General features: G+C 34.0%; 1 protein-coding gene and 1 pseudogene across 2 annotated transcripts; one reads left to right on the top strand and one right to left on the bottom strand.

Annotated features, from left to right (window-relative positions):
- Nucleotides 1-17221: 17221 nt before the first annotated feature.
- Nucleotides 17222-41846, bottom strand: FAM174A (family with sequence similarity 174 member A). Of its 2 annotated transcripts, XM_011378456.2 has the most exons (3): nt 41204-41841; nt 28440-28574; nt 17222-17766 (listed from the first exon to the last, which is right to left on the bottom strand). In XM_011378456.2, the coding sequence occupies exons 1-3, from the start codon at nt 41641-41643 to the stop codon at nt 17763-17765; spliced, it is 579 nt and encodes a 192-aa protein (XP_011376758.1). In that variant the 5' UTR covers nt 41644-41841; the 3' UTR covers nt 17222-17762. The 2 variants fall into 2 exon arrangements, with proteins under 2 accessions (XP_011376758.1, XP_011376768.1); XM_011378466.2 differs by lacking the exon at nt 17222-17766 and having other exon boundaries at nt 28436-28574; nt 41204-41846.
- A 4718-nt stretch (nt 41847-46564) lies between these two features.
- Nucleotides 46565-46682, top strand: LOC111731969 (annotated as a pseudogene).
- The last annotated feature ends 10451 nt before the right edge of the window (nt 46683-57133 follow it).

Below are 57133 nucleotides of genomic sequence, written 5' to 3'. Positions count from 1 at the left end.
TCAACATACATTTCTTATAAATCTTTAAGGGGAATAATGAGGTAAATCAGAGCAATGGAGAGAAGTACCAAGAAAGAATGAGTTTGAATCTTTGAAGATGCCTTTTTGTGTCTATGTTTAGAAAAAAACTTAATATGGAAATTTCTGTTATAAACTATGTCTTAAAAATATGTATTTGAAACAAAATCTAGAAGGCTTATGCAACTAAAAGATCACTGGACCCAATTGCTTTTAAAGTGCCATATACATTCTAAGCTCCCTGAGGACGGGAGAAATAACTATCATTTTTATTTCCCAATTCATCATCCTAGTGCTATTCATGTAATAGGTGATCATTAACTCATTGATGAATTGAATAGAATTGAATGAAGTTTCCAAAAGTAAAGTGGTAAAAGCAATTATATAAACATGAAAAATGACAAGGTCAAATTCAGAAAACTTATCTTTTATTTGATATAAATATTTTGTTCTCTACTTAATATTTCTGTATGACTACCCTTTAAAAATTCTTGGATTTTAGAAGATTTATCCTTGCTTTAATTTTTCCTGTGCCATTGATTTACTTTTTCCCTTTTTAAGTCTAAAGATAGTGGGAGTAGAAATGGATATTTTTGTTCAAAGTGAAGCATTTTAGAAACCCAAAGTTCATAAATAATTAATGCATCTTGGCATAGAATTTAACTGATACTCACAAGAGATCCAGAGGCCTCACAAGAAGCCTACCCAATGAGGCTGACTTTCCTACACTTTAAAGGCAATAATAGCTTTTTAAGCTTTTTAGATGAAGAGAAATAAGAAAAGATAAGCAAACTTCCAAGTAGGGGGCAGCTATGTATATGAACTCTGATGCTCAGCCAACAGATATTTTTGCATAAAACAAGGCCTGCTAACCATGGAAACATAAACCCAAAGCATGTTAGTCAGACAACTTTGATGGTCAAACACAGCTATAATGTAGAGTCTGACTCTTAATAATAACCTTGGCAGGTTTTCATGTTGCTGCAGCTAATATACATAGGTATTTGCTCTGCAGGGGAGTATAATAAGAACCAAAAGCGTGCTGCTAGGGTAAAAAGACAAAAGAAAGAAATGAACAGAAAACAAAATGTTGATTTCCACTAAGGAGCACACTTTATTAAAGGTTCCTACCTGATACCTGTCACATCAAATATCGTCCCTCGCAATTTCTAATTCTCTTTAATTAATCAAAAACTTTGGATAATGGCATTCATTTCTTAAAAGCAATGTATTGGTGACAAATAGCAGAATAGGTCAAATAAGTCTAAGGGATTTCTTTATATACTGTATTTTATGTCTGCATAAGATGGGCATTATTCATACACCCTATATATTATATACCTTATATCTTTTTTAATAGTCTCTCATCATTACTGAGAAACCTCCAAAATTTCAACAAACTGCATTTTAATAGTGATCTCAATTCTTTGAGAGTTGAAAGCTGTCTTCAAGCCTAACTTTTCTAGTCTATAAAGTCTTGGGTCTTATTTTTTAAAACCACATTCTATCAGAATAAGATAAATATTAAAAGATTAATCAGAATTAATACCATAAAGTCTACCATCCTCACAATCGCAATTTCAAATATCTCACAAACCTGAACCATTTTCTATGTGGAAAGCTTTTTTAAATAATATTATTATTTCTGTAATGCTTTTATTTATTCAAGATCACCAACCCACTGATCTCTTCACCTTCTCACAATCCATCAAGACTATCACGTTTTGCTTCTCTCATTGTGTAGCTTAGATTCTATTGTTAATCATTTTAATTTTCACTTGCAAATACACCCAAATGCCTTGTCTTCCATTCTCTTTTGCATCATTTGGCAAAATGTAAATGTAGTTCTATCTAACTATAACATAATAGCTTAATGCCTGTACGATAGTCACTCCCCTTTCCCTTTCAAACATAAGCCTATACTACTACTATGACGACGACAACAATGACTACTATTACTATTATTTTCCTACAGCCACACTATTCTTCATGACCAGTAATGTTGGGGAGGCCGATTCAACCCAGACGTAGATTCTGATTAAAATAAGCCAACCATGTTTTCCCATTCCACTTGCTGGAAAGTGGTTTAGGCATGAAAATATGGCAGAATTTTGGCCAATGAAAGAATGTTTTCTAAGTGGCTTCTGGAAACAGTTTCTTCACACTTACAAAGAGATAGCAGGATTATGATCTATCTCCTTTGGCTAGATGTCTCATTTGACTCCTAAAACTGTGGCAGCTATTTTGCAGTCATGAGGGAAGCTGGTCAAAGAAAAGGCCAACACTTTAAGAATAGCCGAGGAACAGTTGCATGAACTTGGGTTACTGTGAACCATTGACTTACTTAACCAACCCTGGGATAATACAATGTTACGATTTTAAATTTTACTTGGGAAAATAAATCTCCCTTACTAGTTAAGTGATTTGGGATTTTGTCTTACTTGTGGTCAAAAATATTCTGAAATATCTGACATACTAACTTGCAAGTAATCATATACCTGGTTCTCCTTGCAAATTATGATCAATAACTTTAATAATAAACACTTTAAACTACTAAGCACTGAGCAATCCCATATAATTCCAATTTTTCTTTTCTGAATTGATGCTATTTTATATTACATTTTTAAATTTATCATTTTCTTAGCTCCACTCTCATAACCTTATGAAAACCAAATGTTAAATCTCTCATTTTTCCAATGTCTGTATCTAACTTCTTTCCTCTTGTTACATCTGAAGAAAATTTTGTGCTCTTATAAAATACCAAACCCTCCTCTTGAATTCTAGATCCCAATCACTCTGCTTTCTAAAGAATTAATTCCTTTTCTGGGCCAATTCTTCACTCATGTTTACAGAAAAAAAAAAAAAATAGTTTTCTATATTGCTCCTACTTCATCTCAAATTCAGTCTTCAACTTACTTTTTCTGGCTTAAGTATCCATCATTTGATACTAATCTAGTAAGACCACCAATAAATCTCATGTTTCTAAATTCAGTATATACTTCTATGCATGTTACTAAAACTTTCAACAGTATCTGATACAGTTGAACACTCCATCCTTTCTAAAACATTTTCCTCTCTCAGTCAGGGGTAGCACTACTCATGGTTCTTCTCCTGTTTTAGTAATATTTCTTTCTTTCTTAATTTTCTTTTCTTTTTGCTTCTTCTTCTTCTTCTTCTTTTTTTTTTTTTTTTTTTGTAATTCTTTTGTGTATCCTTTTCCACTAAACCTTTAAAAGTTGAAGTTTCTCAGAGCTCAGTCTGGGCCTTCGAAATCTACATACTCTCTCTAGGTGACCAGGGACCTCACTCATTCTATGACTTTTTTTAAAATCAAAAAATTCTTAAATAGATACATACATACATTTTTTTTCCTACAATCTATAATATAATAAGCCAAGGATACTCACAATTAAGAATTTTTCACAAACTTTGTACATTGAGGTGGTTCCTCAGTGATCTGATGACTTCTCTAAATTTATACAATCTCCCTAAGTGATTTCATTTTTATCCCATGATAAATACTGTTTTTATGCGGATAATGTCACCATTGGGGCCGATCTAAGTTCAGTGTTACCTCAATGGCAGGGGGGAGGGAGAGGGCTAACAGTGGTGCAGAAGTGTAGTTAGCATTTTCCCCTCGTTCCTCCTCAAATGACAGTGAAGAATCACAGGTAATTGAGATTTAATAGCACATGGTCCTAGCAATGAGAGCTGCAACAGAGTGCCATAATGACAACCACAAGAAGGCAAAAAAAAAAAAGGGCCCAGAAGTGGGAATGGTTACCCTATATTAGGTTTGTGATGGGTGGTTCCAAAGGCATTCCTAGGTGATTGGCAAGTGAGGTCATTTTGATTATCACCTGGCTGTTATATAACTCTTTGCCTAGTGTGCATGTGCTCATTCAGAATACAGACTGTTATAATTAGATTCATGAACTTCCAGGCAGAAACACAGTATTATAACCTGTGCAGGCGTCTGTAGCAGGGTTAGGCCAGCTAAGACTATGACCCTCCTGTCCTTTGTCTCTGGGGATGCAGGAGGAATTCTCTAACTACCAATAGGGTGTTCTTTCGGTGGTCTCTGGGCTGGGCCCCTATTCTTTTGTTTTCTTTGTTGCTCATGTCTGACTAGCTACCTAACAATAATACCCAGAGGTTTTTGTTTATTTGTTTGACTCTCCAGACAAGAGCCATGAATTTAGATACCACTGCATTTTGGTATATCTCACACGATTCTTGTGTTCTGACCCATACCCAACCGTCTATTTGATACCCCTACTTGCCCATCTCATTGCATTTTTAAACATGAACAAAATGAAAATTTTGATTTCTTGGCTCTCTCTAGAAAATAAATATCTCAAACCTAATCTTTTGTTAATCTTCCCTAACTCAAAATACTACAACTGACTCAATTACTGAAACAAGAAAACTGAGAGTCATTTTGACTCTCTCTTTTCTTTAGCTCCCTCGTCCAATCAACAGGTCCAGTTGGTTGGTTGTGTGTCTAATTCGAATCAGGTATCATCTATTTAAATCGCTTCATCTGCTACCACCTTGCTCCCATATACACTTTTTTTATTTTAAAGCCTGCTAACTAGCTGCTCTAATTTTTCTCTTAACTCACTCCAGTATATTCTCTATATAACAGCCAGAGGAATCTTTTAAAACTCAAATTAGACTACTTTCCTATTTTAAACCTTTCCATAGCTTCCCATTTGCATTTCAGTTATAATAAAATCCAAATTTCTTGCCAGGCCTTTATAGCTCTGCATAATGTAGCCCATGTTGGCTTTCTAACTTTGCACTAGTCTCTCCCACTAGCTCACTAAACCCCAGGCACCCTGGTGTTCTCTCAGTTTCTATAAATGCTCAAATTAGTTTCAATTTAGGGAACTCTGAGATTCTAATTTCCTGGAATGCTTTCCTACTGGTCTTTCACACATCTGTCTCTTTTTATTTTTCCAGGTCTCATTTTAAATCTACTCTTTGGAAAGCATTTCTTGAATTCTACGTTAAGTAGTTTGCCTTGTCCCTGCACATACTTTTCTAACATGCAACTAAGTATTTCCTTCAGAGTACTTGTCACAATCAGTAATCATTTTCCCTAATTGTGTGTACTGGTTTATTATGTCTCTCTTATTGGAATACACTCTATACAGGTAGAGGCCATGTCAAGTCTTTTCACCTTTATGTGCAGAAACAGTTACACATAGTAGATACTTAACAAAATTTTGTAGAATCACCGACTAAATATTAAGACTCGGTAACATTATCCATAATCCAAAGAATGTGAGGTGATAAACATTTTCCAGAAGGCCTTTATAGCTCTCCCTGCAAAATCCTGAGATATTTTCTGATTTCAAATTTTAAATTTTAATGAAAACTTTTAAAATATTTTAATACTCAGAATTATTTATATTTATTAGAGCCATGTCTCAGTCCAAAGAAAAAAATTCAAAACCCTAAAGTACCTTTCCAAAATATAGTATAAATTTCAAATTGGGTAAAAGCTAACGTAGGAGATTGTAGAGATAATATGATAGTAATAACTATTACTTGGTGAAAACTGGCTTCAAGAAGATAGTATGCAAATAACTATTTATACTATCCCATATAGTTATCGCACTAAGCTATGTTATGGTATTATCCGTTTCTCAAAATAGGGATACGGAGGTTTTAAAAACATTAATACCCAAAGCCACACAAGTAGTGTAGTGTGGATGTCACTGAAGTCTGAGTGCTGAGCCTACTATGTTGTATTTGCCACTATGCTATGTTGTTTCTCAACAGGAAGGAAAATCGAAAAAAATAAGGTGTGGCAAATTCTAGATATCCACCTATTCAACACCTATTCTTGCATCCTTTTTAGCTTGTCTTTCTGTAAAATAGAGGCTATAAAGCAAAAACAAAAACAAAAACAAAAACAAAAAAAACTGCAATGCCCAGACTGATTTGCAATACCAATCAGAAAATCTGGCAATAGAATAGAACACAATGAGTCAGCCTTGGCAGAGATATCTGATCTTCTGGCATGTATAACCACAGAGGTCTGTTTTTCTGGGGCAGTTGTAGTAGTTTCTGTTATCCTATTCCTAGTGTCATGTTAGGTGACGAATATAGAAGCAGTCATGTTTCCCTTTGAGCAGTTTTTTCTCTGGCTTTTCTGGAGATTTTATAAACTGCTGCTACTTAAATTAGTGAAAATGCATTGTTCTTGTGATAATTACCATGATTGATTTAGTAATTGTTATTAGAAATAGGTTACTCTAAATAACAGAAACTAAAATGTTGAATTGATTTAATGGAGAAAGTACAGAAATGAAAATTTAGGTCTTAAATGCCTGACAGTGGAAAACTGGTCACACTTTTATACAATGAAAAACATTTGGTCAAATCATCACCTGATGAACTTTATGAAGCAAGCTATACACCGACAGAGGCTGTACTGATGGAAAGAATGGGGATTAATCAGAATGTTGGCTACTGCTGGCTCTACTGTCACCTTTAGGAAAATCTGTAAGAGCTAGATGAATCCAGGTGAGAGGTAGAAAACTTGCAAACACAGATAGGAGGAAATGCCACTTTGCTGAGAAGTACTTTCTCTCCATAGTCTGACGTTTATATTACCAGTTTATATTACTAAAGCTTCTAATTTGAAGCCTTAGAAAGTTAAAAAAATAAAATAAAAATACATTTCACACCATAGCAAGGACAGCACCAAGATCACCTTTAGTAAGAGATAAACTGGTAGGCCGCCAGGCAAATGCAGCCTGTCTGAAGGGAAAAATGAGATTATGGTTTTGGCCTTCTCCCAAATATATTATTTAAAATTACCCCAAAGCAACAGCCATTAAGTTCAGGGAAGGAGTGTAGAAAGAATGTAAAGGCCAGTATAAAATAAAGAGAATATTCAAGGTTAAAAACCTTGACTAGATAAAATCTTTAGCTATATTTACACCTACAAGATATTGACTGGACACAAGTAAACAATGAACATTCTGACGGAACTGTATGGTGATCAAATACCTAGTCTGGATAGGAGAATTTTGTGACTGTCTTTGCTCCATTGAAAAAGTTATAAAACAATTCTCAGGTTCCCCAACACGCAATTACAGACAATTGTCTGTACGAGAGCCCGAAGTATCAGATTTGTGCAGCATCTCAGAAGGCAGAGCCAGGGACCACCAAAATGGAATGAGACAGTAAAAAACTGGCTGACCCAGAGCTTACACTGCTACTAGTTCACGGAGTCCTAGCTGTTTCTGAATAGCAGGATATGAAAACTGCGTTGGCTATTACTTCTCTTTATTTTTCTTAATCCTCTATTTTCCCAAATGGAAGTTTTCATAACAGTTAATCTGTCTTTCCGAACATTGTGCATGTTTTGGACACAGGTAATTTGTCTTTTGGTTAACACATTTCCAGAGAACCAGAAACTACAAGTGTTCCTACTGATGAAATTACCAATCATCAAGATTACACACTTTGAGTTAGATGAAGTAACAAAAGGAGAATTTGAGATGTTTTCATTGGAAAAGTAGTGGTTATATTCTACTGTTTGGAAAAATGGTATATAAAGAACGTTAAATAGCCAAGGTATGGACCATAGCAAATGTTGTTAGTTTCCTACCAAACACCCCTTCTTCCTCATTAAGAAAACTTCTATTTTTTGTGGGTTGGCAATGAACTCAGAAGAAAAAACATATTTCCTAGTCTCTATACCGTTCCCTTAATAAACTCTGAAATAACACTGGCTAATGAAAAAAGTTGAAGTGTGCTCAGGATTTCTGGAAAATTTTACTTTCCTGATGTAAGAGATAATCTCCAAAGACGGCCACCATACATTATTCCTTCCTTTTCTTTATATGCACGTTTCTTCACATATCAAAAGGTAGGGACTAATTCTTTTCATGAATAAGAGATGGCCTTAGTGACTGATTTGACTGATAGGATATAGCAGAAGTGATCCAGGAACTTTTGAAACGAGATCATGTGAAACCTTTTAGTGGCAAAAAGTTTAGTGATAACATGCTGCAGTAATGTAGAATATAGGAAATAGTATTAATGAACTGTTATATCTGGCTAAGATTTCCAGGAAGAATTTTGAAAGTGTCAATTGTTTTCTTTAGATGCATAAAATAAGATAGAGAAAGAATGTGCTTTAAAAAAAGACAATATTCAGTGTTTTATAGAATTTAGAAAATAAAGAGTTAAGATTTATTAGGCTCAAAAATAGATCTATTTATCACCTTCAGTCTTTCCAGGCAGCAAAAATTTCTCAAAATAAGAAATGGCCTCAGGGCAAAACTCAAATCCAGAGTATTTCCAGTAATACATACCAGGAGGGTAAAGTTCAGTTTAATGGTGCATGTGGAACACCCTTTACTGACACCTATGAAACATTTATGGCAAGGCCTCAACCAGACAAAAAGACTTCTATGAATATTGCGAGTGTCTTATAGACTTTCATAAGTAGAAAACAGAGCTCCTAAGAATCTTAAGGACTTGTTCCCACACCATCCAGACTCTTAGACTAAAGTAGACAACAGCCTTTTTTGAAAAAAAAGCTGTGGGGTAGCTTTTGTATAATGCAGTGAACCTCAATAAGATTGAACTAAAAGAGATAGAGGCAGCTCAAAACAAAAAAAGAGCCCGTGGGGGCTCCAACCTCCTGAAGGTCAAAAGTAGGCTAAGAAAGCTACTCAGCAGCAACAACAGGCCATTTGTAAACAAAAAGAAGGGAAGTATTAAAGCTCAGAGTCAGAAACCTAGAAGGCAGAGCCAAGTGGCACAGAGACTCACTCTTAGGGAGCAGAACTCCGCTCCAATCAAGAAACTGGTGATATGTGAAATGTGCTAATCTAGACTTCAGACTCCTTGTGGATGAATGTGCTTCCCGTTAGAGTGGAGTTTGTTAAAATTGGAGTTTTTTTTTTTTTTTTTTCAAATTTCATATTCTTGTATCACTATTGTGATATTGAGGGTATTGAGCAGATACTTTGTTGAATTTATCGAACAGATAAATTTAGTTAAAAATTCTTCCATTAGAGAGAAATCACGCTTGAGAAACTGCATGTGAAAAATTGAATCCTCTTCTTCCCTTGGACCTGATTTAAATTATGAATCCTAGACTTTAAACCAAAGCCATAATGAATACAATTTGGGGGATATTGAAAAGGGATTAGACTATTTTATATGTGAAAAGGACATGCATATTGGTAGCCAGAGCAGACTGTGGTACGTAGTGTCTCCACAGATGGCCACCATTGACTCTTTGCCTCCGTATTTGCATGCTGCTTTCTCACATGACAAGGTAGGCTCTAATTTCCTTTCCCTGAATCTGAGAACACTTAATTTAGTTTCTTGACCAATAGATGTGACAGAAGCAATATTCTCAAACATCTGAGACCAGGTCATAAAAAGCCTTGCCACTTAATTTTTAATACTCCTGGGATGCTCCTTCTCAGCACCCAGCTGCCATGCTACAAGAAGCCAAAGCCAGGTATAGGTATTTTAGCTGAGCTCCTAGCCAACAGCCAGCATCAACTCAGCCAGATGAGTCACCTTTCAGTCCACTTAAGTCTTAAGATGCTTCCACAATCTAACTGTAATCGCATGAGTGATCCCAAGTAAGGACAGCCAATTGAGCTTAGTTAATACACAACCATATGTGATAATGAATTGTTTTAACCTACTAAGGTTTGAGGAAGTTTGATATGGGATGACAAGAACTCTTGTTATCAGGACTATTTTTCTTCTGGTCCTTTCCTCCTTCCCTTTTGAAACAAAGCCATGATGCCTTCAGCTGGAACAATCATCTTAAGACCATGAAAGAAATATCAAGACATTTTAAGGGACTTTGTCCCTGAATTCCTTAAAGTATAAAAGCAGCACTAGCAAACACAAACTTCCTGACTTCAAGATATCCGAAAAAATAATCTCCTATTTGGGTTTTTAGTCATAGCTATGTAACCAAATGATACTCCAGAGATGAAGCGAATACACAAATAATACCATAAAGTGTAGTACTTTGTTAAACAGAGGGTACTGGTTCAGTTTTGAGTTTTGTGGTGGTGGTAGTATGAGGGGAATGAGTCAAATGATTGGAAAATTGCCTGAGTATAAAAGTAACAATCATACTAAATGCTCAATGGGAACCCAAACATTTCCGATACTGCATTGAAGTTATTTCTCAAAGATCCTTGAAAAAAAAAAAAAAAGATACTGTGTGATGTGGTATACAACTTATCATTGTTAACAAGGTAAATATAGCCTTCTATTTCACAGCTATATATTTTATAACATCTCTTTTCAGCAAAGGCAAAATGCCAGATAATCCAAAGCAATTCCACAAAATGAAAAACAATTGTCTAGTTTTATACCTGTTGGAAGTCTGAATTAATTAAAGAACAAAAATCAAAATATAGAGGAATTGTTGGCCAATTATCAATCTTTATAAAAATATTTTCCTAGTAAGCTTTAGATAAATCAATCTGATAAATATTGTATATATTTAAAGACAGACTCAAATGCTGATATGGAGATAAGAATTATCATATCATCCTTTTATGGAACGTGTAGATCCTAATTAGGATATTTGCCTGGATGGAAGACTAATTCAATCTGGAGACTGACTGAGATAGTAGCCAGTAACAAAGAATTTTCTCATTGAACATTTCTGTTTATTTCACAACAAAAATGGTAAACCGAGATGCTAATGGTTTAGTCCATAGAGTATATGGCCAATAATTTTAACTTGGAAAAAAATATAACTGGGCCAAATGCCTTCTTTGATTGTAAACGCATGCGTGCTCACACACACCCACACACACATGGCCATGGTGTTAATTTGGCTAAAGGTGACAGAGATGCTAAGGAAGATACATGAATGACTGTTGATGCCCATCACCAAGATGAAAAACACAGAATAAGACCTAGTTTGTGTACGGAGGATCATTAATTTGAGGGGTCTATGGGCCATCCACATCGGGGTGGGAAGAATATGTTTGAATATACAGATCTTAAATCTCATAGAAAATTTAAGGACATACATATTTGTGAGCAATCTGCTGACCGAAATGGCCTTAACATTCCATTCTCCTTAGCTTGACTAAATTGACAAGCTTCTTCCTACTTCAAGATCCCTTACCTACCTATTTTTTTAAAGCATTTACTTTAGAAAACTTTTAATTGTAAATTCTCTCTGCCCCTTTGAGATGTAAATCTTAAAAACAAACAAACAAACAAACAAAAAAAACCAAAAGAAATCTCTTGCAGTCATGCAATCCAGAATGTCTTTCTTAGGGACCTGGAATCTACCTGTTGGATGCATAAATTTCAAGGGAGATAGTACCCCTATCTCCCAGTTTTTATGGGAGAGTAGGAGCCTAATTTTGATGGACCAAGCTGCAAAATTCTCCTATCATAAAGATGTAAGTTTATTTTTCCTTTGGATCGAGCCAATTAGAAAACATAGATTGCCTATGGCTTGCTCCAACATCTGCCACTACTTTCCAACTAGCTCATTCCAGCACTTAAAAACCTTCCTGCTCTTTTTTGCAGTGGAGATGAGTTTAAATTTAGTTCTGGCCTCTCTCTACTACTGTAATAGCCTTGAATAAAGTCTTCCTTGCCTATTTTACTTTGCCTGTTGCGATTTTTGACTTCACATTTTTTATATCTAATAACTGAATTCATGAGTAGTTATGCCTAGAGAGAGATCAGAGTGTGAAGAGAAACCAAAAAGTAGAGAGAGAGCTATAAACAAAAAGAGAAAGAGAATACGAAAAGCAAACAAATAAGTACGGAAGATATCAGAGAAGACAAGGAGAGTGATTCTTTTTATAGGTTGTTTTTATACACTATTTTAGGAAAAGCTGCTTAGATGCTACTAAAATTCACCCTTTAGTTAATATAAATCAGTAGATGGTTGTATATAAGCAGGATTATTTTGCTTTCCTGTGAAATTAATTTTATTGAATTAATATGTAGTGTGATGCCAGCAGTCTACATTAAAAGACATAATACGATGTACATGATCTCCTTTGTGAGTTTATTGTAAAGATGTTGAGAAAAATGCTCACTACTGTATACCAGATGACCTCTAATATATTACTCCTTGAGAACCTGGTAAAAGAAACTTCCCTCCGGTCTCTATACTAGCAATAACTGAATAACTTTGCCTCTCTCTTGAATGACATTTCTGGCACATTTAGAGCAACTGCATGGAACTCCGTAGCATAGATGTGAGACAATAAAATCATAGTATGACTTTATATTCCTACTTTTTGTTTCCCTACACTTCAATTTCTTCACCTTCTCAAACTGATTTTATCTTTTCACTGTATGTACATTTATAAACAACCCTAGCTTTTCTTTGGAAACATGCTAAAATTTATATTAGTAAAAAGAAATTTCCTGAACTCATATTCAATAAGCCATTCTGCTACTACTAGATGTTTGATTTGGGGCAAATTTTTCAATCTTTCTCAGCCTCAGTATCCTCATTTGCAAAATAAGGATAATAATCTCTTCCTCAAAGAATTAGTGTGAGGACTGAATGAATTAACAACTCTAAAGCATTTAGTACATTAATATTAGATTCATCTGAATTATAAGTTACATGTGGAAAATAAACTGCGATAAGAGAAACATTTAAGATAACTAAGTTGATGAAAATGATGGAGCCAGAATTCAGTGTAAGGTTTGTTAGTGTCTGAAGCTCTGTTCTTCATCATGATGTGGTTAATCTTCAGACTGGCAGAGGATCTCATTCTGAGGTTACAAGAAAAATCACTTGTGGAGCTTTCTAACAGATACTTAGGCCGCTCCCTATGCCAATATAACATGAATTGAATTCTTGAGTGTGGGACCAGCAGATGTATATATTTTTTAAAATCTCCATAGACTAGGAACCATCACATTTCCTGCAGAAATCTTTTGCTTCTCATCATGTCTATGAAGAGTCTCTTTGGAGTTGCTAAGTATCGAGTTTCTGGTCCCCAGATATAATTGCTTTTTATACCAAGAACGTCTTTAAAAAGTTATAAGTAAATAAAACTGTGCACCGATATCCAGAGAAGGTGCTTTTGCTAGAAATATTGTTTCTAGCAAATCAGGTACCTTGATAGGCAACTAATTCATGAAAAATAAGCAGCAAATCTCTGATGGATGTGAGAAATAAGCTTGATTAATCTACCCCTATCTGTCAGTCTATTTTACCACAGAGAGTCAAACAAACAAACAAATATACAAAATCAAAACAAAACAAAAACCTATGGAATATTATGAAATACAATTCACATATCAGAAATTAAAGTCTATTAGAAAGGACAAGCCAAAGAATTGGGATGATTACTTTTGGAACCTAGCTTGCCGTATTCTAAGAAAGAAACAATTACCAACAGAAATACCCTGAGTCTGTCTTTTGTGAAAGATTATACCTATGGATTTTATCTTAGATCTCAGGATTTGTTAAATCCATAGTTCCATAGTGTATTGCAAATATGATAAACCAAGAGCAACTAATCAAAGGTCACATGTCTGTTGTTTGGAAATCTGCAGGCTTCTTAGGCCTCCCTGACTATACCTAAAATTCAGCTGATTTATCCAAGAGAAACTTTTGGTCTATGAGAAACTTACTGGGTAAAATATAGTTGGAAAATTGGTCTGAGGGTCCAGTTATAAAAAGGTTCAAAGAGATATTTTTTTAGAAGGCTAGGCAGGAGGCACAACATATCCAGTTGCGAAAAATCAAAAACAACAACAACAAAAAAACGCCAAACCAGTACCTTCTATTTTAGAGAAGGATGACTAGTAACAATTGATACAGTAGGAAAAATTCAAAAACGTATGAAGCTTGAAGATCACCATTCCTCCTATTATTGAGGTAAAGGATTAAAAAGAAGTCTGAGCTGCACTCAATGTCAAGAACTTTCCTCAGGCAATGGGGTGAGCAGAATGAAGGGATGAAATGAACTCCTAATCCCTTTTAGGTAAATAACAATAGGTGTGGATTTAGGGCCCCTAAAAGGGCCTGACAGATTAAGAAAAATAACTATCGGAGGTGTTTAGTTTACTTTGCTTCGAATGCCTATTTGAGAAAAACTCCCTGAGTAATTTTGCCTTATTCTTGGTGACAGAGTACTAAAGGAACCTGTATAATAAGAATGAAGAGAAATACAAATAAAAACATATATATTTAGAGTCAGATGAAAAAATAGAGCCAGAAACTTGGCTATAAATCCTATACTGTGGCTCTATAATAAAATCTTTTATTGAAACATGCAGCATTGATAGTTTCTCAACAAGCCAGATATGAAAGTTTTGTGGGGGATCCCTCCCCTAATTTCTTACTTTCTACCTTTACCTCTTACCTTTTAACATGCTACTGGCATGGGCAGACAAAATATACTGAAGACTGTGGCTTTAAAATGTTCAACTTCTGATGTAGGGAATGATACTGTGAAATGAAATATCAAACATCTATCTTAGTAAATCAAGTATATTATCTGTATTGGGAATAATTTCTGCTTGATTCTTTTAAGTCACTAAAGGTAAAGTTGCTTACCTCCTAATATGAAAGACACAAACTATTTTTCCTTTATTGCTTCATTTAGAATGGTAAATTAGGTAAAACTATACTGAATAAGGGAAAATAAATAAATTAGAACTAAGGTAACAAAACAAAACAAAAAAAAAAAGAGGGCGGGGGGAATAGGTGATAAAAGGTAATAGATTATGTCCTTGGTAAGGCAACTAAATCCCCAAACCAGCTAGAAGCTGACAAGGTGCAGGCTGAGCACCCATCCAGCCCAAGGATCTGTTTTCACAGCAGTGGTTACCTACCTAATAAACACGAGAAATTAGGCCAGAAGAAGTGACTTGATTTTCTAGCCCCACGCAGTGGTTCATCAGAAGCTTCCAGTTCAAGTGCAGAACACTGATAAATTACTTCAAACCTGTCTTTTCTCTCCATTTGCTCTTCTCCTGAGCTAGAACGCAATTACACTGGTGTCCGTTGATCTCTAATTCCTAGGTAAGGCTCTTATCAATAAAACAGCCAAAAGGAGGTACGAAATGGGAAAGGAGAATAGTAACACACTTTCATAACATCTAAGATATCACCAGCTATTTTATAATGTACATACAGCTTTGTAGGTGAAAATCCTAGCCATTTCATCAACATGTTTGTTATACATCTAATGAAGCTAAAATTTGGCGTACTATCTGGCACTTTAATCAAAGTGTAGCTTATTACGATAATTATAACAGCTTTGCAGTTCAAGAATGAGGATATGAATGTAATGAAATAAAAGCATTTTTAGCAATCATGCCAGAATTTCCATATTCAATTGAGAAATATTCTTTTTAAAGCAGTCACCTAGAGAAATTGTATATTTCTAATAAAGTTGCCACTGCTTAAAACATTTTGGCAACATCCCCTTTAAAACCAACGTGAAGATCATTTATGAAAATTATCATTAAGTTATTTTAATAATTAGAATTCTTATTCTCTGGAAGATTTGATTACTATCTCCATTCAGTTTTAATATGAACATCAGTTTATAAATAACAGAAATTATTAAATAATCACTATTTCTAAGATACTATATAGAATATGATTTCCAAATATCACAAGAGTGTTGTTTTAATAACATTTTTTGGTAATTATTTTAATTTTTTTCAATTAGAGCTGACATTCAATATTACTTTATATTAGCTTCAAGTGTATAACATAGTGGTTAGACACATAATTTACGAAGTGATTCCCTCTATTAGTCTAGTACCCACCTGGCACTATACGTAGTTATTACAATAATACTGACTATATTCCCTATGCTGTACTTCACATCCCCGTAACTACTTTGTAACTATCAATTTGTATTTCTTAATCTCTTCACCTTTTTTCACCCAGCCACTCAACCCCGATCCCATCTCGCAGTCATCAGTATGTTCTCTGTCAGTCTGTTTCTGTTTTGTTTGTTCATGTATTTTGTTCTTTAGATTCCACAAATAAGTGAGATCATACAGTACTTGTCCTTCTCTGTCTGACTTGTTTTACTTAGCACAATACCCTCTAGGTCCATCCAGGTCACTGCATAATAACATTTTAAAATGAAGAAACTTCATATAATAAACCTGGAGTCTTGGCTTCTCTTGAAAATTAAAACTAAGAGATTTCGCAACACGGGGCAAGTATTCCCTCTTAGTAACTATTACGGGGAACTGGGCAGAGGCTAAGGCTGATCCCTTTAGAAAAGGAAATGTATTTTCACTTTATTCCCTGCAAATGCAATATATACAAATATACTGACATCAGAGAACTTGACTCATTGTAGTAAGGCAGTTAGTATACAGGTAAAACTAAGTTGGCATTTTGGGTGGCTAAATACTCCAACTTACCTCATTGCTAGAGGATTACCTATTCTTGCCTTGTAGAACTCTGAAGTGGCTTTAGGATTTGCTTTGACCAATAAAATATAGATGCAAATGAAATGTATCACTTTAGGGCAGAAACTTGTGAACTAGCACACAGTTCACCATGTCTGGACATTAAGCTATGAGGCAATATTCCAGGCAGAGGTTTTTCCATCAGCCTTGGCCCTGGAGAAAAGACAATGAAGAGTAGAATCACAGTCCATAACAATGGGCAGCAGGAGTGAGAAATAAATCTTTGTTGTAACCCACAGTGATTTGGGGACCATCTGTTACTACCATCTGACCTAGCCTATCCTGACTGACACACACACGTTTAAATGACCTCCCTAGCCCCTGTAAGCAATGGAGTTTGTGACTCATGCTTTTCCTACAAGTTCGCCTCTATTTTTAGAATGTGAAAATGTAGATAGAGCTCAATAAGATTAAATAGTTTGTTAAGAGATAATAAAGTAAGTCTCTGTATCCAGGTCTGTCTGATTCTAAAGTCTACGCACTTACTTTAATTCTTTACTCTTCTACACCATAATATGACTAGAATGTTTTTGCCATTATTTTTATTTTCACAACACTGTTGATAAATAAAACGACTTTGAAATTCACTATTTTGTCAAATATCTAATCACAGTAGGTATCTTAGCAAGGAATTTGCTAAAATATAATAATGCTTTTTTGATTTTTCTAGATATTTAAAATATATGTTAATATATAATTCTATAGTCTTTGGGTTTATTTTGTAAACACATTCTATCTGTACCACTTTAAAATAATTTTAAATCATATTTATTGTTTTGCACACAACTCACACAATTATTAATATTTAAAAAACTCAAATGCAAAGTAATAAACTTGGCTTCTTTTCCCCACAAAAATGGGAAATATATATTGGTAAAGAAATTTTTAAATTATTTTTACACACCAGTTACTTGTTGGAATTTGCAGTTCCAGCAAAAAAATAATTAACCAGCAAAAAAAAAATTAAATGATTACTATATAAAACAGTTTACAATAACATGGTAAGCAAGAAACAAAAAATGATCAGTAAACACTGCTTTAAAGTAATTTTCAAACAGATTTCTATTATAGTACAGTTTACTCCCAGTAACTCTAAGCCCATTAAGAGCATCTCTATATATACAGAGATATAGCAAATGATAAAGTATTTACTCCAACAACAAATTAAAGGTTGTCATAATATATGTAACTTAAATACCCCCCCAATGATAAAGTGGCTTCTTATTCCTTAAACATAGAAATTCTGCTTTTCAGTGTAGAAAGATGAAGTCCTCTCATCAAAAGGCACATTCTTATCTGCAAGAAAGAAAAAAAAAAACTATAAATGCTCACCCTGAACAAATTTAAACATATTTAAAAATATTCCTTAAGATTTGCAGTGGCAAGAAGATAATGCAAGTATTTAGTCTAAGGGAATTATAATAAATGGCACAGATAAAACACATAATTACTTTGTCTATATTAATTATATCAGATATCATCTTTTAATTTATAATTCTAACTTTTTCAAAGGGAATTTTATGTAACTAGTGTGGGTAATTAAAGACTATTTCACAGTCATACCAAAGTGATATCCTCATATAATATTCATAAATGATTTTAATTGACTTAAATATATAATACGGTTATTTATTTCCATAGTTTCTGTAAATAGAATTCTTAACTGATCCTATTTCTAAACCTTCAGAAATAAGAATTAATTGAAGCTGTAGGCCTGGAAATATGTTTTATGAAACAAAAAATGCTTCTAATATTTACAACATAATAGCAGAATTTATCTCTATGGAAGATCAGGTTTTCCATAAATATATATAATGGGGCAAGTATGCCCACTTTTTAACCTCATTGACTAGTTTCTGAGATTATATTGTCATCATACACATTTTTATAGACCTTAATTCTAAATATATACCAGGCTTTACTGTTACTTAACCCAAACCGTAGCTACCAAGAAACTTCCACTAATAACCATTATAACCAAAAGCATTTAGTCAAACTAAAAGAACAGCCACAGGTGTACAAATTTTACTAACTTAATAAATCTTCCTTTATAATCATGAACATTTAGAACTTCATAGGAGATATATATGAGAATGAGTAATACTCTCTTCTAACCTATCATTTTATCTAAATCATTAAGTAACCTATAATAGATCTCTAAATGATTATTAGATTGCTACAAGCTAATGAGTTTCTAAAATATTTTAATTTGAGGGTAAATTTAAGCTTTTGAAAAAGATATTCAAGGTTATTAAAAATAATGTAACATTTAGTTCTCATTTAACACAACCTTTGTCCTTTGCATGCTTGAAACTCTTATTAATCATCTTGATAATGAATTTGTGGGTTATGAAAAAGTAAATCAGTAAAATCAAAATCGCAGTTTCATTTAGCAGAGGAAGAACACAAAGTGGCAGGTACCTAATCCAACTCTATCATTAAACAGCCTTTTGAATGTGGATTACTTTTTAGAACCTAAGGAATGTTTAGCAACAGCACTATAAGATGTTTTGTAATCAAGTACCTAGTATATGAAGAAATCTCTTAATGTACAGTTTCAGATATACATTTTGAAATTCATAACCTCAAAATATGTTAATATGCATAACTTTATTATGATATATTTATATTACACAAGTCCAACATTTTCTTAAACCTACTTATATTTTTCAGACTGTACAACCTGTTCCCCCACCTACGGTGTTGCATTCCTTGAGTTGGAGTTTTCTCAGAATTCCACCTCAGATATTTTCATCCTGTTTAACACCTACAATGTGCTATGGATCCACCATTCTCTAATCTTTCCCTGGCATGACTAAACTACAGCCCAAACAATACTGAAGAAAATGTTCTTTCTCTATGTGCCTTATAAGAAATATTTTTAACCTATCAAGAATCAAACCCATCATCCTCCAGCCTTAAACATGGTCTTTCTCTGTATCTTCTTAACTCAAATAATGACACCATCTACCTAGTCACTGTGTTCAGTGGGAGCACTTAGGTCCTCTCTGACTGCTTCTTATGTCCTACATTCTGCTCAGTACTATCATCTTGTCAGACTTTTTCATTTCCTTCTATTCCTAGCAACCCTTTGCTTCTCAACTAAACAGCTGAAACAACTTTTAAATACTGGACCTTAGTTTCTTCCTAATTTTAATTCATCTTTCACCAACTGGTCACCAAAACCAATTTTCTAGAACATGAATTTCATGGTACTACTCCTTCACTCCTAAGCAGTTGATGATTTATGACCATTTTTACAAATAGTAAAATCTAAATCCTTAATAAGTTGTTTTTTTTTAACACAGTCTTCTTGATTTGATCCCAAATCTGACTGATTTTCTATGATATGTTCTAAAGAGGCTCGTGACATACACACTCTTGACAGGGCATCACTTGGCTTATACTTTCAGCTCAGCATGAAATGCAGCTTTCTCCCCATTTCATAAGGCTTATTTGAATATCTTACATATATATTTTTTAACAACGATAACTCGAGCATCACGTCCTCAGTAAAATCTCCTATATTTCTATCCCCAACTCAGTTTCTCAGAGATCCCCCTGGCAGTTTGAAAAATGTGGAGCATTAGCATGGCATGGGGAAAATAACCAAGCGCTCCTGCTGCCTGGAGAGGTGATATAGAAATTGTAAGAGGTGGACTGGCAGATTCAGAGAATCCTGGAGATAGAACCAGGAATACACAGTATAATCTGTGTGGACTGTTAATAAGAGGCTCTTTTGGCAAAAGTGGCAGAAATAGAGGTGAAAGCCCTCAAACTGAGCAGGACTGCAAGTGTATTCTCTCCGATGGAAAGGACTATATTTCATAGTTTCTAACACACGTATTTCATATTTTAACATCTTTAAACTTGGGATGCATCTTCCAGTTGGTGACATCTCAGAATTGCTGTCAGATAGGTGGTAGTTCTTATAGAGCTGACATTGCCTATATGTGCACAAAATTGGTCAAAGCTTTTTGTATTGTCATTTAAACTGAATTATACACATTGTTGGTATTGTAAGGGATGGGTTTAATGATACTTATAATGCCTTCAAAAAGATAATATCATGAATCATCACTGAAGTAAAAGTTATTGTATATATAGAAAAAGATGAAAGAGAACAATAGGCTAAAATTTAATATCAGTAAGCAAACGTTTGTCACTGGAACAGTGGAGTCAATTCCATATTTTTGCCAAGAAACAACCATCTCTTTTAAAAATGAAATGATATTCCAGGAAGACAAAACTCTGCTAATTTTTATTCTGAAAAACTATTACACACTAATAAATGTATATGACAGCAAAAGAAGTTGACAAATTTTTTAAAGGTCATGAAAATGTAGTAGTATTAAGAGGTTAGTGTGCATGATTCCTATATTAGGTAAAAATATCATAATATTATTGCATAATTAAATTGACAGTATTTTTTTCTTTTGGTTTTACAGCTTCAAATTAATATTGTCTTAGATTAAATGAATAATAGTGCAAATCTCCATAGAACTTAAGTCAACCTGATGTGAAGAAAGGGGTGAAAGAAGTGTGGAGAATCTTTAATTAATGATGTTTAAATCTTGAATTGACAATGTTTAGGCTGAAAATAAGTACTGAAATGGACAAGTTCAAGTACTTCACCATTAGAATTTAAGATTAAAAAAAATTAAGAATGTTACATTCTTGCTCAACCACATTCTATGACAGTGATATGTAGAACTAGCATGACAAATCTATTTCAAATGTATAGTCACACGAGAAAACAGACACAGGTAACCTCTAATGCCTTGATGGCTTTCGATGTATTTAAAATAGTGTATGCAACATATTAAGTTGTCTGTGCTACTGAATTTAACAGTTAAATGCATTTTTTAAAAAAGACATTCATTCATTTAATCACTAACATATATATATTGAGCTTTTATTATTTGACAGTGGCGAAGATAGTGATGACACAAAAGAAAATAACAAAACAAAACAAAATTCCTCACTCTCTTATTACAGGGCCACAACTAAAGCCTAGAAATCATTCCATGGACAAAAAACCTTGGTCTTAGAAAGGAAAGCCTGAATTCTAGTACCATCTTGGTCAGTTATTTATGGATGCTCTAAAGTCCTTTTTCTCAAAGGGGAGATAAAACAATTTCCAAAAGAAGATTAAGGATGTCTTTTTATGGAAGTCTTCAAGATGAAAACTTTACATAGTCCAAAAGCTGGGAAAGCGTTTAGAGATGCAGTCAAACACACTATTTGACAGGTAACCTGGTAGAGAGGAAAAATCGAGATTCAAGGGACTAAAGGTCATTCAGTTATCAGTGACAGAAGCTTAAGAAGCCCTGGAGTCTACACAATCATATTCTCTTTATTTTATCACAATACTTCTCAATCATGAGGGTTTAGTAATTGAAATCTAAAGATTAGATCAGATGTCAAATGCTCTATTTTTCTACCATTTACAGAATTCCCACCTTACTAAAATAAACAAACAAACAAAACTACTCTGGCTATAACAATAGATTCCTACTCCTAAAAAACAAAAGCAGCAGCATCCTATTGGCATGCTATGTTCTATCCTATAATCCTATTGTCCTGGATACCTCTTATTTCTCTGCAAAACTGCTACTCATAAACAATAAATAATTCCTCAAAATTTATGTCTTAATTCAGTGACCCCCACCCAAATCTAAACATTTCTGTCTTCCCAGGCCAAATTTAACCTTAGAAAATACTTTTAATAGCCAGGATGGCAATATTATAAGCTATCTACTCAACATTTATTCTCTTCTTTTTGTTTGCTAATAAAAATGTTGGTCTTCTTCTTCTGATGATGATGATTATGATTATTGGTCGAAGAAGGGCGGTGTGTGTATGAACGTCTCTTGGGAGGACGGGGACAGTTTGGAGAAATTTTGATTTCCTGATACAGAGGTCGACATGATGTGAGTTCTTGCCTGCTACCCTCTTGGTGACTGGAACATAGATGTTATAGGTGAAAACTATAGTAGCTGGATAACAAGGATGTGACAAGCATGAGAAAAGGTTCAAGAAAAGTGCATAGATGTAGACCCTGTTATCAAATAGCCATTGAATTGAGGCCAGGAACAACTCCTGCAGACTTAATTACATGAGAAAAACTTCTGAGTCTTTGTAATTTGGGGTTCTCTATTACTTGTAGTAAACGATAGTCAAACTTATAGAAGCATAGAGTAGAATGGTGGTTGCCAGGAGCTGAGGGGAGAGGTAAATGCGGAGCTGCTAGCCAACAGGTATAAACTTTTGGTTATGTAAGATGAATAAATTCTAGAGATCTGTTGCACAACATTGTGGCTATAGTTAACAATACTGTATTGTGCATCTGAAAATTTAAGAAGGTAGATCTCATGTTAAATATTCTTACCACACACACACACACACACACACACACACACACACACACACACATCTCCATGCTTTTCTTTGAGGTAAAGCAAGTGCACAGTATTAATAAATTTTATGGAAATCTGTTTGAGTATTTTCCAAGCTTCAAGAATGCTTTGTCACTGCACATTACACAATGATAAAATAATATTAAAAAGACATTATTTTCAAGGACAATTCAAAAGCTAACTCGGAAAATCTAAAACTATCAAAATAAATCCAAATCAAGTTTGAAAGGAAAAACTGTTCTAGTGCAGTCAAGAGCACTGTTATTTTCTGATCATTTAAATAAATTTGCAAATGCTAGATTCCTAGAGTTCTCCTCCCTGGTCCTTTTATAGAAGATATAATGTCTGTGGATTTTAGAGAATGAACACTACCTGAAAGCACCAGGAAAGGTTAATGCCTTAATATTTGTGTTTAGGACTTTTCCTGTCCATAAACTTGAGGTTCTTGTTCCTTTATTGCCCTAACTTCATTCATATAAATCGACCTTGTGGGTGGTTATGTTCTGCCACCCTCATCCATCTATCCCACTATATTCCTTAGAGAGTCTGCAACCCAAACAGAGCATAAATCCTGAACCAAAGCAGTTAGCATTTTATTAAATGAATCAACTGCTATATGAACAGAAACTTGTAATTCAATTGTTGTATAAGAGTTTTTCTTTAATAGAATTAGTTTAAACCAGATCAATCAAACATTTTTGCTCTAGGTCTGTGCTGTCCAACACAATAGCCATTGCCAAATCTGGCAATTTAAATTATAATTTCAACTTGCTAAAAGTAAATAAAATTAAAAAGTTCCTCAGTCATACCAGTCACATTTCAAATGTTCAAGAGCCACATTTGATTAGTGGCTATCAAGTTAGATGGGGTAACTCTAGACCATTCACTGAGATGAGGAAAATAGCATCACCAATCAGAATTTGATGTTACCTAGTATTTGTTAATATACAAAAGATACACGTTCTTAACCAATAAGCACATTGTGATGTCTAATTATTAATGGACCGAGGCAAAATTTTTTCTAAGGCTCAATGTCCACAAAAAAGTAAAACATACCAAAAAAAAAAGTACACGAAAGCTTTTCTTTGTTATCTGCTGAAGCAATGAAAAAGAAAGCACAGTATCCTTTAACTAGATAAAGTACTGTAACACATCACTGGGCATCATAAAATACCTATTTCTATCTAAAATAAACATTTGAATAACAGTGTTTATCCTGAAAATATGTTATGCTCCACATTCAAAGTAGTATTTGAGAAATCAGAACTATTTTCAAATTGGTAACTGTTTAAATAAAATCTTCTTAATGAGGATTTCTAATTAAATACTTATACCAAATCCGCTTTCTGATTTTGATATGCTGATGTTAATAACCAGAAAATATTTTGCAGCCAAGTAACACAATACAAATGTAATGAACACATACAATATGACATTAAATTTAATGAAGCAGAACAATATAAAAAGCAAATTTAGGATTTTTTAAATTACATATTTGGCAAAAATTATATGAATAGCATTGCAGTAACAGAATAACTAGCTTTTAGAAGCTGCTATCAAGATTGTCAAAATGCTCTTTAGTGTACATCATTATAAAATAATATTAATTTTCCTGTTTGGTAGAAATCAAACAGAATAGCAAGAATGTATTGTTCCCACTTATTATTTTGTGATGTAAAGCACTGTTTTAAACTGCATTTTTGTGCTAGGTTATAGTATTTGTTTCTAATATTTTTGAATTATATTAAATATATAAAATATATTGAATTATAGTCTCAATATTTCATTTGAGAAAAATAAAGGTAATACTTAGTTGGTATATGCTTTTGAATTCCTATCAGTTTTCCTAACCAGAAGGGTTGAAACATCTTATACAATAGTTAAAGAATTGATATTTGTTTCTGTTTTATAATGCTTTTGTGCAACATGTCTCAATAACTAAACAAAAGAAATAACTTTAATATACAAAATTAGGATATCAACAGCAAATTCGAGAGAAGTTCTATTAATCAAGCTGCTCAAGTTATTTTTTTCCACACACCTACAAATTTTCACAGTTTGACTATATTTCAGCTCTTAAATTACCAGGTACAATGGTAATGGTAGTTAACTCCTCAATATCTACTCAACCTCAAAAGATAATTCTGAGCTAATCACGGTACTTCCATTTTTCTACCCAGGGTTTAGTTTAGAAATGATCACATGACAAATGTTATAGAATACAAAAACAAATAACAGGAAGAAAGTCACTTCCAGAAAACAACTCTGTTAAGAGTTTCTGGGGAAATTTTTCTCATTTCGAAGAAATGGAAACAAGAGAGTTAGTCCTTAATTTCTACTCAAAGTTACCATTCTAGATGATATTGTAGGAACTGCTGGCATCATCCTATTATCAGCCTAAAAATGAAACACATGAAGAGGGCAGAACCAAGGGGGTTATGGAGGAGAGAAGCCAGAGCCCTAATATATTGTGCCTGAAGTCAGCCCTATCTGAGACATCCTTTTATATAAAATATTTTCTTTAGGATATTTAAACCATATATTGGCAGTTTCATATAGTTCAATCTAATACAAATAAACAGTAAAAATCATTACTCCAAATCTTAACTGCCAACTACAATCATGATTAAAATTTTGATGTATTAAAAATATCCCTCTCGGAAAGAGCTAACTACAAACGGATAATTTTATACTGTCATAAAATTGTATGTAAGCAAGGAAATCCATTTAATTCTCTGGAAATGATCTGCTTCCTGTTATTTTGTGGATGGAATTTGAGAAATGAAGAAGAACTAATTTAAGAAAGCATTTAAACAATGAAAGCAGCATCAGTAAGAGGTGGTCCAACAAGAATTGCCAGCAGTTATACTGTGGACTAATATGATTCTGCATTGCAGTTGGCAAGGTAAGCAAGTCAAAATATTTATATTGCTCATTTCTAGGGTTCTCATTTGAAAATGAGTACTAGCAAGTGCTGGTATAGATGATAAAAGGCACAGAATTTAGAATTATTCTCTTCCTAGGTATAAATCAAATAAATATTTAAAAAGTGGAATGAGATTGAGGCAGGAAGCCTAAATCACTTAAACTCTCTGAGCTTCAGTTTTCCTATTTTTAAAATGAAAGCAATAGGAACTACTTTACTATACTGTTCTGATAACTACATAGTACATGTAAGAAGTCTAACAGTGCAGGTACATCTAGCACAAAAGCAGGTATTTACTAACAAGTGACTATTACAATTACTCATTGCAGCTGTTACCCCACTCTGTCCAGGCTACCCCCTGGGCTCAGTAATAGGACCCCTGATCTTATCCTAAAGGCTTTCTAGCACTATCAACCCTGCCTTTGGTTTCTTCGACCACCAATGTGGCTGTTCTGGGAAGCCCTTGGTGGTGAAAGTTCTCTTTCAGGGTCAAGCCCTTATAGCACATTCTCCATATAAGTATCAATTTTTGCCTTTACTGAGAGAAACAAATGACATTAACTATGATTATCATGTTATTAAAGTGAATCACAATAAGATCTATACACATCTTTCCACAAGATAAATTTGAACTGTTGAATAAACTGATGGCATAATTATGTTTAATCTCTAATATCAACAGAAGATTTGAGAGAGAATGGTGCTCATTGAATCAGCTTCATATAAAGTAATGTAGTTTGGACTGCATATCTCATCACAGAAAATAATCTCAAAGCTATAGAAGGTAAGGTCAACGCTGATTGGTAAATACGGAGGACACGTTGAAGTTGGAAAACCATTATTTTGCAGCTATCATAGTAGAGTGTTAATCCAAGGGGTAAATTTGAATGAAAAGAATATTTTCATGATTTAAAATGTCTCTTTGTTAGTTGCATAGGGGAAAAAAGCAGTAACATATGGGAGAAATTCAATAAAACCTTGAAGAGGTGCATCAAAATTACCACTGCTAATGAAGGACAGATGGACATCATGTGATATCCTGAGAAGGAGATGCATTCTTCTGTATATTATGAAAGAACACACAAGAGAACAAATGAAGTAAAATGTTAAGAATCTACATAAAAACTTATAGGATATTCTTTGTACTACTTTTATTCATGTAACTTTTCTGGTTTCCTAACTCCTTATCTTACTCTTCTCCACTCCATTGCAGAGTAATCCCCAAAGACACTTTTGACTGTTTCCCAATCTTAAATTTTTCCTAGTGGCTTTTCTTAGCTGTGGAATAATTACTAACTGATTAACAGGGATCACAATCCATCTTCTGATTCTTTGTTCTGCCTTACCTACCACTCTTCCTTTTGCATTCAAAATTCAAAAGCCAGTCATTCATTCATTCATTTATTTCTACACATGGTAATATAGCATCTATATTAAAGAATTAACTTCTTTTAGTTCCTTAATACTCTATATTCTCTTTTGCTTCTGGCACTTTATGCCTGTTGTTTTCTCTCCAACCTTTGCCCCTGCTAATTTCCACTAATTTTTCAGGTTTCAATTTACATATCACTTCCAACAGGCTTTTCTGAACCAATATTTTTTGATTAAGTGTTCCAAGGCCCTGTTATAAATTCTTACACCACCTACCCTTATTCTTTTTCCATTTATGTAACTGATTAATGTCTAGCTCCTTAATAGAATGTAATATTCATAAAAAGTGGAGCATAAAAGAGGGATAAATATTAGAGAAAGGATACAGAATAAAAGGTAGCTACAGGTAACTATATCTCATGGAAACTATACACTTCTTTATGCCCCTCCTACCTTCCCTAGTTCTGTCCCTCTTCATCTCTCCTAGGCCACCTCCCCCACTACTACAAGAGGTATTATTCTACAACAAATATCTGACTATCTGATTGTGTACACTCTAAACAGCATTGATAGTTCTTCAATGACAGCAGGGTAATACCAAACTCTTTAGCAGATTACAAAACTCTGCATGTTTCCTCCAAAAAATCTGTACATCTGTGTCCTTCATAGCTAATCCTCCCAATCTCGCATGTATAACTACATGTGCAAACACAACAGGCAGCATTCTAGACATTTCTGCTGTATTAACTGAACAAACTACTGTCTGTCACAACTGCTAAACTTTGGTAGTTGCTTCTGCCTACAACAATCTTTGCCTCTAGTCAAGCACACTTGAAATTAAATGGGTTTCAAATTCAGTTCCCCTTTGGAAACAACCTTGACTCCCTAAGTTAACAACTTCCTTTTTGTCTTCCCATTCTGTGTATGTACAGAAGAGGTGCCTCAGATGCATTTAGTTTTTTAAAATACTACAAATACTATACTTTTTAAATACTATGAAAGTTTTGCAGAAAATTAAAAGAAAATAAGAATTATATGTAAGATTCTACCCCCATCCTATCCAAGGAGAACCTTCTGTAGGGTGAGCCCAGGAAAAAAGTGAGCTATTGGTTAGATAGCACAAATAACTGCATTAAACAAAACTGAATAAAATCTGTTAGGGTAAAAACTGGTAAATTAAATACTACTTTTTCAATTTACTTGTCAAACGCATGCCTCCTGTTTCATGAAATTAAACTCTGCTCAACACTTACCTTCGAGGGTGATTGGCTTCAAACAATGTGTTATCATCATCCTCATCATCTTGTTCTAAAGGTGTCAGTTCCATGTTTTCTATGTTAGTGTCCAAAACTCCGTATCTCCTGGTCTTTCGGTTTCTTCTTCTCATTCTATTAAATAGAACATATTAATGGATAAAAATTACTTGAATGTAGTACAGATGATCCTTACTTTATATTCATTTATTAAAAATAAATTATCCTCTCTGTTTCTGACATAGGAGACTCTCAATATCAGAATAGTTACATTTCAGAAATGCAGTCTAGGTTATTTATGACACAAAACCTACTCCTACATGTTTGTGTGCCATCACCATTTCTTCTGACATATCCTCTTTTCTCTGTGTCAAGTTATCATGTTGATACATACTCCTTTTAGCCTTAGTTCGAGTTCTGTATTTTCAATGAAGCCTTCTATTACACCTTCTCCCCACCTCTTCCACTAATTCTTACCACTACGCAGGATTAGATACTTTCTGCCCCACTAAGGAATAGCATGTATATACATATTCAAATTCTAGACTTACAACTCAGGCTGTACATGAGAATCATCTAGGGTATTTTAAAAAGCTCCACACTCAGGCCATAGCTTCACAATTTTAAATCAGAATTTCCAGGCACAGGAACTAAGCATCAACATTTTGCTAGAGTTCTACAAGTGATTCCAAAGTATTGAAAACTACTATCCTAGATCAGTGGTTCTTGAAGTGTAGTTCCCAACATCAGGAGAATCCCAACATCTAGAACTTATTAGAAATGCAAATCCTCTTGCCCTCCAGACATAGTGAATAAGAAAGTTTGAACTTGGGGCCCCAAAAGCCACATTTTAACAAACACTCCTTGTGAGTTTGATGTATGTAAAAGTTTGAGAACTACTGCCTTAGAGGAATGAAAATATTTTAAGATACTAAACATTAATTATCTGTATATTCATCTGAAAGAGTTTCATGATTTAGAACTCTACTCTCTGCTTCTTTCTCAAATAACTTGTTCTTTTCCTTCAAATGATTTATCTCAATTTGGAAATATATGTGCTTATGTATATGATGGAGTGTTTATTTGCCTATCTTTCCTATTAAATTCCATGAGGGCAGCAACCATGACTGGTTCACCACTGCACTGCTACTTTGCAGCACAGTGTCTGGTTGATTAAGACATTCCTTAAGTATTTGCTGAGTGTCTAGTGACCCAAATGTGACCCTGCAACCAATGCCTAAGTTACCTCTAATGCAACAACTTTAACCTCACACACAAGAAAATGTTTCACCCAAGTATATATAGCAGTTAAAAGGAAAGATATTTCAGCAAGTAATATCAGATAAGTTTACTTAAGTTCTGATTCACTTTGTGTGATGTAGTAAGTATAATGATAAATACCACAACTACAACATCTACTGCAAAAAGCAATATAGGCCTCTGTAAATATGACAGTGGGGACCCCTGAGAGACTAACTGTCCTACACCTACATACATACACACACATTCATACATACATACACACAAACATACACTCAAGAAATATTAGTCTTACGGAGCATAACATGTGCTAACTTCTGGGATCAAAATTTAGTCTCAGTGATCAAAATTTAGAAAATATGACTAACTCTAGACAAAAACCAAGATAATTTCCACTGGCTATAGCTCTATCTATATGCCTACCCAAATGTGCTAGAACAGAAAAGAGGTGTTTTTTTTTTTTTTTTTTCCCTTAAAAGAATAGTATAGTATTTAAAGCTACAAATGTAACCAAGGAAAGAATTAATACTAATATAAGAAATAACGATAAGATGTAGATTGGTGGTAGTATGAATTATAAGCCAGTCTTTTTTATAGAGTAAAAAATATGTTTAGGTTGTCAAATTAACAAATATGTATATATGTGTGCATGTTTCTATGTATGGGTAATGTGCACACATGCACGCGCATGCACACACACACACACACACTCTCCATGTAGATCAGAGGTCTCAACTTTTTCTGTAAAAGACCAGATAGTAAATATATCAGACTCTGTAGATCACATATGATTACTGTCACATATTCATCTTAATTTGTTGTTTTGATTTTTAACAACCCTTAAAAAAAAAAATTGGCTCATAGGCCTTAAAAAAAAAACAGGTCAGCAGACTGGATTTGCCCTATGGGCCATAGTTTGCCAACCTCTGATTTATACTTATGAAAGTAATTAACAGAAAAACTAAGAACAGAAATGATAACAGTATTGACTCTGGAAATAGAAATAAAAAGTACAGGGGCCTTCTAGTTTACTACTGGTTCTTTTGAACCACGCAATTTAATAATATTTGCACGGATTCTTTTGATTTAAAAAGTTACTACACAAGATTGAAGGCAGCCACTTAGCAACATAAGTTAAGGATATTCAGAATTATAATTTCTCCTCTTCCCTTTTGCTAGTCTGTTGCTCAATTTTCAAAACCATATGGCTTTCCAAATATTCAGTTTCAGTCAACAAAGAAATTAATGTCATGGCAAATTATTTTTGGAAATAAACCAGATTCTTCCAGGTTATATATTATACATCAAATAGTCAATATACAAATAACCTGGTCATTGCTGGTCATAGGATATCCTGGCAAGTCTTTAAAAAGGGATATTATGAAGAGAGCTTAAAGACTTTTGGAATTTATCTCAGCTGCCACTCTTCTCCACTCTGAAGGTGTTCATCATATCTTGAATGAATTCCCAATCTTTCAATGAGTGGCTACAGGAATAACCCTATTTCTCTATGTAAACATTTGACTGGACTTAGTGAGTACTTTGTTACTTATGCTGACTTGTACTGCCCTTTAATTATGTATATAAATAGTATCTTCCTAACATAAATCTAAGCTCTTGAAAAACAAGAACTTACTTCATATAGAGATAGTGTACTGTTATACACCAAATAAATGGGAGAATGCAATTCAATTTAAATTAATTTAGTATTTTAATAAATGTTAGTAATGTGTACAAGAATAAATCAAATAAAACTGTATAGTGTTAAATAGAATTTAAACTTAAAATGAACTTTCCTAAAAATGTCTTTCCTAAACCCAAAGATAGGCAATGATGGCTACATGGTTGTGACAGCTACATGACCATGAAAATATCAAATATAGGAAAACACGTATTTATCCATATGCACTGGTTTTTCTCAGGGAACATAAAAAAACACTTGCAAAGCTTTAAAATTGCTGGGCTGATTCAATGAACTCTCTACTTACAAAATACTAACAAACATTATGAGTAAAATATAATACGCATAAAAAACTAAAATTTTAAGTAAAAAAGGCTACTTTTATCTTATAGTATGAAGTGATGTAATTGTTAAACAAAAGAGTAAAAAAGTAGCTTTAAAATTCCTGCAATTTTAATAGCTATGGTTCTTTTCCTACAAATGAGTGTTTTCATTAAGCTTATGATGCACAAACTTGTCTATGTGTTGATAATTACATGCATATAATAATAGACATGCATACTTTTCTACTAGACATTGTAAATGAATATTGTAATCTGAAACCCAATTTTGTTAGCTCTTAACAAAAAACAAAAAAATAGGAACTTTATTTATAAATGCACAGAGAGTGAACTATAGAAGCCTAAGAGGGTGAAATAGCTATATGATTTATTATATTGAATTATATTCACTCATTGCATGGCAAGCTCAGGTAAATGATCTTGATCAGCTACCTTCTTAGGCATTCAAGCTATTACTCAAGTAGCTATCTTAATAGAGATGCAGCTTCCTCAATGTTCCATTACACTCAGGTTGGTAAGAATTATTTGTTTAAATAACAAGTAAAAGCTACCGCAGAAAAATAAAACTGAACTACTAAAGTAAGCTTGATAAAATTTTATGTAAAAGTGTATGATGCCACATAAAATAAACACAACAGGATAAAATTCCATTTCATTTTACTATGCTATGAAAGAGAGAAAACCAACCAAGGTAACTTTCTGCAACTTGCTGTACCCAACTGATTTTATTCTTTTGGTTTTCTTTTAACTGAATGCCTGTAGGGTATTATTAAGGAATAATGTGAGTTGTTGTTTTTTTTTTTTTTTTTTTAAGTAATATTACTCCTTAATTTCTTCTATAGCGTATTCAAAACTAGACTGAGGAATATATTATTTACTATATATTTTATATACATACATTCCCTTATATGATCAGACATAATGATAAAGCAGAGTAAACCTTTGTAAATAAAGGTACAACTACTGATACAGAATTTTTCATCTTGACTATTTTTTGAAAAAAAAGTAAATTAGTAACCAAGAATGATTCTGAAACTAATTTTATTTTTTGCAACTGTGATATAAGGGGAAAAAAATTAGAGAGCCACAATTTAGTGTCTATGACTTTCATCATGAAATCCAACCCAACTGGATATATATAGTAAAAATTATTTATCATCTTCATCTATCATTCCCAAAATCTAATCCATCAGTTGTAATTTCAAGTTCATCAAGAGTAGACACCAATAAGAGATGAGTATGTTATGGGTTGAATTGTGCCCCTCGCCCCCATTCACATGTTGAAATCCTAACCCCTTGTTTCACAGCATGTGAGCGTACTTGAAGACAGGGTCATCACAGAGCCACTCAAGTTAAAATGAAGTTACAATCATAAAGTCCTATTGATTGTACTTCCTGAGAATCACTGAAGTTCATGTGTAGTGCTCACCACTGCTATCATCAATTGCCTTGACTATTAAAATAGCCATATACCTGTTTTCTTCTATCTACTCTGGTCATCCACTAACTTCCTCTCCATCTTCTAAAATCTCCAATGGTTTCCTACTGCTCAGCATTAAGTAATGATTCTGTAATATGGCCTACAAAGTTCAACACAGGATGACTCGCCTACCTCTCCAGCCTTACCTTGCTCTTCACTCTACATTCTACTTCCCTTTCAGCATTCCAGCCACAAAGCTTTCTCTTATTCTCTTCTAATGGCCATGCTTTCTCTGTCACTGGCCACAAACTCTTCCCACACATCACAATATTGTGTTAATGCCTATTCATCTTACAGCTCAAGTATCACTTCTTCAGGGAAGCCTTCTTTGATCAACCTAGCTCACCTATTATTGGCTTCCATAGCACTCATGTACATCTCCTTTAAAGTGCTTACCAAAGATGTCTTGTATACGTATTTGTGTAACTACTTGTCCTACTAGACAGTAGTTTCATGGGAGCAGGAAATAGATCTGTTCTTGTTCACTACAATACCCACAGCACACAGAAATTAGCATGAAGCAGATGCCTAATAAATATGTTAAACAAATTATTTAACTGAAATATAGATTGACAATGTATCTTGCATTTTTCTCTGTATAACAAGGATACTTATAATTTTATATGCAAATCATCACCTCTGGGATAAGAGAAGCCTGAAAGAACATCATCTCTAGAAACGCAGCACAGCAAAACTTAGAGGAGCTAGCCAATTTTTAAATCATAATATGGATAATAGCTTTTGACTCAGAACTCAAAACTAGTACTAAACATATTAAATATACACTCACTCTAGGACTCTAAGATTCTCATTTAAGATATTTTAAGTAGTGCCCAGGTGATTTTCAGACTATGCAAACCAGAACTACCAATATTTAACCTGTATCCTGTCCTGTGGAGCTCCGTTTTTATCTTTTGGGTATGAAAATTTACCATATTGTAACATGTAGTTATCTTTCATTTACTCACTAAATAAGTTTATACTTTCAAAAGCCAAACTAACTTCTTGCTCTTCTCTTTTAAACTTAGCATTCTACATGGAACCATATCCAATACTTGTGATATCCCTGCCTTACTACAGAGGATAAAATGAGTTAATTCAACTATTTTTGAACTCTCAAGATCATTATGACTATTTCACTCTGATGCAAAACAATGATGCTCTCAGGAACTACTGACCCCAAAGTGAAGTTTTCAAACCTGTGCTTTTGAATTCCCGTGGCTTCTTAACATTATTCTTGGGTCCTCTCAATTGGCCTGTTGGTTACCAAGCTCTGTCACTAACACAAGCTTGATCAATAGCAACACTAAACAGAAAATTCTCCCGACAATGTGTCTTGCCACTGCTCATCTACAGTAAAACATTCACTGCTAATACCCAAAAATTAAAAAAGAAAATATCAAATCATGTTCATCTATGTTTAGGGTATTTCAATCTTGTTTTCTCTGATAGCCTTTTCTCACCCAGCTCCTTGTAGTTCAGTACATAAAATCAGTTCTTACACTTAGATTTGTCTCCCATCTGATGGTACTGTGGTAGATAACACTGAGGTGAAGTAAATCCTAAGAAATGGCAGAAAGCTTAGCTATGAAGAATCCTATATAAAAGTGAATACTTAACACATAGCTCCGTTGTTATCTCTCTTCTTTGTCTTTACATGGATTTTCTAGTGTTTTCTTTAAAGCCCTAAAGCTTGGGATGTGTGGTTTGATAATTCTGACCTTCACGTTTAAGAGTTCAGCAAGGGTTCATTTCCCAACCCATTTTAAAGTCTAGCTACAACCCAGTACCCCCAAGATTCATCCCAGCTCGCTTCTGATTGACTTGACGACCAATTCCACTAGCACATTTCTCTTATTGTCTCCCTTTTCTCCCCTCCCAACCCCTGTCTAGCCTTTTTAGACCTACCCTTAGCTGATTATAGTTTCAGAGGTCAAATATCACAAAGATATTAGAAAAGACAGTATATTAAAATCCACAAATATATTACAATTCCAATTCTAGAGACAAAAAGCAATCACTAAAAATAGTTACTGAATGTGCACATATGTCAAACATTGAGCTAAGGAGCTTACAGGCACTACCTGATATAATCCTTACAACAATACTATAACTACCTTTATTTTATACACAGAAAGGCAGAGTTTGGAAAAAATTAAATTTGGGACAGTAAATGGCAGAGATAGGATTCAAATATAAGCAATCTGACTCCCAAGCCTAGTTTCTTAAACATTAAGTCACATTGTTATCCTAATGAATCAAAGTAATTTTAACCAAGGTCACAAATGTGTCTACCAAAACAGTCTCCTCATCCCCGATACAATGACCTTACATTATATCAGACTGGATATATTGTTCTGAACTGTATTTTCTGGTTACAAAAAGACCCAGTAACTTTTCATAGTTTCATGCTACACTTCTTTTCTTCAGCTTAGCTTAGTGGCCCCATCTCCATTTAGATCATCGAGTTCTTTTCATCTTTTGCTCTCCTCAGAGATTTAGCAACCCAAATTCATGAATACAACTGTTTTTAAACCAGAATCCTCAGAGCACTAAGCTTCAGTGGAACTATTGCTAATCAGTGCAGTGTTGCTTTTAGCTTATTTACATACTGGAGCCCTACCACTAAAAAGGATGGAAATCTCTAACATTTGAAAAATGCACAAAGCATGATATCATGGGAACTGTTAATATCCACTGTCCCCAGGTTTCTTTAAAAAAATTATAAGGCTCCACCTACAAGCCTTCTGAATGGGTAATGATGTTCCATCATGTTTTCGGCCATGCAAAACCCCTACTCTCAGCTACAACTAACGATCCTGGGATGGGTACCTTTTCTAAACCAGGGCTGTCAATCTCTACATTGATTGTGACCTATACTGTGGCCTAGTCTACAAAGATAAACCCATCAGAATACCTGCTTTAGGAAGAAAACACATATGCAAACAGGAACATAAGACAATTTGAAGGGGTGATGGGGATCAAAAGAGTTACTACGAGGCCTAGTAATGGGAATAATGGGTCATAGTAGACCTTAATTATAAGAAAATAAAAACTAGAAGCCAGAAGCTATGAAGTAGAAAAATATATGCATAGAGAATAAATGAATCAGTCAAAAGTAAGAGGACAAAAGAACAGGTAATTAAAGAGTAGATAAATGTTAATTTTATATAGCAGAATTACTTTTTCAAGAGTTAGAATCGTTTTGCAATGGTTATTATTGTGCAGCCATTATAATGTGTACACTTAATAAGAAAGCATGGGGAAATAGTAGAGACCAAACTATCTGGAAAAGCATTATTTAATTGCTTATTATTTTTAGTATCAATAAAAATGTGTTTCACTATTCTGTCTAATGCAAACTCATCCCAATGAAAGCATAAAAATATAACCAATCATTCAAGTCAGGAACTCACTGAGCAGTTCAAATTCTGGGTTTTGCAGGAGCTTGGACACTTTCCAGCTACATGACCTTTGGTGTTATCATTTCATATGACAGATATTACTAGTAGTCACCAAATCTGGAACACACGCACACATACAAACACACACTTCCAGCTTTTCATACAATCAAACTCATTTTTTGGCTGAAGTAGTAAAAAGCCCCTACGCACTCTTTAAAAAAAAAATTTTATTAAATTTATTAAGGTGATATTGGTTAGTAAGATTACATAAGTTTCAAGTCTCTCTTATCAAGCTCTGACAACTGTGAAGGGCTTATGTTGAAATGGCAAAACCTTTGAGGTAAAAAGATGATTTTACACATATTGGAACCAATATAATAGCCTAAGTATTTTAATCAGGGCAATATAGGTTATGGTAAGGAAATAAACAATTTCAATCCCAATGGCTAATGCAATAAAAACTTATTTCTCCATTATGAGAATTTAGCTGAGGCTTAGACTATCCTCTAGGACAGTTGTCCTCCATGTGGTAACTCAGCAATTTGGCTGGCTTTTATCTTAAGATTTTTGTCTAAAATATAATAATAACCCTATAGAGTAATTTTTTCTTGCTTTATAGATTTTACTGAGAAGAATGTCCTACAGAGGAAGCAAATCTAAGTATTAATTGAAATCTGTGTAATTCCCAACAAACAGCAATTACCTTTAAAAATCCAAATCTTCACCACCTACCTACACAGCAACTAGAGAATTAATGAAGAACACTCATTCATTAGGCAACTATTTATTCAGTGCCTACCATATGTTATACATAATGTTTAGGACTGGGGATATAACAGAGATAAGATAGATAAGGAGCCTCTTCTCATAGAGATGTTATATTAATCTTAGGAATCCTACTCTGTTTCTACTGTTCCTTGTATATATTTTTCAGTTTCTATAGAGATAACCTAATTGTTCTTTGGAACGTTTCCAGACTCAAAGTGGAAGTTATTTCTAGTGATATATTCTTTATAACTGAATTAGATTAAAACAAAACCACTTGGAAGTTTAATGGAGTTCAACTATTTTACAAGTAAAATATGCTCATGTTACCTCACAGGAGTTAAAGAAATGACACAAATAACTAATGCTGGTGTGCTGTCACACATATTTTGGAAGTAGAAAGCCAAAATGGGCATTCACCAAAATGAATGATTTTCATCCTTTTAACTGGAAGCAAAAAGTATGAGTCTGAACATTGCCCAGACATTGTTAGCATCAATCAAACTTTGGACATCTAAGTCCAAATGAATATAATAGATGCTGGCTAATGAGTGCAGTTTTTCTTAGGCATAGTTTAGAATTTGGAGGGTAACACATGTTAGTGAGTCATCCAATTGAATCACACTGAAAAGACTGTACCCTTCCAAGCTTTACAGAAGTGAAGACAGAAAGTCAATGGCAATAAACATTTATATACAAGATTATAAATAAGGTGAAAGCAAAATGAAAAGTTATCCCAAAAAAGTTATCATCAGATCCATAATTTATATGTATAAGAAACATAATACACAGGGTACTTTGCATCTTTATAAGAACAGATGACCTTTGAACAACACGGTTTGAACTGCAGAGGTCCACTTATACACAGATTTTAACAAATACTGTAAATGTATTTCCTCTTCTTTATGATTTTCTTAGCATTTTCTCTAGTTTACTTTAAGAATATAATATATGCTACAGATAACATACAAAATGTGTTAAATGACAGTTTATGTTATCAGTAAGACTTTCGTTCAGCAGTAGGCTATTAATAGTTAAGATATGGGGAGTCAAAGTTTTACACAGACTTTCCACTGTGCGAGGGCAGAGGGATCAGCATCCCTAACCCCCATATTGTTCAAGGGTCAACTGTATATAGACAGCAATAAATAGCAAACATATAATGAAAAAAAAAACAAAAAAAAACCCTGCTTCAATTTTCTTCTAATCTTTCTTTATATCAAGAATAAAGTCTCAGTTTGGAGGTAATACGACTTTATGACTTTAACACCTCACATTTTCTAACTTTCCCTTTAACAGAAAGTGGGCCTGCGTTTGCTGGCTTTTGTGAACCAATAGTATCTAACTCAAATAATATTGCTTATACCAGAAGTTCTCAAACATTTGGGCTTACTTTACAGTCATAATAAGTGGGGACCCCAAAGAACTTATATTTATGTGGATTATATATAACAATACTTAATGTTAATTACACTTAAGAAAAAATTTAAATATCAGATTTAAAAGAATAAATCCATTGCAAGTTAACTTTAACTTTTTTTAATGAAAACTATCCTGTGAAAAAGAAAACCAAAAAAAAGTGAAAAGGATTTTTCAAATCCTTTTAATGTCTGGCTTAAGCAGATAGAATTAGATAAAAACAGAAAGAGACAGAAAATAGAAAATAGCTAAATTTTCATATTTGCTTTGCAGTCAGTCATTGGCAATGTGTTGTTTGGTTGAAGGATATGAAGATCAGGTTCACACAGATAGGAACTTGGAAAAGGGAGGAGAACTTAATCGCCTTTTCAGATGCTAGTGCTCTTTTTTGCTACTACACCAAAACTCAACAAGAGGTAGTTTCTTAAAAGTTAGTTGCAATGTGGAATTTGAAACTATATCAGTGAACTTCTTGTACCCTATAAACTTTTAAGAAAATGTAATATTTTGAAAATTGTTTTAATCTTGCAGATCCACCGAAGAGATCTCAAAGAAATATCTCCTGGACCACACATGTCTAGAACCAGTGGCTTACACCGTACTTTTTTAATCAGCTGTTTAAGAAGGGATGTTGCTTTTCCATTTACGATAGATTTGTTTAAAAGGAGACTTTTAGTTTAAATACATTTAAAGAAATGTATGAAATAATAGAGAATAGGTAGTTAAGGGAAAAAACGTAAAGGCTTGGAAAACAATAAACCAATGCATTCTCGTAAACCTACCCTCTACACTATTTTATAAAGGAAGAAACTACCTAGACAGTACTCCCGTAGCTTTTCTCTTGGCTGGCTCTTCCTAATAGTGACATTTTGGCTCTATATGTCAGCTCTTTAGAGAGGTGGTCCCCAGCTAACTCACTTAAAGAAGCTTTATTATAGATTTTCCAAATCAACTTATGACATGGTTGGAATATTTTAATATCATGACTCCATAAACCAATTTTACTTCAGTAATAAAGAATACATCAAATGGAGGTTACTGATAACAATAACAAATATCACTAACTGGATTATATAATTCCTTTTCTATCTGATAAGGCATTAAGGGTAGTAGAAAAATAAGTGGAAATCGTCTACTTTATTATGTTATGGTACTTACAACATAATGACCACGTTTACTTAATCATAAGGTTGATCATAGGTCAGAGCATAGACATCTTGTTAACTGGAAAATATTCGAACAAAGCAAATGATACAATCATAGATTATCATTAGATCCCAAGGGGTACCAGATAAATAATTTTACCTTTCTGGGTCAGTTTCCTCACATATGAAGTGAAAAGTGTCATTTAAGTGATCATGTCTGTTCCCAATCTGAAATTTAAATAACTCAATAATCTATCATTCTGTAGTAAGAATAGGCTAAAATATATATATATTATAAAATGTAAACTTTTGAATGACGTAGTTATTTACAAGTCAATTCATTTTAGAGAGGATTTCTGTGTGTGTGAAATATCAAATTTATCCCTATACTAATTTAAATATGTGAAAATTTAAAGTCAATATACTCATAGTTTTGTTGACTATTAAAATTTGCTCCAATATTAAAACTGGGTCATATTTATAAGTTTTTTTCCTTTGCTGCATAGGTTATCAGTTTTCCATCTTATCCTGCAACTGATAACATTTTGCACTGAAATACTTTGTGCCATGCAAAATGAATGTTAAATGTTTGATTAATGGAGAATATGACAGAGTGAACCATAAAAATTAATCACTTTTCTAGGTCAAAAACGGTGGAATGTATGAAACGGCATATGGTTCAATCTAATTACTGAAGGGGCAGATTAAAGGGCAATACTAAGAACTCTCTGGTAAGGAAGAACTTTTCTTTTATATTTTATAAAATAACCATAATAAGATCCTTCTGCACTACTATTAATCCACTCAAATAAATACTGATTTCCAGTTAAGTGGCACTATTGTAAAAAGAACTCCAGGACTTACAAATTCTACTAAATAGGAGTTCTGCCCTTAAGAAGTTTACATTCTGATAAGCAAAATGACAAAGTACACAGGATATAGAGTAGAAAGAAGTATTACGAGGTATTGTGGTCGAATACAAGATTACTTCCTCTTCAGGGAAAGTATGCCTTTGAGGCAAGGTAAAGAGATTTGGAGGTGGGGTATTAATTTATAAATTAGAAATGAAAGGGAGCAACAATTTGGTGGTTTAAAATCTCCCAAAGGTACCACGGGTTTTTAAGACAGTCATCTTCACAATCTCAGGCAGGCACCCCTGATACTGGGAGTGGAGAGTGGGCAAAGCCAAGTCACAGAAATCTGCCTTGCAAGGTCACCAGGCGGCCCATCTCAGGCCCTCGCGGGAGGCTGACCGAGGCTTCGCCTCACCTGACAGTCCTGACGACGAAGTACACCAGCACAGCGCCACTCACCACCATCAACACGGTCAGGGCCCGCTGGGTCATGGGCTTGTCGCCGGGGTTGGGGCTCACAGCGAGGACGCCACCCACTGAGCCTTCTTCCCCCGCCTTCCCCGCTAGGTCCTCCGCCGCAAGCCCAGCCCTGGGGCTGCTGCCATTGCCGCCTTCAGCGCCCCGCGGCCCCGCGGCTTCGATCTGACCCCGGCCCGGGGACTGGGCGGCGGTGGGGCCAGGCGAGAGGGGGGGCAGGGTCCGCGGTCCACGGTCCAGGGGTCCAGAATTCGGAGCGGCCTCAGCTGCCTGCAGCAGTACCGCCAAGGGCCCTCTTAATCCTGGCAGGAGTAGCAGCAGCAAGAGGGCGGAGGCCAGAACGCGGCTGAGGAAGCAGCTGCAGTGCGGGGCCTTCATCGTCCCCGGACCGGCCTCTCACCACGCCGGAGCAGCCGGTCCCGCCGCCCTGGCTCCAAGAGAGACCATGGGCGCAACCGATAACGGGGAAGAAGTGACCAAATCCCGGGCTGAGACCAGGCCGCGGCAGGTGGCAGAGGAGGCAAAAGCTGCAGCGGCGGCAGCTGCCGGGAAAACCGGAAGTTCGTACATCTCAGCAGCCACTGCTACTACGGACGCTTTCGGTTGCTAACATGTAGGGGCTGGCGCGTTCAGTGACGTCAGCGCGCAGTGCCTTCTGCGCACGCGCCCTGCCAGGAGGCGCGGGGTCGAGCCAATGGGTGGGCCACAGGTAAGAAGTAAACAAAAAAGCGTAGCGTAATGTGTTCAGCATCTCTTGCTTGAGGAAACCATGAGAGATTGGGAGCTCATAATTTGAGTTCCTCTGTGCAGCACTGCAGAAACACAGCTGATCATTAAGATGAGCTTGACGCTTCTCTCAGCTCAGATGCAAATTTTAGACAAATTTCCTGTTCTGGGTCCCTGACCTTCCTTTCTTTGAAGCATTTACTTTAGAAAATTCGTATTTGTAACGTCACTATCTGCCCTTTTAAGGTATAAATCTTTTAAAAAGCTCTTGCCAGTTTTACAGTCCAGGACTGTCTTTCTTAAGGACCTGGAAGCCATACTTTTGAAATGTAATCAACGAAGAAGATAGCACCCCTGTTTTCCTTCCAGTCTGTAGAAGGGTTGGAGCTTACCACAGGCAGGCACATTGTTCCAATTTGTAGAACTACCTCCTATCATGAAGCTAAGAGTAAAAGTTAACTTTTCTTTTGAATGAGGCCAATTACTAAACACAGGTGGCCTATGATACTCCCTACTTCAACTCTTAAAGTCTCTCCCAGCTCTTTGTTTCTGAGTAGTTGAGCTCAAGAATTCTGGCCTCTCTCCTCTGTTATTATAATCTTAAATAATGTCTTCCTTACCTGTTTAACTTTGACATCTGAACATGGAACTTTGGTTTAAACAGAAACTAACAAACAACAACAACAAAAATACTTGACCAGAAGCCAAAGTTAATATTTGTTCTTTTGAAGAAAACTTATTCACACAGCAAATTGTTTAGAGTTTCTACCTGCTTAGTACTGTGCTAAATTATGAGTATTGGATAGTAGATAATTAAGACGTGATCTTTGCTTTCATAGTACTTGGTTTCAAATGGAGATAACAAAATAAACAATTGGACTCATTCTGAATTCTCAAGTGTTGCAAATTACAATACAGGATCTATAGTAAAATTTTTGTAAGGGACTATTGTAGGTAGGGCGCATAGTGTCTTTAGCTACTTGGGAATAACAGAGTAATCCAGTCGCTTCTGTTTGGTAGAATTGCAGGGACTAGGCATCTTAATGCCAGATTCCAGTGTGAGAAAGACCATTGGTAACAACCTAATTTTAGCTTCCAATCTGGCCACTTATTGGTTATAAGATGACTCTTTAGATTTCATAGCTCCCTTATTTAGAGCCATATGTAGAAGAGTCCAATATTCAACACATCAGAAAAAAAGTACATCTTTCCTTTCTTACAATATCACATTTACTATTATGCTATGCATCTTGATTACTACTACTAGCATAATTCTTCTCCAGAGTGCTCAGACATAAAATCAATGGCACCAACCTATACTCTTTGGCTTCCCATCTGTAGCAATCCTTGCCAGTAACTGGGACATGCAGAGTGCTAAGTAAATCTGAAATAGCAGAGTCAAACTAATGGTTCCAAATTATTAGTGCATATCATTTTCTAACATTTCTCCAAATGTGACTCTCAGCCACCTGAATCAAAATCAGAAATGAGATTTGTTAAAAATGCAGGTTTTAGTTCACTGTTCCAGAAATAGTGAGCCAGAATTTTTTGGGAGTGGGGACATAGACTATTTATGCATTTTTCTTAAACTGTCAGGATGATTTTCATGTTATATTTAAGTTTAAGAATCTCTTTCCTTTACCTTGCCATTTGCATCCAGATATTGTCAAATCTTCACTTCTCTAATGTCTTTTTATTAGTCAACTCTTTTCTGTTCCCTGCTTCTGACAAGGTATCATTTTATACTGCTAGGGCTATACACTAGACTGCTTGGCTTGCAGCCCAAGCTACCTTCAATTAAACTCTATATAGGGTAAACTTTCAAGCCCGGATATCTCTTAAAATAACAAACAAACAGATTTTTCTTTTAAAGATTCTCAGTCCTCAACAATGGTGATCTTAAGCAGGTAAAGCACTTGCAAATTATCGTGTTCTTTGCAGAATACCATATTATTTGTAAGGTATCATGGAATGATATTTTCTTTTTTATTAAACTTATTGGAGTGACATTGGTTAATAAAATTACAGGTTTCAAGTGTACAATTCTATTATACATCATCTTTATATTGCGTTGTGTGTTCACTCTCTAAAGTCAAATCTCCTTCCGTCACCATATATTTGACCCCCTTTACCCTTTTTACCTCCCCACTTTTCCGTCTGGTAACCACTAAACCCTTTTTTATGTCTGTCAGTTTTTGTCTGATGAAACATTTTCAATTCCTTCACAGGAAGTAGGAGCAAGTTTCCCGAGAGAAAATATTTTGCTTGTGCAATATAAAATGGCAGTTTGGGGCACATGTGTCTAAACAAAGTATAATTGGGGTTTCCAAATTTTGTCAATTAATAATAATAATACTTGTGCATTTACTTGTTTTCAGTTGGCTTGCAAAAAAAGTTATACCAAGCACTATAGATTTAAAAAACATGTAGGGGAGAAAAATTCTTAGAACATGGAATTTATATCAATTTACTTAATCTACATACTGGAAAAAGACTATCATTATTCTAATTTATCAAGGAACCTCCTCAACTGACACACAGCAGTTTTTCATGAAAATATAGTTAAAAATCATTGTCCTGCTGAGTAAATTCTAAACCCCACAGTGATACTGAATAATAATTTTGAATATTAATTAAGTATTGTATACCAGATATCATGTCATCAAAACTTAAACGATTATCTTTGTTTAATTCTCACCAGAGAAATCTCACATTATTATTTCTATTTTACATTTAAGTAAACAGACATAGGGTAATTAATTTGGCAAAAATCCTCATAAGTAAAAACTAGAGCCAGGCAGTGAATCCAGGCAGTCTAGCAGCAGAGGTGGGCTATTCCCTGCTTCATTTTATCTTCTCCTCATTAAGTGTTTTCATGATTTGAGTCTAGCTTATTGTCTCAATCAGTTATTGCTAGAATAATGTTGCATAAACAATAACAAGAAAGATCCCAGTATCATACAGCAAATAAGCGTATATTTCTCATGTCTTTGGTCAAGCCAGGATTGACTGATTTAAACTGATCTTGTGTAAGCTTGGTTCCAGGCTACAAGTTTAGTTCAGTTTTACTCCAGGCACTTCTCAGTCTTCTGGGATCAGACAACTATCTGGATCATGTTCATCTCAAGTCAAAGATCAGCACTTCCTGAGGTAGAGTGGGTTAGTGGAGGGGAATGGGGAATAGGCATAAATAGAAATGAGCCATGTGTGTCTTAAAAAAAAAAATGAAAACACTTGTTTTCATTGGAGAAGTGTACATCACGTGGCTACTTCTAGCTTAGGAATCTGGGAATTTTAACATTTAGATGGGCATATTTTATTTCTAGCCAAATTGTATTTATGTTGGCAAGGACAAAGGAAAAAATTTATATTGATAGACATTTTATTTTCAGTTCAGTCTAATAGAGAACAAGACTCAATAAGTATTTCTTGGTGTCATAATCCCATTGATTGTCCAGTAATGATGAGGGAAGGTAGGAGATTGGCTCAAATATAATGGTCACATTTGACAGAAGGGATGAATCTCTTATACATCAAATGACAGGAATTTCCACATCAGGAGACTGCCTATACCCTGAATTCCAAATGAAAACAATTAAATAATCCAGAATAGAGAATATGACCTGATCACAAAACCAGGAGGCCAAGAGAATATATACTAAAAACTAGAACATGAAGGTAGAATTGGAATGTCAGAGAGACAAATGAAGAGCAAGAATAAAAAGAGAACAGTGCTATTTTTTAGGCACTGAATAATCAAGTAGGAACATGAATAAATGTTAGGATTAAATATCTAAAAGAAAAATGACTATGCAAGTGGGCTATGGTTCCTGAGAGGAAATAAACAAGGTGGGTCCCAGTTTTTCTGGATCTCTGCCTTCGGAAAATTTCCCAGCTGCAGTGTAGTGAACTGGAGTTTGTTCAGAATATGAAAGTCTCTCTTATCTAAAGAGGTAGAGATCGGAGTTCTGAGTTTTTGAAGTGATTGGAATCTGTGGGGCAAGGCATTAAAAGAGTAGTCTGTGGAGTCATAAAGTTCTTATTGGGGTTTACTGCACATCCTTGCCTGAGAACTGGACAGTACAGCCATAGGCATGGCCACTCAAGGCATAGTGGCTGCTACAGAGGTGAGAGCAGAACAGAAGTATTAGACATTAAGCAGAACTGGGGACTTTAAAATTATGGCCTAGACATACTGATTAGACCTCCTTAACACCACCTAACAACATGAGAATCAAGCTGAATCACTGCTTTATGATAAAGGCCACATGCAGAGAAAGACCACTGTAGATATACTTTAACAAAGCTTAAAAACAAGCCCTAGCAAGCTTCTTGCCAATTTTGAGAGGCTCGGGAAACAGAAACAGAGAAAATATGTAGTCTCGAGAACAGAAATATGAAAAGTTTCAAGAAAAATGAATAAAACCCCATGAACTTAAAAGACAGTATTACACACTTAATACATAAGGATTGGAGCTCCAAAATAAAAATCAGAGTATAATGAGGCAATAAAATATTTTTGAAAAATGATAGCTGAAAACCTTTGACTTAAAGTGCTTAGAAGTTCAGAATTGTCTACAGCCAAGCTACCCTGAACAAGCCCGATCCCATCTGATCTTGGAAACTAAGCAGGGTCGGGCCAGTTAGTACTTGGATGGGAGATCACCTAGGAAGACCAGGAGCTGTAGGAGTGAAAAATAAAAAAATAAGGGACTGTAAGCTGACGAGGTCCGAGGTCCTTGCAATCTGCGAGGTCAAACAAGGGTTGCCTCGCCTAAAAAATTTTTTTAAAAAGTTCTGAGTCACGTGAGTATGAATATCAGAGCCTAAAATAGGAAATCTTGAAAAGAGCCTTAGAAAAAAGATACATAACATACAGAAAAACAGTAATACACATGAAGGCATACTTCTCATCAGAAACAATGGAGACCAGAATACAATGTAGTACCATTTTTAAGGTGCTAAAAGATATAACTATCAGTTTTGAATTCTATATCCTGTAAAATTATCTTTTAAAAATATGGAAAAATAAAGATTTTTAAGCAAATGAGAGCTGAGACAACTCGTTCAAGCAGACTGCACTACAAGAAATACTAAAGGATGTTGTTCAGGCTGAATGGAAGTGACATAAGATGGAAATTTTGGTTTACAAGGAGGAGAAAATAGCAAGCTGAAATGAAAAATTAGTGTATAAATGCAAAAACCTAATTTTTTTATTGTCTAATTTTCTCAAAAGGAATTGAATGCCTTCTAAAATAAACAAGGCCACATTAATGATGTATGTGCAAATACAAATATAGCAATAGGGCATAAAGGTAAAGGACAAGGGAGGTGAGGTAAATAGAAATATACTCTTTCCTATTTGTAAATTGCGACATGTGAAATGTGAAGTTTGAAATATTAGTGGGAAGTGAGAAGTGAGATGTTTATAAACAGAATCTTACTGTTGTAAGGCTATTACATTTGTGAAATGCGAGGTGGGAAATGTCAGGTGTGAAGTGAGATTTATGAAGTAGGAAGCGCAAAAGATTAGGAGTTAAAATTGAAGTGGCACAATATTGATGCTAAATAGGCATGGTTAAAATATTAATGAGAAATATTGTTAGACTTACAGCAAACAGTAAAAAATAATGAAAAAAGGTATATCTAAGAAAAAATAAATAACTACAACTAAAATATCCTTGTCAGGTTATTTCTTAACAGTGGATCATGAAAATGGCATCTTTCTAATAATAAATGATGCATTTATATTATCAAAGCTTAGAAATATACTATATAAAGAAGTAATAATTCTACTACCATGAGAATTTCCTTTTAATAGTCTAATATATGTGTCTGTGTGTATATATATAATTTTTGCTTATATATTTAGAACAATATATATAATTTATATCCTATTTTTGTTTATATTTTAATTATTTGTCTACATCTCTTTATGAACATGAATTTTAATTATTTATTGTATGTATTTACTAAGTTGGACAATTACTGGTTAGCTGGAACACTATTATTAAAAGTACTTTTATGGTATTAACTTATTTAAATTTTTTTTCATCTCTGCCAGTGAATTCTTTCTTAAGAGAATGTATGCCAGTGCCCTTATTTAGGGTCTCTCTGTCTTGAAGATTAAAAATAAAAATCTTATGTCAGTTGGTTGAAAAGCATAAGTAGATAGAGCTGAAGCAAGTACTAAATGTCCCTCATTGGCCATAGCTGAACCCAAAGCAGCAAATAATAACTGGGAAGTAAGCCCAAGACTGTGGTCAAACTACAGACAAGAGCACAGGAGTTCAGTGTTTGAAAGCAGAGCCAGGTATGGAGTAGGGTGATAGCACCTTTGCCTCCCACTCACTTCCATCAACGCTTGAGAGAAGGTTAGGCCTCACAGAGGAGGATTATATTAATGAACATTTCATCCTGCATGGTAATTTAGTGTTTGTAAGATGAAGGGTAGTATATTGGCAATGAACCTAAAAGGAGAAGTGAGTGTCAAGTCGAAAGGGAAAATGGGAAGAGATGAATATTTTGTGAGACGAGGCAGTTATAACTGGCTGTATATGTGCACTGCACAATTTTCCTTAGCATGAGTGTCACCAGGTGGGTATAAAACTGCCCTTACCAGGTGATGGAAGTTTACTGACACACTGAAGAGTCATTAGGATCAGAGGGCCATAGGGTTTTTAATGTGTACAGATATGTCTGCAACAGACTTCTATAGAGCCTTTTCAGTGCAGTGTTGAGTTTGGTGGTTGATATTAGTGGGAGGTATGAGAGGGAGTGAAATACTAAATTTAAATTTTAAAGCTGAGAAACAAGACATACACCTCAGAAAAGAAAACCAAATTCCCCAAAGTAATTGAATATGTAAGTCTTTATGAATAAATCTTGCCATTCTTTAATGGGGCCAAATTTGGAATTTGCTGGAGATGCCATACTTGTGTTTTAATTTCAGAAAGAGTATATGCTATCTGGATAGTAATCATATTTTAAATGGCTTATTAATTCGAAGGGATATATTTGATGCCATACAAAAGATAGAAAGGCTTCCTAGTGATAAATTGCCTCCATATTATGAAAACTTACTTAATTTTTAAACACACATTGAATTCACATGGTTCAAAATTCAAAATGTGCAAAAGGATATTTACTGAAAAGCTCTCTTCCAACCCTACTCACCAATACACACTTCCTCTCTCAAAGCCTAATCATGTTTTCAGTTTGCTATGCATCTTCCAGAGATCTTCATGTACATATAAAAGATATATAAAACTTCCTTTTACATATACTTTGCTTTTTTGTTCTTATTTTTAAAAATACCTTAGAGATCATTCCATATCATTATATCATGAGATTTGTCATATTGTTTTATTCAAGGCTGATTTATGATTTTTATTAGCCTTAGGTACTTTTGCTGCCTTTGGCCTCTTTCCCTATTAAAAAAAAATTAAAGTTATGTTTTATGACTACGTTGGTATAAGGATGAATATATTCCAGGCTGGATTTATAATTATTTGTTTCTTCTGATTTTAAAATAAATTAAAATTATCACATTTTCATGGGTCCATAAAAATATTGGATGATTTAGGCACTATGCCTATTCTGACTAATTGAAAAGGAAGTCAGCTCTGGCTTTATTATTACAGTGTTTTCCACAAAAATTAATTTCCACTTTAATTTACCTTAATCAACTCCCCACTGATGGACATTAAGGCTGTTTACAAACTTCTTGATTTTTTTTTTTAATGGTAAATGGAGTTTGCAAAGCATAAGTTAAGCAAAAAGATGCAATCAAACATAATTAATATTTACATACTCATTTAGAATGATGCCACCTTCCAAACTAAAATTATCTTATTTTTCTGCATTTTTCAAATTGATAGTAAACTAAATAGCTACCAAATGCTAGCTGGGCGTGTATAGTAGCCCTTAATATCTCTCTAACATGATTTTTCTTTTCTTTCTCTCTCTACATCATTTTCTTTTTTGTTTTTCTCCTCCTTTCACTCAGATAAGTATTACCATCCTCTTTATACTTCTTCCTTCTATCCCAGAATTTACTCCAGTATTGTTAATATATGCAAAGCATCTGCATAGAATTTCCTTGGGCTCAATACATCAATAAATAGACTAAAACAAAAATTAATCCACATGATGTAAAATATCTTATAAACCAAATTATTAAATCATCTTGTATCCTGGATTTTTATAAAGTTCATCAAATGTATTATACCTTTCTCTTTATCCTGTTTTTTATGCTAGTCTCTTGACAAAATCACCTCTTAGATATACATGTTGTCACAACAGACTTAGCTCAGTATGACTTCTCTCAGTGACACATTTTCCCAACTAGTTTCATGTTTGTAGACAAGGGATTAAAATTAAATGAGGCCAGGAGGGATAAGTAAAGTCTTATATAATTAATTAGAGAATGATGGTCCTATCTAAAAGTAGAAATTGGTTCTTTTAGTCCATTTTCATTTTACAAGAATAAAAGACATAAGATGATTTTTTCATAATACACCAGAAATGCATATATTTATGTAAAATCACTTTTAAATTAGCAAATAAATAAATATATAAAAATAAACACTATGCAGTCAGCACTGCAGACCAAATCAAATATATCTGTTAGCTGTAGAACTCATTGGTAGGCAGTATGAAACTTCTGTGTAAGCTCTTCGAGGACAGGAATTTATAACTGCCTTGGTATTTAACAGAAATGCCTGCACATGGTTGGTGGTCAATAGATTTGGTTAATTTACAGAATGAATTAAGAAAGTAAAATTTCTATTTTTGAATAACATTCATAATGTTTCTTTTACTCATGTATCACAACTCTCTGAAGAATAAGATGGCAAGATATAGTGCAGATTCTTCCAGTTAATCAACTTCTATTATTTGAAAGAAAAAAAAAAAACCCACTAAATCGATATCCATATATTTGTAGAATCTTAGAACTATAATGGATTATAGAAATAAATGTAATCCTCTTAATTTTTTAGAATAGAAAAGGAATGTCCAGAGAGATCAGACATTTTTTTTCTGGTGGACAAAAGCTACTGAAAGGCAGGACTAAAATCTGATTTTTAAAATTGGACCCTTTTACACTACACAATATTTTCTAACCTGTCAGTAGTACTATACCTCACCAAACAAACGGATAATCCATAAAGGGTTTAGTTTTTCTTTTCCATTTGAAACTTCCATAAAAGGTTTAGTTTTTAAATCCATAAAGGGTTTAGTTATTTTTTTCCAATTGAAACTTCTGGAGGTAATATAGTTATGCAACAAAGCTTGATTTTATGAATATGATACTATTTAAAATCATTTAAGTCATAATTAAATTTGTAACTTATTTGAAGACCACTTTTGGCATATTTAATTAGCAACATTAAATGATTCTTCCTGTCTTATCAGTGAAACCCATTTTTAAAGTTGAAGATTATGTAGCATATTTATAATATTCATCTCAAAGGATGACAAGGAATGTAGGGGAAATATGTAAATTTGCTGTTTAAAAAAATTAAGAATTTTTCTTTAAAAATTTAGTAACAAATGTATTTTCTATATAAAAAATTCCTGCAATCTTAATAAGATTCAGACTTCCATGCTCATTATCACCCCTAGCAATCATCACTGATGTACCAAGAAGGGGAAACTGGGTAGATTATCAAAGTAGTATTTCTCTCCCACAAACACTGTTGCAATCTCCTAATTTTGATTTTGTAGAAAGGATACAATAAAATAAAATTATGATGCCAACTAACCCGTTACCTCAGGAATGCCCCAGAATGCATATAAATCTGCTGGATGAGCCCTAAATGTGGAAGAGAGAGGAAATTATCATATGCCTAAAACTTTAAATGTAGCCAGGTGATCCATCTACATACCTTGGCACATCAAAGAAATAATCACAAGCCATGAGCTAATGATACAGTTCAGATCTTTACCCAGCATCACTCTCTTGCTTATGCTTTCTGCTTTCTGCTTAGTCACTCACTTGTTTTTGTTTTACTTATGTTGTTATGGAAGACACTTATCTTACATTTGGCCTGTATCCTGGCCTAGCACACTGCAACCTCAAGAAAGGACTTTAAAAAATTATAGAATGTGTATAAAACTATTAATTAAAATTTTAATATATCTTATTGAATCTATGAGAAAGCATCACTAAATTATGTCAAGGGACTTAAGGGAAGTAGAAACTGGGAATTCCAGTATTCTATATCTTCATGATTCCTGTATTTTGTTAGCACACATCTTTGTTCAACATGAATCACTCGAGGATACTAATAAATAAAGCAGTTCTAAAAACATACATTGAACATCCTGTGGAAACTACATATTCTCTCATAACAGAAGAAAAAAAGATGAAATGCCAATTCTGTACTTTAAAGGCTTCCTTACCAATGTGAAGTCAAGACAAATACAGCAGAAAGAAAAGAGAGGAAAACAAGTATCTAAAAATGATGTCAATCACAACAAATTGCTTTAATTATTATTTTGCTTGTCACAAAGGGAAAAATACTTTCTGTTCCAAGAATGTATCAGTCAAAACTTATTAATGAGAACTTCTAAAATGGATTTTATGCTGTAGTGTGATTCATTCACTTATCTTTTTATCAAACCTATGGACATCTTCAGTATCCCCATTTCGGAGCTGCTTCACACTCACATTCCCATAGCCACTGAGTAATCTGACCTCACTTTCTGGCCACATCTGGCAAACTCTAGGTGGTCACTTGACCCAAGATGGGCCATTCAGAACTCATTACAATGAAATTAGAACTGGCACTAAGATTTGACTCATACCTATAAATGATTATTGAATGGTTAAAATATAAAAACTCAGCCAAGTTTTCTGCCATGTAGATTAAGATGTAGCCAAAGCGTATATAAATATTGAAAAAAAAAAGTGACTTGATAGAAACAAAGATGAGGAATGGATAGTAACTATAGTTTTGTTTGCTTTTGTTCAACAACAAAATGCTGTTTTAACAACAAACAGCATTTTAATTTCCCATTCTGAATTTTCTAAGTTCTGGCTACTTTCATATCATTATGTTTTTTGATATCGTGCTGTTGTATCTTCCCTTCAGTTGTTGTCTTACATTGATCTGCTGTCATTTACTTGTTTCTAAACTGATCCCAATTAATATTAGCTCTGAGGATGAGCTGTTGTGTTAGACATTGATATTTTAAATGAGATATAGTCCCAACTGTTAGATACCTGCAGTCAGATAAGGGAGCTAATATAATAACATAGATTCAGTAAAATTCAAATTGTAATGAATTTGTAGAAAAGAATTAGGAGATGCTATAAGAATACAGAAGGGAGCTATGCTGATGTGCAACACTGGGTTAAATTTTTTTCAAATACTAAGTTAAAATAATTACCCTTCAATAAAAATGTTTTTTTTTTTTAATTCTTTCATCCACATGACTAAATAACAAAACTATTGCACTAGCTAACTTCAACCACTTTACTGAATTTTATTGGACTTAAATTGGCATATCTACCTTCACTGCCAGGCTTTGTAAAGAAAAACAGTAAATAATAACAATGTATGGACTTAATATGCTAAGAGTAGAAAATCACCTATGTTGCAATAAAAATAATAATAAGTTATTGCAGGAATACATGATCTTAATTTTATTTGGTTAAATCCAAATTCCATATAGTATAGTATAGTATAGATTACTCTTTAAAACAATTCCCCCAAACAAGTATAACAAGTATGCCTAATTGTGTGGAACACTTCTGTATTATGTATTGACAAGTCAGGGTATTTTTATGTCATTTTACACACAATTATTGCACTTACAGAATGCATTTAACAAAATGGTACAGTGTTACATGAGTGAGATTTTAATGTTTTTAAAATTCTCAGTTCTTAAGGGTTTTACATTGAAAGTAAATTGTTTAAATGATATTCATACAAGAATGCCTATGAGAGTAAATGCAGCTTCAAGTTAAGCTAGGGTTTCATAATGTTTGAATCTGAGAAAACTACTAAAATATATTTTTTTATTTATATATATAAAAACATATATGTATATTTTATATGTATATAAAACTACTAAAATATATATATTTTTATATATATATTTTTTGGTAAAGTAGAATGGGTTGAAAGAACTTTCTACAACATAGTGATGAAATATATATATATATATATGTATGTATGTATATATATATATATTTTTTTTTCTTTTTTGTTAAGTAGAATGAGTTGAAAGATCTTTCTACAACATAGTGATGAAAAGTTTTTCCCAGTAACACTATATTATTGAAAAGTGGTAGTGGGGGAGGAAATATTTCAGTATGGGAAATTGCATCTCATTCTGGAAAAAAATCATGCAGATTATACTTTGGAGTGACAGATCTTGAATGTCTGCAAACTGCAGATTCTTGGTATATTAAATTAAAGCACGTATTAGACATTCATCTGAGGTCACTAGAGAGTGGTCTTTTGTTAAAGGTAAATGTATATGTCTAGAGGATGCATTAGAAGAAGTTTAGATTTAGATTTTAGATTACGCTAATGAAATCGAAACACCTATGTATAATTTTTCGTCAGAAAGATATAAGAAAAGATGAAAAAATATATTATCAACTGCTTTCAATTTTTAAATATTCATTTAAAAAACTGAGTTATTAAAGGACAAAGCAAATGTATTAGTTTAAAAAATATACGTAGTTTTTGCTGGTTTTCTATTTCTCCAATGAGACAAAAAATCCTTTTTTATACTAATACAAAGAGAAAATAAAGAGCGGACGTTGGGAGAATAGTCTTCTTTGGTGCTCGAAAGCTTGAGAATGATCAGTGAGCCCCCAGCCACCCTCATTTCACTATTTTAGTCTTTCTTTTGTACTTGGAGAACTGCCATTCTCCCACATCTCCATCCTCCACCATGTTCAGGAGAAGAAAGAATTTTAAAAGTAACGTCACTGAAAGCTGGGAGGGAACACTAAGGAGTTAAATGTTTGTGGCCAATCTGAAAGAATTAGAGGTTTTATTTCTAGACCCTCCTCTCACCTCAGTATTTATTGTATAAATCCTGATGTAGCCTACCCTTTGCCTACTATCCAAAGAAAGCACTACGTCTTTATATTTTTCCCTGGACCTCTTCCTCTTTTAGAGTCCAATATAAAACATTCTTTCTCTAGCATATCTTCCCTAATTAGTCTTTAGTCAATTTATGTCTTTTGCTCAACTTTTATCAATTTAACTCTTCAAATCTGCAAATATGAGCATATACTATCCATGTCATAAGTAATGTACTTTGGTCACCCACACCTCATATGTGTTGTTTAAAATCAAATGTACTATTTAAGTTTCTATCATTAAGATGGCTCTACTGAAAAGCATAGATTTGGTGGAAGTGTTTAATTAGTATAAATAAGACTCTTTCTCTTTCCCTTTTTATTTTCATGTAGAGAATCTTGATAATGTTTTATAGTTAGGGGAAAGGTGGGCAAAACTCAAACACCCAAATTATATAGTTCAATAACACTTCAAATCTAATATATTTCTAAATAATATTTTAAACTGTGCAAAAAATCAATTATTTAAGAGCGACTACCTTTGAAGTTCAAAGAGATGTATTTCAGGAAAAATATTTTATTTAATTGAATTAAAGAACAAATTTTTAGTAAAAAAACAACAACAATTAATTGCATTAAGAATTTTGTGCTCCGAAGTTAACATGATTGCTTTTCTAAAACCATTGTAACAGGGTGATGAGTAGGTCTTTCCTGTTCCTGGGAATTGGAACCAAAATTGAAGACAAAGAGGCTTTAGTACCCTGTATTCCAGGAGAGCTGAGAACAAATGAAGACCAGATACTTCTTGGGGCTTATTTAGGGGACACTATCACTCCTGTCCTACTATGGACTCAAAGATATCCTTAAGGATACTGAGAAAAAGTAGAGAAAGAGACACTTGATAGAGGATGGTCGAAGGCAAAGAACAGGAAAACAAAAAAGACTGTTTCAAGTTTCTAGTCCACTAAGTTCAGATTCAATAAAATGGGTGCATTAACTTGGAAGTTTTCATTATCATTTTTGGACTGCCTTCTCCGAAAGGCATGATTCTTAGCAGCATCATGTCATGTACCTACAAGTTAGGCTTACATATGACAATGATGTACATGCAGAATTTCCTTTTTGGAAAATGGAAGTTTTATACATTGTAGCTTTGAAGCTTCTGCCTCATGTAGCTTAAGAAACAAAAAATAAATCATTAGGTGATGGGATAGTCACATCTAAAATATTTCATTATCATTAGCAATTTTTTGGCTTTTAGCTGTGAAAAATAATAGGCAATGTTAAAGTACATCACAGATCTATATTGTCTGAACTGAACTTATCAATTTCATAAATCACTATAATTTAGTATAGATGTTATCTAATAAGACAGAAAACTATCATCCTATATCTCTAAGATAGTTTAATAAACTCTTAGTATATGTTGTTCCAGTCACAATACTCGCAAAAAATTTTCCAGAGTGATTATTTTATTTGGTTTATTTAATGCAGACAAAACAATAGTTTAAGCTTCGCTATGATTATTATAACATGTTTAAAATTATTTTTCACTGGAATGTGTTAGGAAATGATGTGTTCATGATCATTTTTTTAAGTACTAAAAAAATAAGATAATATTTATCGAAAGAATATGATCATTACAAAGGTTAATAATTTTACTTTTAATTTTCAAGTTTTCAGGTCAGAATAGTAACTTCCAATGTAAGTTATTCAGCATTCTAGGATTTTTCTACTTAATTCAACAAGCACCCTAAAGTTCTCAGCCATTTTCTTTTTTAAAAATCTATTTGAATTCACTTAAATTAATTTTCACTGAATGTTCTTATTGTTTTAAATAATTTTATTTAAAAAGTGATAATTACCAGCAACGTGTTAATGTACTTTTTCTACAAATTAAGCATATGTGTAAATATCAGCAGTAGGTCAGTCGTTCTGTTAGATAGTGGGACCATAGCATCAGCATCACTTGGGGATTTGTTAGCAATGAAACTTTCAAGTGCCAGTCTAACTATTAAATAAGGAACTTTGGGCTAGGCAGTTTGTGATTTTACAAGCCCAGTTTGTGATCTGGAAGCACATTATAGTTGAAGG

Source organism: Pteropus vampyrus, unplaced genomic scaffold, assembly GCF_000151845.1.
Source record: "Pteropus vampyrus isolate Shadow unplaced genomic scaffold, Pvam_2.0 Scaffold11, whole genome shotgun sequence".
NCBI lineage: Eukaryota > Metazoa > Chordata > Mammalia > Chiroptera > Pteropodidae > Pteropus > Pteropus vampyrus.
Note: the sequence above shows the minus strand (reverse complement) of the source record. Positions and strands in the feature narration are given on the sequence as shown.

What these genes read in the sequence shown, in the direction of transcription:
- FAM174A (XM_011378466.2), bottom strand. Translation starts at nt 41,643, where the DNA reads ATGAAGGCCCCGCACTGCAGCTGCTTCCTCAGCCGCGTTCTGGCCTCC. An exon ending in TTCGTCGTCAGGACTGTCAG is followed by an intron (nt 28,575 to 41,203) that starts GTGAGGCGAAGC and finishes TCTATTTAATAG; the next exon opens with AATGAGAAGAAGAAACCGAA.